Source organism: Lolium perenne, chromosome 5, assembly GCF_019359855.2.
Source record: "Lolium perenne isolate Kyuss_39 chromosome 5, Kyuss_2.0, whole genome shotgun sequence".
Taxonomy (NCBI): Eukaryota; Viridiplantae; Streptophyta; class Magnoliopsida; order Poales; family Poaceae; genus Lolium; species Lolium perenne.
The window spans coordinates 214,343,739-214,415,622 of record NC_067248.2 but is presented as its reverse complement, the minus strand read 5'-3'; the positions used below and the strand labels follow the sequence as shown (position 1 = coordinate 214,415,622).

At 42.3% G+C, this 71,884-nt stretch overlaps 4 protein-coding genes, 2 long non-coding RNA genes and 1 pseudogene across 6 annotated transcripts; 5 read left to right on the top strand and 2 right to left on the bottom strand.

Moving 5' to 3' along the window:
• Positions 1 to 1,026: 1,026 nt before the first annotated feature.
• On the top strand, positions 1,027 to 1,656 carry LOC139831741 (uncharacterized). The gene has a single exon (XM_071821064.1). It carries the CDS (start codon positions 1,027 to 1,029, stop codon positions 1,654 to 1,656), a length of 630 nt encoding a protein of 209 aa, XP_071677165.1.
• Positions 1,657 to 10,635: 8,979 nt separating this feature from the next.
• Positions 10,636 to 13,069, top strand: LOC127301900 (serine carboxypeptidase 1). Its single transcript, XM_051332191.1, has 7 exons — positions 10,636 to 11,149; positions 11,250 to 11,527; positions 11,625 to 11,873; positions 11,986 to 12,095; positions 12,381 to 12,476; positions 12,593 to 12,701; positions 12,797 to 13,069. Exons 1-7 carry the CDS (start codon positions 10,642 to 10,644, stop codon positions 12,950 to 12,952), a joined length of 1,506 nt encoding a protein of 501 aa, XP_051188151.1. The 5' UTR covers positions 10,636 to 10,641; the 3' UTR covers positions 12,953 to 13,069.
• An 8,065-nt stretch (positions 13,070 to 21,134) lies between these two features.
• Positions 21,135 to 23,240, bottom strand: LOC127301897 (uncharacterized). Its single transcript, XR_007852505.2, has 2 exons — positions 22,762 to 23,240; positions 21,135 to 21,472 (listed from the first exon to the last, which is right to left on the bottom strand). It is a non-coding gene; the product is annotated as an uncharacterized lncRNA (long non-coding RNA).
• Positions 23,241 to 32,495: 9,255 nt separating this feature from the next.
• LOC127304077 (serine carboxypeptidase 1-like) lies at positions 32,496 to 39,149 on the top strand (annotated as a pseudogene).
• A 2,541-nt stretch (positions 39,150 to 41,690) lies between these two features.
• Positions 41,691 to 43,796, top strand: LOC127304076 (serine carboxypeptidase 1-like). The gene is made up of 8 exons (XM_051334787.1): positions 41,691 to 42,063; positions 42,188 to 42,295; positions 42,386 to 42,663; positions 42,752 to 42,997; positions 43,110 to 43,216; positions 43,316 to 43,402; positions 43,487 to 43,592; positions 43,656 to 43,796. The coding sequence occupies exons 1-8, from the start codon at positions 41,691 to 41,693 to the stop codon at positions 43,794 to 43,796; spliced, it is 1,446 nt and encodes a 481-aa protein (XP_051190747.1).
• Positions 43,797 to 46,572: 2,776 nt separating this feature from the next.
• On the top strand, positions 46,573 to 49,157 carry LOC127301895 (serine carboxypeptidase 1). The gene is made up of 8 exons (XM_051332189.2): positions 46,573 to 47,085; positions 47,160 to 47,267; positions 47,362 to 47,639; positions 47,776 to 48,018; positions 48,106 to 48,212; positions 48,527 to 48,613; positions 48,697 to 48,802; positions 48,875 to 49,157. Exons 1-8 carry the CDS (start codon positions 46,710 to 46,712, stop codon positions 49,025 to 49,027), a joined length of 1,458 nt encoding a protein of 485 aa, XP_051188149.1. The 5' UTR covers positions 46,573 to 46,709; the 3' UTR covers positions 49,028 to 49,157.
• Positions 49,158 to 50,005: 848 nt separating this feature from the next.
• Positions 50,006 to 51,278, bottom strand: LOC127301896 (uncharacterized). Its single transcript, XR_007852504.1, has 2 exons — positions 50,971 to 51,278; positions 50,006 to 50,310 (listed from the first exon to the last, which is right to left on the bottom strand). It is a non-coding gene; the product is annotated as an uncharacterized lncRNA (long non-coding RNA).
• Positions 51,279 to 71,884: the final 20,606 nt, after the last annotated feature.

Genomic DNA, 71,884 nt, shown 5'->3' with positions numbered 1-71,884 from the left:
TAAGGCTAACCAGGCGGGACACATCGAGGGAGTGGTCCCGCATCTCATCCCTGGGGGGTGACACATCTACAATACGCTGATGATACTTTGGTTCTGATCAAACCAACAGGCGCAGGGATTGCGAACCTCAAAGTTATCATGTTGTGTTTCGAGAATATGTCAGGGCTGAAGATCAATTTTGATAAGAGTGAAGTGGTGGTGACCGGGGTACCACTGGAACTTCAACATCAGGTGGCCCACATGCTTAACTGCAAGCGGGGGGAATTCCCCATCAAATATTTGGGCCTACCTATCAGTGATAAGGCGCTAAGGGTAGCGGACTGGAACTTCCTGCCAGAGAAGATTGGGCACAGGGTGGGCCCATGGCAGGGGTTATTCTTGGCCTCGGCAGGCAGGCTAGAGTTGACAAACTCGTGCTTGTCCAGCCTCCCGCAGTTTGCCATGAGCTTGTACATGCTTTTCGACAGCACCCATAAAGCCATGGACAGACCTAGGGCTCGCTTCTTTTGGGAAGGAGTGGGCAACAAACGCAAGTACCACATGGTGGATTGGGCTACGGTTTGTAAACCTAAAGCGTTTGGAGGATTGGGAATCCTCAACACCAAACTCATGAACATCGCTTTGATGCTCAAGTGGATTTGGAAGTTGTACCAAGACGCGGATGGTCTATGGGCAGACATCATCTGTGCTAAGTATCTAGGGGGAAGGGATCTCTTCGACGAAGCGGTCCCTACCAGAGGCTTCCAATTTTGGAATTCCATTCAGAAGATTAAATGGTATTTCAAACTTGGAGCCAAGCACGTGGCGCGCAACGGGAGGCGCACCAGGTTCTGGCTGGACTAGTGGACTGGGAGGGGCCCTTTTATGGCCAGGTTCCCCCACCTATTCAGTTGCTGCACGGATCCGTCCATCTAGGTGTTTGATGCCAAGCCACCGGATGGGCACCCTGGGGAGTGGGGTGTTGCATTTCGGCGGCAATTTGGGATGGTTGAATTGGTTGAATGGGACAACCTTCGTCGGGAGGTCATGGGTTGGCAACCGGGTCTTGAGGATGACAAGGTGTCCTGGTCCCTTGACGCTTCAGGGGCCTACACCACCAGTTCAGTCTATCTTGCACTGGCGCAGGGAGCGACGGTCACTTGTTTCAAAGACGCTTGGCGCACCAGGGTTCCCCCTAAGATTCGGGTGTTTCTTTGGCAACTCATCCGTGGTAGGTTACCTTCTGCCGAGCAAGTTGCCAAGCGCCACGGACCCTCGGACGGGAGGTGCGCTCTGTGCCAGGAGATTGAAGATTGCAATCACATCTTCTTCTCCTGCCCCATCGCCAAACTCATGTGGGCTGGGGTTAGGGAACTCCTCCATCATGATCGGAACCCCACGGGACCGGGGGAGTTCATTGCAATCGCCCAGGGGCTTTACGGCCCCCTTCGTAGGCTAGTTTGGTTCACGTTTGCTGCCATGTGTTGGACTCTTTGGAACACGCGCAACAAACTAGTCTTTGAAGGAAAGATGATCGGGAACCCAGCTGATGTTTTCTATCATATGCTCATTCATATGCAGTCCTGGAGGGTTCTGGTCAGACAGAGGGACCGGGCGATGCTGGACGCGGCGGTGGACGACGTCGGGAGGCTCTATGCGCGACTACGGGCTGAGTAGCGGAGGACCCTGATGGCGTGTATTTCACACGTTCGTTGGGCAACCCCAAGAGGAAGGTATGATGCGCACAGCAGCAAGTTTTCCCTCAGAAAGAAACCAAGGTTTATCGAACCAGGAGGAGCCAAGAAGCACGTTGAAGGTTGATGGCGGCGGGATGTAGTGCGGCGCAACACCAGGGATTCCGGCGCCAACGTGGAACCTGCACAACACAACCAAAGTACTTTGCCCCAACGAAACAGTGAGGTTGTCAATCTCACCGGCTTGCTGTAACAAAGAGTTAACCGTATTGTGTGGAAGATGATTGTTTGCAGAAAACAGTAGAACAAGTATTGCAGTAGATTGTATTTCAGTAAAGAGAATTGGACCGGGGTCCACAGTTCACTAGAGGTGTCTCTCCCATAAGATAAACAGCATGTTGGGTGAACAAATTACAGTTGGGCAATTGACAAATAAAGAGAGCATGACCATGCACATACATATCATGATGAGTATAGTGAGATTTAATTGGGCATTACGACAAAGTACATAGACCGTCATCCAACTGCATCTATGCCTAAAAAGTCCACCTTCAAAGTTATCGTCCGAACCCCCTCCGGTATTAAGTTGCTAACAACAGACAATTGCATTAAGTATGGTGCGTAATGTAACTAGTGACTACATCCTTGAACATAGCACTAATGTTTTATCCCTAGTGGCAACAGCACAACACAACCTTAGAACTTTATGTCACTGTCCCAGGTGTCAATGCAGGCATGAACCCACTATCGAGCATAAGTACTCCCTCTTGGAGTTACAAGCATCTACTTGGCCAGAGCATCTACTAGTAACAGAGAGCATGCAAGATCATAAACAACACATAGCATAACTTTGATAATCAACATAACAAGTATTCTCTATTCATCGGATCCCAACAAACGCAACATATAGAATTACAGATAGATGATCTTGATCATGTTAGGCAGCTCACAAGATCCGACAATGATAGCACAATGGGGAGAAGACAACCATCTAGCTACTGCTATGGACCCATAGTCCAGGGGTAGACTACTCACACATCACTCCGGAGGCGACCATGGCGGCGTAGAGTCCTCCGGGAGATGATTCCCCTCTCCGGCAGGGTGCCGGAGGCGATCTCCTGGATCCCCCGAGATGGGATCGGCGGCGGCGGCGTCTCTGGAAGGTTTTCCGTATCGTGGCTCTCGGTGCTGGGGGGTTCGTCACGGAGACTTTTTATAGGCGGAAGGGCAGGTCAAGAGGCGGCACGGGGCCCCACACTACAGGCCGGCGCGGCCAAGGGGGCCGCGCCGCCTATGGTGTGGCCCCTCCGTGGCCCTCTTCGTCTCTCCTTCGGACTTACGGAAGCTTCGTGAGAAAATAGGCCCCCTGGGCTTTGATTTCGTCCAATTCCGAGAATATTTCCTTACTAGGATTTCTGAAACCAAAAACAAATAAAACAAGAATCGGCACTTCGGCATCTTGTTAATAGGTTAGTTCCGAGAAAATGCACGAATATGACATAAAGTGTGCATAAAACATGTAGATAACATCAATAATGTGGCATGGAACATAAGAAATTATCGATACGTCGGAGACGTATCAGCATCCCCAAGCTTAGTTCTGCTCGTCCCGAGCAGGTAAAACGATAACACAGATAATTTCTGGAGTGACATGCCATCATAATCTTGATCATACTATTTGTAAAGCATATGTAGTGAATGCAGCGATCGAAACAATGTATATGACATGAGTAAACAAGTGAATCATAAAGCAAAGACTTTTCATGAATAGCACTTCAAGACAAGCATCAATAAGTCTTGCATAAGAGTTAACTCATAAAGCAATAATTCAAAGTAAAGGCATTGAAGCAACACAAAAGAAGATTAAGTTTCAGCGGTTGCTTTCAACTTATAACATGTATATCTCATGGATATTGTCAACATAGAGTAATATAATAAGTGCAATAAGCAAGTATGTAGGAATCAATGCACAGTTCACACAAGTGTTTGCTTCTTGAGGTGGAGAGAAATAGGTGAACTGACTCAACATTGAAAGTAAAAGAATGGTCCTCCATAGAGGAAAAGCATCGATTGCTATATTTGTGCTAGAGCTTTGATTTTGAAAACATGAAACAATTTTGTCAACGGTAGTAATAAAGCATATGCATCATGTAAATTATATCTTATAAGTTGCAAGCCTCATGCATAGTGTACTAATAGTGCCCACACCTTGTCCTAATTAGCTTGGACTACCGGGTCATCACAATGCATTGTTTTTACCAAGTGTCACAAAGGGGTACCTCTATGCCGCCTGTACAAAGGTCTAAGGAGAAAGCTCGCATTGGATTTCTCGCTATTGATTATTCTTCAACTTAGACATCCATACCGGGACAACATAGACAACAGATAATGGACTCCTCTTTTATGCATAAGCATATACCAACAATTAATAATTTTCTCATTTGAGATTTGAGGATTGTTGTCCAAAACTGAAACTTCCACCATGGATCATGGCTTTAGTTAGCGGCCCAATGTTCTTCTCTAACATATGCATGCTTAACCATAAGGTGGTAGATCTCTCTTACTTCAGACAAGACGAACATGCATAGCAACTCACATGAAATTCAAGAATGAAAAGTTGATGGCGTCCCCAGTGAACATGGTTATCGCACAACAAGCAACTTAATAAGAGATAAAGTGCATAATTACATATTCAATACCACAATAGTTTTTAAGCTATTTGTCCCATGAGCTATATATTGCAAAGGTGAATGATGGAATTTTAAAGGTAGCACTCAAGCAATTTACTTTGGAATGGCGGAAAATACCATGTAGTAGGTAGGTATGGTGGACACAAATGGCATAGTGGTTGGCTCAAGTATTTTGGATGCATGAGAAGTATTCCCTCTCGATACAAGGTTTAGGCTAGCAAGGCTTATTTGAAACAAACACAAGGATGAACCGGTGCAGCAAAACTCACATAAAAGACATATTGAAAACATTATAAGACTCTACACCGTCTTCCTTGTTGTTCAAACTCAAAACTAGAAATTATCTAGACCTTAGAGAAACCAAATATGCAAACCAAATTTTAGCATGCTCTATGTATTTCTTCATTAATGGGTGCAAAGCATATGATGTAAGAGCTTAATCATGAGCACAACAATTGCCAAGTATCACATTACCCAAGACATTTATAGCAATTACTACATGTATCATTTTCCAATTCCAACCATATAACAATTTAACGAAGGAGAAACTTCGCCATGAATACTATGAGTAGAAACCAAGGACATACTTGTCCATATGCTACAGCGGAGCGTGTCTCTCTCCCATAAAGTGAATGCTAGGATCCATTTTATTCAAACAAAACAAAAAACAAAAACAAACCGACGCTCCAAGAAAAAGCACATAAGATGTGATGGAATAAAAATATAGTTTCAGGGGAGGAACCTGATAATGTTGTCGATGAAGAAGGGGATGCCTTGGGCATCCCCAAGCTTAGACGCTTGAGTCTTCTTGATATATGCAGGGGTGAACCACCGGGTGCATCCCCAAGCTTATAGCTTTCACTCTCCTTGATCATGTTGCATCATACTCCTCTCTTGATCCTTGAAAACTTCCTCCACACCAAACTCGAAACAACTCATTAGAGGGTTAGTGCACAATATAAATTGACATATTCAGAGGTGACACAATCATTCTTAACACTTCTGGACATTGCATAATGCTACTGGACATTAATGGATCAAAGAAATTCATCCAACATAGCGAAAGAGGCAATGCGAAATAAAAGGCAGAATCTGTCAAAACAGAACAGTTCGTATTGACGAATTTTAAAATGGCACCAGACTTGCTCAAATGAAAATGCTCAAATTGAATGAAAGTTGCGTACATATCTGAGGATCATGCACGTAAATTGGCTTAATTTTCTGAGTTACATACAGGGAGGTGGACCCAGATTCGTGACAGCAAAGAAATCTGGAACTGTGCAGTAATCCAAATCTAGTACTTACTTTTCTATCAACGGCTTAACTTGGCACAACAAAACACAAAACTAAGATAAGGAGAGGTTGCTACAGTAGTAAACAACTTCCAAGACACAAAATAAAAAACAAAGTACTGTAGGTAAAAACATGGGTTGTCTCCCATAAGCGCTTTTCTTTAACGCCTTTCAGCTAGGCGCAGAAAGTGTGTATCAAGTATTATCAAGAGACGAAGTGTCAACATCATAATTTGTTCTCATAATAGAATCAAAAGGTACCTTCATTCTCTTTCTAGGGAAGTGTTCCATACCTTTCTTGAGAGGAAATTGATATTTTATATTACCTTCCTTCATATCAATAATAGCACCAATAGTTCGAAGAAAAGGTCTTCCCAATATAATGGGATAAGATGCATTGCATTCAATATCCAAGACAACAAAATCAACGGGAACAAGGTTATTGTTAACGGTAATGCGAACATTATCAACTTTCCCCAAAGGTTTCTTTGTAGAATGATCAGCAAGATTAACATCCAAATAACAATTTTTCAGCGGTGGCAAGTCAAGCATATTATAAATTTTCTTAGGCATAACAGAAATACTTGCACCAAGATCACATAAAGCATTACAATCAAAATCTTTAACCTTCATCTTAATGATGGGCTCCCAACCATCCTCTAGCTTTTTAGGAATAGAGGCTTCGCGCTCTAGTTTCTCTTCTCTAGCTTTTATAAGAGCATTTGTAATATGATGTGTAAAAGCCAAATTTATAGCACTAGCATTAGGACTTTTAGCCAGTTTTTGCAAGAACTTTATAACTTCAGAGATGTGGCAATCATCAAAATTCAAACCATTATAATCTAAAGCAATGGGATCATCATCCCCAATGTTGGAAAAAATTTCAGCAGCTTTATCACAGCAGTTTCAGCAGCTTTAGCAGCTTGTGCAGTTTTTCGCGGTTTGCATTAGAAGTGGAAACATTGCTAACACCAATTCTTTTATTAGTATTAGTAGGAGGTGCAGCAACATGTGTAGCATTAGCATTACTAGTGGTGGTAATAGTCCAAACTTTAGCTATATTCTTTTCTTTAGCTAGTTTTTCATTTTCTTCTCTATCCCACCTAGCACGCAGTTCAGCCATTAATCTTATATTCTCATTAATTCTAACTTGAATGGCATTTGCTGTAGTAGTAATTTTATCATGATGATTCTCATTAGGCATAACTTTTGATTTCAAAAGATCAACATCAGCAGCAAGACTATCGACTTTAGAAGCAAGTATATCAATTTTCCCAAGCTTTTCTTCAACAGATTTGTTAAAAGCAGTTTGTGTACTAATAAATTCTTTAAGCATGGCTTCAAGTCCAGGGTGAACTCCTATTATTGTTGTAAGAATTCCCATAAGAATTACCATAGCCGTTGCCATTATTATAAGGATATGGTCTATAGTTGTTACTAGAATTGTTCCGGTAAGCATTGTTGTTGAAATTATTATTTTTAATGAAGTTTACATCAACATGTTCTTCTTGTGCAACCAATGAAGCTAATGGAACATTATTAGGATCAATATTAGTCCTATCATTCACAAGCATAGACATAATAGCATCAATCTTATCACTCAAGGAAGAGGTTTCTTCAATAGAATTTACCTTCTTACCTTGTGGAGCTCTTTCCGTGTGCCATTCAGAGTAGTTGATCATCATATTATCAAGAAGCTTTGTTGCTTCACCAAGAGTGATGGACATAAAGGTACCTCCAGCAGCTGAATCCAATAAATTCCGCGAAGAAAAATTTAGTCCTGCATAGAAGGTTTGGATGATCATCCAAGTAGTCAGTCCATGGGTTGGGCAATTTTTAACCAAAGATTTCATTCTTTCCCAAGCTTGAGCAACATGTTCAGTATCTAATTGTTTAAAATTCATTATGCTACTCCTCAAAGATATAATTTTAGCAGGGGGATAATATCTACCAATAAAAGCATCCTTGCATTTAGTCCATGAATCAATACTATTCTTAGGCAGAGATAGCAACCAATCTTTAGCTCTTCCTCTTAATGAGAAAGGGAACAATTTTAGTTTAATAATATCACCATCTACATCTTTATATTTTTGCATTTCACATAATTCAACAAAATTATTAAGATGGGCAGCAGCATCATCGTAACTAACACCAGAAAATTGCTCTCGCATAACAAGATTCAGTAAAGCAGGTTTAATTTCAAAGAATTCTGCTGTAGTAGCAGGTGGAGCAATAGGTGTGCATAAGAAATCATTATTATTTGTGGTTGTGAAGTCACACAACTTAGTGTTTTCAGCGTTGGCCATTTTAGCAACAGTAAATAAAGCAAACTAGATAAAGTAAATGCAAGTAAACTAATTTTTTTGTGTTTTTGATATAGCAAACAAGATAGCAAATAAAGTAAAACTAGCAACTAATTTTTTTGTATTTTGATTTAGTGCAGCAAACAAAGTAGTAAATAAAACTAAGCAAGACAAAAACAAAGTACAGAGATTGAGAAGTGGAGACTCCCCTTGCAGCGTGTCTTGATCTCCCCGGCAACGGCGCCAGAAAAAGAGCTTGATGGCGTGTATTTCACACGTTCGTTGGGCAACCCCAAGAGGAAGGTATGATGCGCACAACAGCAAGTTTCCCTCAGAAAGAAACCAAGGTTTATCGAACCAGGAGGAGCCAAGAAGCACGTTGAAGGTTGATGGCGGCGGGATGTAGTGCGGCGCAACACCAGGGATTCCGGCGCCAACGTGGAACCTGCACAACACAACCAAAGTACTTTGCCCCAACGAAACAGTGAGGTTGTCAATCTCACCGGCTTGATGTAACAAAGAGTTAACCGTATTGTGTGGAAGATGATTGTTTGCAGAAAACAGTAGAACAAGTATTGCAGTAGATTGTATTTCAAAGAAAGAGAATTGGACCGGGGTCCACAGTTCACTAGAGGTGTCTCTCCCATAAGATAAACAGCATGTTGGGTGAACAAATTACAGTTGGGCAATTGACAAATAAAGAGAGCATGACCATGCACATACATATCATGATGAGTATAGTGAGATTTAATTGGGCATTACGACAAAGTACATAGACCGTCATCCAACTGCATCTATGCCTAAAAGTCCACCTTCAGGTTATCGTCCGAACCCCTTCCAGTATTAAGTTGCTAACAACAGACAATTGCATTAAGTATGGTGCGTAATGTAACTAGTGACTACATCCTTGAACATAGCACTAATGTTTTATCCCTAGTGGCAACAGCACAACACAACCTTAGAACTTTCTGTCACTGTCCCGGTGTCAATGCAGGCATGAACCCACTATCGAGCATAAGTACTCCCTCTTGGAGTTACAAGCATCTACTTGGCCAGAGCATCTACTAGTAACGGAGAGCATGCAAGATCATAAACAACACATAGCATAACTTTGATAATCAACATAACAAGTATTCTCTATTCATCGGATCCCAACAAACGCAACATATAGAATTACAGATAGATGATCTTGATCATGTTAGGCAGCTCACAAGATCCGACAATGATAGCACAATGGGGAGAAGACAACCATCTAGCTACTGCTATGGACCCATAGTCCAGGGGTAGACTACTCACACATCACTCCGGAGGCGACCATGGCGGCGTAGAGTCCTCCGGGAGATGATTCCCCTCTCCGGCAGGGTGCCGGAGGCGATCTCCTGGATCCCCCGAGATGGGATCGGCGGCGGCGGCGGCTCTGGAAGGTTTTCCGTAGCGTGGCTGTCGGGCCTGGGGGTTTCGTGACGGAGACTTTTTATAGGCGGAAGGGCAGGTCAAGAGGCGGCACGGGGGCCCCACACTACAGGCCGGCGCGGCCAAGGGGGGGGCCACGCCGCCCTATGGTGTGGCCCCTCCGTGGCCCCTCTTCGTCTCTCCTTCGGACTTCTGGAAGCTTCGTGAGAAAATAGGCCCCTGGGCTTTGATTTCGTCCAATTCCGAGAATATTTCCTTACTAGGATTTCTGAAACCAAAAACAGCAGAAAACAGAATCGGCACTTCGGCATCTTGTTAATAGGTTAGTTCCAGAAAATGCACGAATATGACATAAAGTGTGCATAAAACATGTAGATAACATCAATAATGTGGCATGGAACATAAGAAATTATCGATACGTCGGAGACGTATCAGGCCCAGGCGGCGACTTGACCAAGATCTTGCTTCACCTTCTACTTAGTTTGGTTGAGCCCGTTGAGTTGTGCCGTTCGACTCTGTATCGTTTGGGTTGTATGTCTTCTGGACCTGGGAGGGTCGTACTTGTGACGCCTTGGGCGTGTGTGTGTGGTCTGTATAACTATAACTTGCATGTACCGTTGCCAGGAGGGCTTTATTTATAAAGCTGGGCCATGAGGCCTTCTGTTTAAAAGAATCTACCAGGGTCCATGTTTTTGGAGAAAGTAGATGATGTGTAGTCACAAAGAACGGAGTCAAACGACTTGCATATACCGAACTTGAAAAGGAGGGCCCTACTGTGAATGTTTTTTCTTCATAGAAGCACTTTGGGTCTTAGACACAAGGTTATCGACATGGGGTGCAAGCCAAAGGGAAAGCGTATTGGCAACAATCTTTGCAATGTCGTGGATAACACTAGGCCTAAAATCGGAGATGTCCTCTACGTCATCATTCTTAAGCTTGGCATTAACTGAGGCTCACGTCCCATCTTTCTTTTTTACCACCGAACTATAAAGGGTAGTGTACATTGGTGTATCGATGTAAACATAGTTTTTTCTTTCAAAAGCTTGGCATTAACCGAAGTAAAATGGCAGCAAGCCAGCTGGTCAAGATGGATTCCACCGGTTGCTTTTACCGACCGCTCCTTTCAATGTAAGATCGTTAGATAGTGACTTAATAATTTGGCCATGCAGGTAAAATCAAAAGTCTCTCCGGGGAATCCAAACTGGGCAACCCTATATATACACCTCAACAATAATGAATCTATCACAAGACCTCACGAGCAAGACCAAAGATGAGGAAGACCCATACCTTGTTCTTCTCACTACTCCTGGTGTGCGTGTCACTCACAGTCGATGGCTCCCAGGAGGATCAGCTCACGAGGTTTATCCAATCCAAGGCCAAGAAGAGCCACACTGTCAGGGCGACTAGCGCAATCGGGCCTGCGGAAAACGACCCATGGGCCGACCCCAGCAGCTTCAGCCACCTTCCCTCAAAGTGCCCGATCCCGCCGGCCGGCACAAAGGAAGCAGACAAGATCATGGCGCTGCCCGGACAGCCACCGCGCGTTAACTTCGACGAGTACTCCGGCTATGTCACGGTGAGCGAGGTGCACTTCCGCGAGCTCTTCTACTACTTCGTCGAGGCCCCCTACGAGGCCGCCTCCAAGCCGCTCATCCTATGGCTCAACGGCGGGCCTGGATGCTCGTCACTCGGCTACGGGGCATTTCAAGAGCTTGGGCCGTTCCGTGTGAACCCTGACGGGAAGACACTCAGCAGGAACAAGCACGCCTGGAACAACCGTAAGTGAAACCTAACTTACAAGCGAAGATTCACTGATGTGTCATAGAGTTATTCGATAAGGAGGTTCAACACTTCATACTGAACTGATACGATGTGCAGTGGCTAACGTGATCTTTCTGGAGTCACCGGCGGGCGTGGGGTTCTCCTACGCAGCCAACGACACGAACAACAACGACAACGTTGGTGATAGGAGGACGGCTGAGGACACGTTCGTCTTCCTGCTCAACTGGCTAGAGAGGTTCCCCGAATACAAGGGCCGTGATTTCTACATCGCTGGCGAGAGCTACGGCGGTCACTACGTCCCGCAACTCGCCACTGTCATCGAATTCATGAACCAGCTCCATGGAAGCACCCTCATAAACCTTCGTGGCATCTTCGTGAGTTGCTACTAGCGTCACATATCTTACCGGCCTGACGACGGTCTAATCTTATGCAGCGATCATACGTACCCATATGTTTCCTTGTGTTATCTAGGTTGGCAACCCGTACCTCGACGACTACAAGAACGAGAAGGGGGAACTGGAGTTTTTGTGGAGCCACGGGGTGATCTCCGACGAGGGGTGGGCCGGTATTCTCGCCAACTGCAGCTTCAGCCCGTCCGACGACTGGCCGTGCACCGTGGCGGCGCTAAAGCCCCGGAAGGGTCATTTCGACCATTACAACATATATGCCCCGCTATGCCTTCAGGAGCCGCTCACCGGCACTTTCTACTCCAGCAGCTACGTAAGACGATAACACAACTGATCAACCCTCTCTTGATATAGGCGTGTTTGTTTTTTCTTTGCAATTTCGATCATCCACACTCAGTGCAGAAGTGTAATTTTTGTTGTGTCAGCTTGCTGGCTACGACCCGTGCGCCGATCACTACGTCGAGGCTTACATGAACAATCTCGTTGTCCAAGAAGCTATGCACACCAGGGCCAACACGAGTTGGTCAAGTTGCAGGTAAGTAGTAGCGTAGTACTCCTTTCGATTGGTAAATCAGGCTGACACGTAGTTTATAGTTTAAGAAAAAAAGAGTTCGACCATAAATTTGGTCAATGAAATATAAATTATATGTCACAAATATTATACCATTAAAAGAAAATTTCTTCTAATGTTTGTGACATATTTCTTGACTAAATTTATAGTGAAATTCTTGGACTATGTGTTATCCTAATAAATCGATCGGTACCGACGAAGTACCTGTCATAATATCTCGTGTTAAGTATACTCCTCCCATTCTTTCAGTGAAGACGTGGGGTTGGAATATAACCCTGGGCCAGTTTCCGTGGTGCCAACCATCAGCAGGCTGATCAAACGCGGTCTAAGCGTATGGATCTTCAGGTACTAATTAATGTGACTCTCAATTCATGCACCTTTACTAATGAGCCGTAGCACTGAACAAATTAAAGTAGGATTAAGGTTTCTGACCAGCGAGAGAACATCTTTCTATCTATCAGCGGCGATATGGATTCCGTATGCTCGATCAGTGCGACCAGGTTCTCCGTTCACGATCTTAACTTACCCATCACTAGCCCATGGCGCCCATGGTACACACCAGACACCGAGGTAATTATGTGCAAGCATGGCCCGCAGTAATAGCTAAATTTGAATTCAGGTGCTCTATAAAATTTCGAAAATTAAATGGAATGCTGTGGATGCAGGTTGGTGGCTATGTTCAGCAGTACAGTGGAGGCTTCACGTTTGCATCTGTTAGGGGAGCTGGTCATACGGTGCCCACTTTCCAGCCAAAGAGAGCGCTTGTTCTGCTCTACTCCTTCCTCAAGGGCATGCTCCCACCTGATGACATCCCAAATTAAATTGGAAATGCTTTCACATGTTCAAGATGTGTCTGATTGGAATGGTGTTCCTCCTTCCTTACAATAAATTGTTTCTCAATTACAAACAGTTTAATTTGAAAGTATGTATAAGACATATTCAAGCAATAATCATATGGTTTAGCACTTGTGTGCTAAAAAGATTTGTAATGTTTCTCACATTTAAAAAAAAAATGAGAACCACGTTCTGGCTTGTGCATGATCAGCATCTTCAGTTTTAATCATTCCGTATTTTGCCTAAAACCTTGTGGAGCAGTAATAAAACAAAACAAATTGAAGCTCTCTATTTTTAACAACTCTCTTTTGTGGACACTAAGGACACCCCCAATGCTCCACCGTGTGTTGTATCTAGAGCATGCTAATAACTAAGCAAAACGCTGATATGGAACGGTAATTAGTGAAGAGAGAGAGAAGGGGATAGTATCTTGTTTAGGATACAACTCTTGTCGTTCACTACACCAGAAAATGGATTTAGTGACAATAGTACTGTTTATCACCAGCCTATTTTCGATGAACCATGAAAGCCAGGCTTTCATGGTTGAATGTACTGTTTTTGCCACCGAAAATAGGCTGGTGATAAATTTGTGTTGTCATTAGCTTTGTCACTGAATGCCACTGAATATCTAACATAGAAAATACCTAATGACAGTATGCAAAGTTTTGTCATCAAAGATCACATATTCGGTGACAATTTAGAGATTATCAACAATTGTGATAATGGGTGACAGCCCAATATTGCCATGGTATATTTGAGAAATTGTCATTGTTAGATTGAATGGACGCTCAGGATTCACCAAGAAATGTTGATGTGGCTTCTTACATGGGGGCCCATGACAACGTGGGTCCAACGCTAGTGACGTGGACACTCTCGAGTGGGTTTCGTCCAGATGGTAGTGACATGGATGTTATCGAGTGGGTCCAGAAGGTTGATACATGACATTATATCATGTGGGGCCTGATGACCCGCAAGTATAGGGGGTGTATCGTAGTACTTTCAATAAATAAGAGTGTCGAACCCAACGAGGAGCAGAAGGTGTTGACAAGCAGTTTCGATGAAGGATTCACTGTAAATGCTCACAAACAAGTATTCAGGGGGTTTTGATATAGCAGATGAATAAAGTACAAGTAAATAAAATGCGAGAGTAATAATTGCAGCGAGTGGCCCAATCCTTTTTAGCACAAAGGACAAGCCGGTTTGTTTACTTATAATGACCAAACGTTCTTGAGGACACACGGGAATTCAGTCTAGTGCTTTCGCTTTATATAGCTGACTAATCTTCATTGTTTTGATAAGTGTTGTGTGGGTGAACCTATGCTAATGCACCGCCCTTCCTAGGACTAATACATACTTGTGATTATACCCCTTGCAAGCATCCGCAAATACAAGAAAGTAATTAAGATAAATCTAACCACAGCCTTAAACTCTGAGATCCTGCTATCCCTCCTGCATCGATATACCAACGGGGGTTCAGGTTTCTGTCACTCCGGCAACCCCACAATTAGCAAACGAATACAAGATGTATTCCCCTAGGCCCATAAAGGTGAAGTATCATGTAGTCGACGTTCACATGACACCACTAGAAGAATAACACCGCAACTTAAATATCAAAGCATTGAATATTACTCAACATAGTTCACTACTAACATTTAGACTTCACCCATGTCCTCAAGAACTAAACGAACTACTCACGAGACATCATATGGAACATGATCAGAGGTGATATGATGATGAATAACAATCTGAACATAAACCTTGGTTCAATGGTTTCACTCAATAGCATCAATAACAAGGAGTAATCAATACCGGGAGAGTTTCCCCGACCAAACAGTCAAGATTCAACCCTAGATGTTACAGCTGTGACGAGGTGCAGCGGTGGAGATGACGGTGACGGTGGTGGAGATGATGGTGATGATGATCCCAATGAAGTCCAGCTCGATGGCGGTGACGATGGCGTCGATTTCCCCCTCCGGGAGGGAATTTCCCCTGCGGATTTCAGCCTGCCGGAGAGCTCTTTTCTCTCTGGTGTTTTCCGCCCCGCAGAGGCGGCTGTGTCTCCTCGCGATTATTCCCTGGAGCTTAGGTTTTCGGGGAGAAGAAGTACGCGAAGGAGAGGCGGCCGAAGGGGGCTGTGGGCCCCCTCCCCACAAGGCGGCGCGGCCAGGCCAGGGCCCGCGCCGGCCTATGGGGAGCCCATGGCGGCCCTCCTCAGCTCCTCCTTTTGGCTAGCTCCATCCTCTGGAAAAATAAGATCTTCGGTGTAATTTCCGTCAATTGTTGATCTCCAGAAATATTGCATTCTGACGGCGCTTTTTCCAGCAGAATCCTGACTCCGGTGGATGATCCTCCAATAATCATGAAACATGCAAAATAGATGAAATAACATAAGTATCACCTCTAAATATGAAATAAATTAATGAATAACTGTAAATTATGATATAAAATAGTGATGCAAAATGGACGTATCAACTGCCCCAAGCTTAGACTTCGCTTGTCCCCAAGCGAAACTGAACTCAGTAAACAAGACCACATGTTTATGGAGTGAAGAGTCGATAAATAAAATACGGACAAGAAGCATCATATTAATTCACACAAGACATTCTAGTGAACAACTTCCTCATATGATTCAACTTGAAACAAGTAAAAGGAAATCACAAATAAAGGTGCATAGGAAATCATAATTGGTGATGGCAAACTTCGTTCTTGGTCAAAGAACAGTTAACATATTGTACTTATCTATTGAGCAACGCTCTTATATTAAAGCTTATAGCAAAACTTGCATACTCAATCATAATAATCCCCTCATAATCATCGATAACCTTCAAAACTATATTCATTCAGATAAAACTTGTACTGAACAAGGAAGAATAAAAGGCATGATTAAGTAGATCACAGTATAAATGGTTTGATCTCAACAACTCAATTGCTTGCTTAAGATAGAGGGAAATAGGTTTACTGACTCAACATAAAGTAAAAGATAGGCCCTTCGCAGAGGGAAGCAGGGATTGAATCATGTGCTAGAGCTTTTTAAGTTTTGAAATCATATAGAGAGCATAAAAGTAAAGTTTGAGAGGTGTTTGTTGTTGTCAACGAATGGTAGTGGGTACTCTAACCCCCTTGCCAAACAGACTTCCAAAGAGCGGCTCCCATGAAGGACGTTATCTCTACCAACAAGGTAGATCATCCCTCTTCTCTTTTGTTTACACATGTACTTTAGTTTATTCAAGGATGACACTCCTCCCAACCTTTGCTTTCTCAAGCCATGGCTAACCGAATCCTCGGATGCCTTCCAACATTTCACATAGCATGGAGGAGTGTCTATTGCAAAATTAAGTTGCTTACTGATGAATCAGAGCAAAACATGTGAGGAGGATTATTAATGAGAGTTGATTAATTGGGGCTGGGAACCCCGTTGCCAGCTCTTTTTGCAAAATTATAGGATAAGTGGATGAAGCCACTAGTCCATTAGTGAAAGCTGCCCAACAAGATTGAAAGATACAACACCACATACTTCCTCATGAGCTATAAAACATTGACACAAATAAGGGATGATAACTTTTGAATTGTTTAAAGGTAGCACATGAAGTATTTACTTGGAATGGCAGAGGAATACCACATAGTAGGTAGTTATGGTGGACACTGATGGCATAGGTTTGGTTTAAGGGTTTGATGCACGAGAAGCATTCCCTCTCAGTACAGGTCTTTGGCTAGCAAGGTTGATTAGCAAGCATAAGAGTTGAGGGAAAAAAACAAATATACATGTGATAGAAACAATCATGCATCTTCCTTGTAAGCACAAACAATTTTAACATAAACTCAAAGATAATGAAATAACATATCTGCATGTATTTCTTCTTCTCTACTTAAACTCAAAGTGTTGTTGCTATTGACCAATGCTAAGTTTGCCAAAACCAAATAGATTTACCCAATGCTCCCAAAGTGATACCAATACTTAACAACAAGATCAATCATATAATAGAAATTGCAAACTAAAATAAGATGTGCAATATGTAAATGATAGAACTTCTCATTAATATTCCATAACGATAACTCACACCAAGGGATACATAGATAACCAACTAGAAGAGAGATACTTCCACACTGCAACACATCTTATATGATAACTTCCCTACTCATGATATGACACTACTTGATAGTAAAAAGGTAAAAGATAGTGATGATGTGATACCGCGGCACTCCCCCAAGCTTGGAACAAACCAAGGGGGTGCCAATACCAATGATGAATTACTCCTTCGGTGGTGGTGAATTCTTCCCATCATCAGACTTCCAAGGAAGAGGCTCTCCATCAACAAACGACATCTTGGTCTCCAGAATCCTGAAACTAGCAGCATAACTTATGTGTTTGAACATGTTTTCATACTCATAGTTTTGATTCTGAACATCATAGAGTTGAGCTTGGAGTTTGTTGGTAGTGTCGTGAAGCGAGAAGATATCGTCCCACAGCTTTGCAGTCTCCTTGTGTCCATCAATAAGTTCAGACACAATTTTGTGGAAGATGTCCACTTCACGCTCAGCCATATTCTTGTAACTGAAGACCTCTTGTTCTAATTTCTCCATCCTGTCCTCCAAACTTCCTTCTCCTTTAGGACCCCGGACATCTTCAATCTGCAACTCTCCATCTACGAGCAGCAATTCCTTGGGGTGCATCTTCAGCTCGTTCATGTACGGGTTAACGACGTCCTCAAAGAAGTTGTCCTTCGGAGTTCCCGACGAAGACATGCTGGCTCTAGATCCGAGGCAGATCCTGGCAGAAAACAACTCGAAACAAAACGCGACGAGAAAACGATATACTGACCTCCAGGGGTCCGGGGGATTATATAACAGAAATTTTCACGACAGAAGGAAAGTACCAGGTCTAACCAGAGTCGGAGAGGGACAGCGAGGGGCTGTCCTCATAGGGCGGCGCGGCCATGCTGGGGCCCGCGCCGGCCTATGGGGGCACGCCCTCGTGCGTCTCCTCCACTCCGTTTTGATCTCGTAATTTTTCATATTTTCCAGAAATAGCAAAAACATTGTTCGGAAAGTTAAACGCGGACTTTTTATTACCAGTACTGTTACCTATTCAAAGTCGAACTCTGCAGAACTGTCAATTTGGCCTTTGATGAAAGCTTCCAGAGTTACTACTCGAATAACATCAACATCTTCATTATAAGAATCACCAGAGATATAATGCTTGAGTCTTTGTCCATTCACCACTTGTGTGGCATTGCCTTGCAGAGAACTAATTTTAATTGCTCCTGAACGATACACCTCCACAATGACATATGGTCCTTCCCATTTTGAGAGTAATTTCCCTGCAAAAAATCTGAGACGAGACCGATACAATAGGACTTTATTCCCAACATTAAATTCTCTTTTGATAATTCTTCTATCATGCCATTTCTTAACTTTCTCTTTAAAGAGTTTAGCATTTTCATAAGCTTCACTTCTCCATTCATCTAGAGAACTCAATTGTAGCAATCTCTTCTCACCGGCAAGTTTAGGATCTTTATTTAGTTCTCTTACAGCCCAATAAGCTTTGTGCTCTAGTTCTAAAGGTAAATGACAAGCTTTCCCATAAACCATTTTATAAGGTGACATACCCATAGGATTTTTATAAGCAGTTCTATAAGCCCATAGCGCTTCCTTCAATTTACTAGCCCAGTTCTTTCTAGATTTATTAACAGTCTTTTGCAAGATAGATTTAATCTCTCTATTTGATAATTCTACTTGCCCACTAGTTTGAGGATGATAAGCGGAAGCAATTCTATGATTAATACCATATTTAGCAAGAGTTTTTCTAAAACCACCATGAATAAAATGAGAACCTCCATGAGTCATAAGATATCTAGGAACTCCAAATCTAGGAAAAATAATATCTAAAAGCATTCTTAAAGAGGTCTCACCATCAGCACTTTTTGTGGGTATGGCTTCCACCCATTTAGTAACATAATCAACAGCGACAAGTATATGAGTGTTACCTTCTGAAGAAGGGAAAGGACCCATGAAGTCAAATCCCCAACAATCGGATGGTTCAATAACAAGAGTATAATTCATAGGCATTTCATTGCGTCTGGAGATATTACCAACCCTTTCACATTCATCACAAGATAAAATAAACTTCCTTGCATCTTTGAAGAGAGTTGGCCAATAGAAACCTGATTGTAGAACCTTTTGCGCGGTTCTATCTCTGGCGTGATGTCCTCCATAAGCACTACCATGCCACTTACTCAATATCTCTTGTTGTTCATATTCGGGAACACATCTTCGCAGAATACCATCCACTCCTTCTTTATATAAGTGTGGGTCATCCCAAAAATAATGCCTCAAGTCATAAAAGAATTTCCTCCTTTGCTGAGCTGAAAAGGTTGGAGGCAAGTACTTGGAAACAATAAAGTTAGCATAATCAGCGTACCAAGGACTATCTTGCGAGCTCACCTTTATTACAGCCAATTGTTTATTTGGAAAACTATCATTAACATGAACAGGATGATAAGCAATATTTTCCAATCTAGACAAATTATCAGCAACAGGATTATCAGCACCATTCCTATCTATAATATGTAAATCAAATTCTTGCAAAAGAAGCACCCATCTAATAAGCCTTGGCTTAGCATCTTTCTTTTCCATAAGGTACCTAATTGCAGCATGATCAGTATGGATTGTAACTTTTGAATCAACAATATATGATCTAAACTTGTCACAAGCAAAAACTACAACTAATAACTCTTTTTCAGTTGTAGCATAATATCTTTGAGCAGCATCAAGAGTTTTGCTAGCATAATGAATAACATTCATTTTTTTATCTGCTCGCTGTCCAAGAACAGCGCCTACAGAAAAATCACTAGCATCACACATAATTTCAAAAGGTAAATTCCAATCAGGAGGTTCAACTACAGGAGCAGTTGTTAAGGCTTTCTTTAGAGTTTCAAAGGCTTCCTTACAATCATCATAAAAAACAAAAGGTACATCTTTTTGAAGAAGATTAGTAAGAGGCTTTGAAATCTTAGAGAAATCTTTAATAAATCTCCTATAAAACCCAGCATGACCAAGAACACTACGAATACCTTTAACATCCCTAGGATAGGGCATCTTCTCAATTGCTTCAACTTTAGCTCTATCAACTTCAATACCTCTCTCGGAAATTTTATGTCCCAATACAATTCCTTCATTAACCATAAAGTGGCATTTCTCCCAATTAAGAACAAGGTTAGTTTCTTCACATCTCTGCAAGACTTTATCAAGGTTTCGCAAGCAATTATCAAAAGAATTCCCATAGACAGAAAAATCATCCATGAATACCTCTACAATATTCTCACAAAAGCCATGGAAAATAGCAGACATGCATCTTTGAAAAGTAGCAGGAGCATTACATAAACAAAAAGGCATACGTCTATAAGCATAAGTTCCATAGGGACAAGTGAAAGTGGTTTTCTCTTGATCTTTGGTTTTAACAGCAATTTGTGAGAACCCAGAATAACCATCAAGAAAGCAAAAATGAGTATTTTTAGACAACCTTTCTAACATTTGATCAATAAGGCCTTGTTTGGTGCCAGTGTTTTTGTGAACTTTGAGGGGGGTTTTGAGGGGTGTTTTGGGTGAAAACAACAACCACCCAAAACACTAACCAAAACACTACAAAACCCCTATCATCCAAAACACTTGTCGAAACACTTGTTTGGCACACTTGTTTTACAAACCAGTGTATTCAAGTGTATTCAACATAAATGGATAAAAAATCGATCTTTTTTTATGTATCACAAGTAAAAATCCAATCTTTTTATATTTATTTATTTCGAATTACTGTTCATCCAGGGGCATGGGAGCCAAAACTATGTGCCCCCTTCGTCTCGCATAAGTACAAGTAAACAAAACGGTCATATTTTACTTGAATGAGGCAGTTTAGTTTACTCACAACTTTGTTCTTAGATTTCCACTTCAATTCCATCAAAAGGTTATGCCTACAATATTCTACCACTAACTACTTTAATTTGCAGATAACATAACAATCAAGAACTTGCAAAATTCATAAACGCATCCATTTTCAACTAGACAAAGAGAGATGGAATTATCCATTGGCACTGAAACTAACTAAGGTTATAATTTCATGGTTTGGGATGAAATGCTTGCGAAGACATAACATAGTACAAGCAGCCACCATGAGAATTATGCAAAACTAATAACTATATATATAGTGCAATCTTAGGAACAGGGGAGTATGGGTTTAACTTGCAAACTGACAGGCAACATTTCTCTCATGACCCCAACACAGCAACACAGGTTATACCGTATAATCTCTGCTGGGAACTTACATCTCTCATGACTCAACACAGGTTTGGTCATAAGGCATACATACAAATGATTTTATATCAAGTAGAAAAGAGCAAGGGAACGAATATAAAATGGGTATCATGGACTAGCTTGTTATTGTTCACCCCACAAATGACACTCCATAAACTCCAGAGTTGAAGCGGGTCATCCATTCACTCCACCGGTTGCACGACCTGCACATTGTAAAAAAGGGAATGTTTTACTTATCATGAAGAAGTGAATGTGCATGCCCGCGGATTCCAAAAATCCTACAGATGATTAGAATGCTAATATATCAACAGAGGTTGATCTTGCAAACACCAATCGAATCAACATATCACTAACCAAAGCTCTCAAGCATTATGGTAGATCAATCAACAACCATATATGAAAACACTAGATTTTGTAGATAACAAGAAGATATAATTTTGGTGCCATCTCATAAGTTAACAAAAAAGCATAACAAAGTATTGAGTTGTGAAGCACATAAGTTCAGAAGGCCAGAAACTTGAAAATAAAAACTTGAGCATAAAGATATAGTGTGCATATATGCTACTCATTGAAACTTGAAAGCATTTGCAGAATGCCCATATCTGGGATCTCACTCTCTTACTTCCAATATGTGTTTCAATATGACCTGAGGATGGACAAGATAGCAGTGCGATGCTTTCTTCTCCACTGGATGTTTTCATGAACATATATATACCAGAAATTATAAATCAGTTTATCGGTTTCATCCTGGATTACCAACACAAAACCAACAGGTAACTAAGGTACTAAGAAAAACATCCACCACTCTGTTAGGCCAAGAATACCGAATCAGGAATTGTCAGGCTAATACGCAGAGCGAAATTTGATGTGCCATACGCAGCTACCAGTTTCCATGCCAGTTCTTGGTTCATGCAAACATTATCAGAGGATTGAATAATAATATCACCAGAAGCTTTAGCAGAATATACTGAAATTCTGCATACCAAGTCAGTAAAACATCTAGCAAATATACTAACATACCAATTGTATATGGTAGTATGGCACCATATGCATTATATTCATGAAAGGCTAAAGGCTTAAATATATTCATGTGTTAATAAATATACATATTATCTTCAATCCTTTTATCAAAAACTTTTACAACATTCAGACTGTAAAACAAAACTCATACGTAGTAAAATTTAGTGAGTGTAAATAGATTTTAAAAAAGGCATAGATTGACAATATATATGTGGCAGTACTTATAGAACCATCACTAGTACATAGACCAGATTTGTGCGGCAAGTCTAGAAGTAAATTTCCTACTGTTTTCGTAGTTGCCCAGCCATGAAAGAAATTTCTACCTTTATAAAGTATAAACCAGATCAGGAGAGGAGGGGACGAGGTGTTATCTAATATCAAGAACTCATCCTCGATTTGCATAAGAACCCTAGGCGGTAGGCACTCACAGGAAACCAGATCAGTAGATGAGGGGACGAGGTGGATGACGTACCTGAGAGAAGTCCAGCTTCTACCGAAGAAGAAGGACTGGGGGAGAGGGAGGCCAAGGACGTCGGGGAGGGAGGGAGGCGACGGTCGTCGTCAAATCGTGGCTGTGCCGCCAGAGCCGCGCGGCTAGATCTGTGCTCTTGGGAGGGAACGTCGCTGGCTTTGCTGCGGGACGACGTCAACGGCAGCGGCGAAGGCGGCTTGGAGCGTCAGCGGCGGCGGCTGCTTGGAGCGGCGGCAGCGGCGGCGTCTTGGAGCGGCGGCTTCGACGGGCGCTGCGCCGCCAGCGAGAAAACGCGAGGGGGGTGGAGCGTTTCGATTCCACCTCGGCCCGACGTGTATTGGGGTGTTTCCTGGACCGTTACCCTGCTGAAACCGGCCCGCCGAATGGCCCTGAAGTGTTTTAGAGTGTTTTAGCGTGTTTTAACCGGGCTTTGATTTTACACCCCAAAACACTACAAAACTCCCAACAAAACACTTGCACCGAACAAGGCCTAAAGGGTAAAGGGTAATGATCTTTCTTAGTAACCTTATTAACTTTTCGATAATCAATGCACATTCTATACCCTACAACTACTCTTTGAGGGATGAGCTCATCATTATCATTAGGCACAACAGTCATTACTCCTTTCTTAGGAACACAATGCACATGACTAACCCATATACTATCAGCAATAGGATATATAATACCAGCTTCAAGAAGTTTTAATACCTCATTCCTTACCACATCCTTCATCTTAGGAATTAGATGACGCTGATGTTCAACAACAGGCTTTGCATCATCTTCCATGTTGATAGCATGTTGGCAAATAGAGGGAGAAATCCCCTTCAAGTCATCGAGACTGTAGCCAATAGCTCCTCGGTGTTTCTTCAATATTTCCAATAACCTTTCTTCCTCAAAATCTGAAAGCTTAGAACTAATAATAACAGGATATATTTTCTTATCATCAATATGAGCATACTTAAGATTATCAGGCAACGGTTTTAAATCAAAAACAGGATCTTCCTTTGGTGGTGGTGTTGTACCTAAATCTTCAACCGGCAAGTCATGTTTAAGAATAGGTTGACGAAGGAAAATTTCATCAAGCTCATTCCTTTCTTCCCTAAAGACTTCACTCTCACTATCCTCCAAATGTTGCTGCAAAGGATTATTAGGAGTAAGAGCAATAGACGCACACTGTTCAACTCTAAAATCATTATTAGGCAAATCAGCTTTATAAGGAGTTTTGGCAAATTTAGAGAAATTAAACTCATAAGATTCACTAGCAAATTTAGTCACAATTTTTTCCTTCTTGCAATCTATAACAGCTCCACAAGTATTTAGGAAAGGTCTACCAAAAATAATAGGACAAGACTTACTAGCAGCAGAACCAAGTACCAAAAAGTCAGCATGATATTAATCTTACCACATAGAACTTCCACATCTCGAACAATACCAATAGGAGAGATAGTTTCTCTATTAGCTAGCCGAATAACCACATCAATATCTTCAAGTTCACAAGAACCAATTTCATGCATGATCTCCGTATAAAGCTCATAAGGAATGGCACTAATACTTGCACCAATGTCGCATAAACCATAATAACAATGATCACCAATTCTAAAAGAGAGCATAGGAACACTGGCTTTCCTAGACTTATTAGGATGCGAAACAATATTAGAAGCATCTTCACAGAAAATAATATGACCATCTTCTACATTTTCAGTCACAAGATCTTTAACTATTGCAATAGCAGGTTCAACTTTTATTTGTTCTTCAGGTTCTATAGGTTTCTTTGCACTTTTATTAACCGCACTAGTTATAACATAATACTCCTTCATTTTAGCAGGGAAAGGAGTTTTTTTTCAATATAAGCTTCAGGAAGAATATGATCAACAGTTTCAATTATAGCACATTTATTTATAGATGAATCAGTTTTATCTTTGTATGGTTCATGATACTTATCAAAATTCTTCCTAGGCAATTCAAAATGAGAGGCAAAAGCTTTATAAAAATTTGCAACAACTTGAGGGTCAAGACCATAAGTAGCACTCATATTACGAAATTTATTAGTATCCATAAAAATTTCAATGCATTTATAATCATAGTTTATACCTGACTCTCTATCTTTGTCGTTCTCCCATCCTTCAGTATTCTCCTGAATCCGATCAAGAAGGTCCCTTTTGAACTCTTCTTTGTTGCGTGTAAATGATCCAGAACAAGTAGTATCCCGCAAGGTTTTATCTTGAAAAGACAGTCTTGCATAGAAATTATAGATGATGATATTACCAGGAAGCTCATGAATGGGGCATTTGAGCATTAAAGACTTCAATCTCCCCCATGCTTGGGCAATACTCTCTCCATCATGAGGCCAGAAATTATATATGCGGTTCCGATCTTTGTGAATTTCACTTGGAGGATAGAATTTAAAATAAAATAAAGGCACAATGTCCTCCCAATCAAGAGAATCCCTATTTTTCAGCAATTTATACCAATGCGCTGCTTTACCAGACAGCGATATAGAGAATAGTTTCTTCCTAACTTCATCCATAGCGATACCTGCACATTTGAATAACCCGCATAATTCATGTAAAAACAATAAATGATCTCCAGGATGGACAGTTCCATCCCCTTCATAGCGGTTATCCACAACACGTTCAATAATTTTCATAGGTATTTTGTATGGAACCTCTTTCTCACCTGGCGCCTCATCCACTACCTTTGCAGTAGTAGTAGATTTTCCAAAGAGGAATTCAAGAGAAGACCTCTCCATTATGAATTATAGCAGCAGGCAGAAATAAAAACAGCACGTACAGTAAAGGTTTCCCTTACAAATTCCACTTACCAATAGCTCTTCACTCCCCGGCAACGGCGCCAGAAAATAGTCTTGATGACCCACAAGTATAGGGGGTGTATCGTAGTACTTTCGATAAATAAGAGTGTTGAACCCAACGAGGAGCAGAAGGTATTGACAAGCAGTTTCGATGAAGGATTCACTGTAAATGCTCACAAACAAGTATTCAGGGGGTTTTGATATAGCAGATGAATAAAGTACAAGTAATTAAATGCGAAAGTAATAATTGCAGCGAGTGGCCCAATCCTTTTTAGCACAAAGGACAAGCCGGTTTGTTTACTTATAATGACCAAACGTTCTTGAGGACACACGGGAATTTAGTCTAGTGCTTTCGCTTCATATAGCTGACTAATCTTCATTGTTTTGATAAGTGTTGTGTGGGTGAACCTATGCTAATGCACCGCCCTTCCTAGGACTAATACATACTTGTGATTATACCCCTTGCAAGCATCCGCAAATACAAGAAAGTAATTAAGATAAATCTAACCACAGCCTTAAACTCTGAGATCCTGCTATCCCTCCTGCATCGATATACCAACGGGGGTTCAGGTTTCTGTCACTCCGGCAACCCCACAATTAGCAAACGAATACAAGATGTATTCCCCTAGGCCCATAAAGGTGAAGTATCATGAAGTAGACGTTCACATGACACCACTAGAAGAATAACACCGCAACTTAAATATCAAAGCCTTGAATATTACTCAACATAGTTCACTACTAACATTTAGACTTCACCCATGTCCTCAAGAACTAAACGAACTACTCACGAGACATCATATGGAACATGATCAGAGGTGATATGATGATGAATAACAATCTGAACATAAACCTTGGTTCAATGGTTTCACTCAATAGCATCAATAACAAGGAGTAATCAATACCGGGAGAGTTTCCCCTACCAAACAATCAAGATTCAACCCTAGATGTTACAGCGGTGACGAGGTGCAGCAGTGGAGATGACGGTGACGGTGGTGGAGATGATGGTGATGATGATCCCAATGAAGTCCATCTCGATGGTGGTGACGATGGCGTCGATTTCCGCCTCCGGGAGGGAATTTCCCTGGCGGATTTCAGCCTGCCGGAGAGCTCTTTTCTCTCTGGTGTTTTCCGCCCCGCAGAGGTGGATGTGTCTCCTCGCGATTATTCCCTGGAGCTTAGGTTTTCGGGGAGAAGAAGTACGCGAAGGAGAAGCCGCCGAAGGGGGCTGTGGGCCCCCTCCCCACAAGGCGGCGTGGCCAGGCCAGGGCCCGCGCCGGCCTATGGGGGGGCCATGGCGGCCCTCCTCAGCTCCTCCTTTTGGCTAGCTCCATCCTCTGGAAAAATAAGATCTTCGGTGTAATTTCCGTCAATTGTTGATCTCCAGAAATATTGCATTCTGACGGCGCTTTTTCCAGCAGAATCCTGACTCCGGTGGATGATCCTCCAATAATCATGAAACATGCAAAATAGATGAAATAACATAAGTATCACCTCTAAATATGAAATATATCAATGAATAACAGTAAATTATGATATAAAATAGTGATGCAAAATGGACGTATCAGGGCCAAACACCGATTTTTAATAAAAGTCAATTTAGTAGTACAAATTGTAAGAATTTAAAAAAAAAATCAATTTGCACATCGTATATTCAATTCACAACCAAATAATCTTCAAACATCACATAGTATGAATACGCTACATATTCAAGTTTACATACTTCAATTTGAAAATACAAATCACATACCCATACACGACCTAAACATTACAAGTTTTGTTCTGAAAAGTCAACAAGAACACAATCCTAGAAGGACAACTTTCTATAGACACCTCTAGAAACCTAAGCTAGTAGAATGAAATCCTTGCTTAACCTTCAAATGAGTCTATCCAAAGTATCTCCGCCCTGCTAAAGTATTTGCAGCCCTAAAGTACTTCCTACCGGAAGCACAAGGAGAACATAGTCACCAGAAAAAATCTGACAAATAGAGAAATGCACTTCGGCTCATGGGTGCATATGAACTCGTTGTGTGAAAATATATTTTGAAGTATTAAAAAATTCTAAAATAAAATTTTGCATGTATATCTAAACATTTTATATTCATACACAAGTTTTCAGGAAAAAAAGTATTTATGTGGCTCGTGTAAAAAAGATAAATTTAGATGCTCCAACACGGTTATGTATAGGACATTTTTTGTCTTTTTATACATACCACATAAAATATTATTTTCCCACGAAAACTTGTGTAAGAACATAGAATGTCACGACGTACACCAGCAATTTTATTTCAATTTTTAAAACATTTTTTAAAATTATTTTTTAATTATTTTGTATAATAGGTGCATATGCACCTATGAGCCAAAACGCCACATAAAAAATAGTCCATGTTACATAGTCAATCCGACTTGCCTTACGTCTCTTGAATAAAGAGCAGCTTACCACCCCACATATAGAAGAGATATTTAACAAGCAAATGATTAGATTAAAATAGTAGGTCAGTACATTTTAGCGTGTACATCTATATAATGTTGCAATAAGCATTTTAGATGGATGCCAATTCTTCAAGAAAATTTCAAAAACTCGAAGAAGTACCTCTACTAAGAAAAGGTGTTGCATGAGTAGTTGAACAAACTGTAGGAAGGTCTTATGTTATGTCTGTAACTCCTAGCAAGAGAAGCAGAAATCAACAAATTAATGGAACCACACGAAAGGAGAACCGTGTAACTACTGTCAACTTAAATAAGAAATCAATCCATCTGGTCGCCTTCCATACCGTTTTGGCTGGAATTTAGATAAAACTGTGAAATTATTTTGTGTGTACTTTGCAAAAAAAAAAATTATATAAGCGGTACTAAATAGTATTGAAACATAATGAGCAAACAATACTTGTTTGACTGATTTTCTAACATGTATTTAAACTGTCAAATTGTACTTGAAATGGGGACGAAATACCTCGGAAGAAAACTTTTTTAGCAACTTGAGCTTGCGCCAACCCTACCAAACCAGCCAAACATTGCGTGATTAAAAAGACTAGCAAGAAAAGGTGCGGCGGCACGCCGCGCAAGAGTGTGCTAATTGTGTGGTTAATGTTGCTGGTTAGTATTATTTATTATTGTTTATTAACTGCGTGGAGGTAGGTAAGATATATCTTCAGCCTTGCTAGACCAAAATCGATCAAATAATATATTACCATTGATAACCTCACAATATAACAGAACTGTCATGAGTAAATGCCTCACCTGGAAAGGAGTAGCCCATACAATGGCCTCTTCAAATAGATTCAACCATTCATTATCATCACCAACCAATCCCCGAGCCTGACACACTTGCTTAAAACTACCATGTAATGTTCCATTGTACCTCCGAAGATCCTCAAAGAAAGTAGCGCCATTGACAACCAGTAGTAACATTCGTAAGAAGAACACCTCGCCAGTACCAGGATAGACATGGTATATTCTCCCAATTCTGCTAGCAAGCTTCCTCTTTTTAATTCTCCTGTACCAAACTCTGTTGGGTGCATCCCAAACAAACCCAGGCTTGTAGGGAAGTCAAGGTAGGTTAAAGCCCTGACATCTAAATGATTTTGATTAGCCACATAGCACTCCGTCAACATGGTCCTCTAATGAGATGGATTATCCACCAAAGAAGTTAAAAAATCATTTTCATGAAAAATATTCCTGTTCATGCCAAGTAGATGGACAACAAGTCGTTCAACAGAAAGCTGGCGACCTTGAATGTCATAACCAAACATGAGCCAGCAAGCCTCGCACGCCGAAAAATATCTACAAAACAAGGGGGGAATTATATCAGTGAAAGAAGTACCGAACAAATCAATATGAAATGAAAAGCAAAGAGAACATGTAGGAAAATAAGAAAAAAGGAAATTAAAAACCTGCACTTAATATATTCCTGTATCTTGTTTCTACCAAGAGGTACACCAGAAGCATCAGTTCATTTTTTTTTGAAACGAGGGCAAAAGCTTTTCCCATTCATTGATTAAGCAAGGAGTTTACAAGAAAGTAAAAGTTTTAGACATAATACAAGTTTACTCTCGCGGCATCAAATTACTCAAATTTTTAGCACACGCTAAAACCCAAAGCGTAGCTTCTTTTTTAATCCTCTCGAAGACGACTTGTGAAGGGGCGTGCTTGTTCTTGAAAACTCTATCGTTTCTCTCATTCCAAACCTCCCAAATAATGAGCATGGAAAGAGATGCCATACCCTTGCGGTTATGCCCCGTAGATATCATGGTCCACCATTCCGGGAAGGAGAAACCCGCCCAACTGTTGGCATGAGTAGCCGGAATGTCGAACCCATCTTTGGCCTTGTCCCAAAGACGCAAGGTGAAGCGGCAATGGACTAGAAGGTGATCGACCGACTCCGTGCATTGTTTGCATAAAGGACAAACCCCACAGTTTGGCCACCCCCGTTTTGCCAAGCGGTCGGCTGTCCAAATTCTATTTTGGAAAGCAAGCCAGGTAAACAACTTAATCTTTGGGGGCGCCCACATCTTCCACATGGACTTGTATAGGCTTGAGAATGTGGAACCCAGAAATTGCAAGTCGTAGGCGGACTTCATGGAATAGTGCCCACTCTCAGTCAGTTTCCAAGAGATGTCATCCTCAATGTTGTCAATGAGGTGGAAATTTTGTATGAGACCCCATAGTTCCACAAATTGGGATAGATGCTCGAAAGAGAAGCCATCCCCCAAACCCACTTTGTGAACCCAAGCATTGTTTTGTAGAGCATGTGCAACCTTCCAATTCTTGCGCTTGGAAGAGGCAAAGATAAGAGGCGCGATCTCAATTGGCTTTCTCCCATCAAGCCAAGGAGCATACCAAAAAGGAGTCTTCATCCCATTGCCCACCGTAATGGTCGTGGCGGCATAGAAAATGTCCATATCTTGCTCCGAGCAAGGGTTGTCGGAGCCCATCCAAATCTTGTTGGGGTCTTTCCATTCGAGCCAAGGCCATCTAAGGCGAAGGGCCGTGGCGAACTTATCCATATGAATGATCCCAAGGCCACCAAGTTTCTTAGGACGACAAACTAACTCCCAATTGACCTTGCATTTCGCCCACGAGGTGTGGTCACTAGCCGACCAAAGAAAAGCTCTCTCAATCTTGTTGATAAAGGCAATGGTACCCGCCGGGATGGAGAGTGGGGTCAAGAAGTATGTGGCTTGGGAAGCGATGACGGATTTGACTAAAGTGCTACGGCCGGCCGTAGTAATATATTTCCCATTCCAAGTGGGGAGCTTCCCGGCACATTTGTCCTCGAGGTGTTGTATGTCTTTCCTTCTTAATCCTCTGACCGTGAGAGGAGGCCCGAGGTAGCGTAGCGGAAAAGACTCTCTCTTAGCCGGAATGTGAAGAAGGATGTCGTCGAGGTTATGGTTAGCACATCTTATTGACACGACGGAGCTTTTGTGGAAATTCATGCAAAGGCCGGTGACCTCGCCGAAGTCATGAAGAATGTGAGCAAGACTTTGGACATCCTCCTTCAAAGGCGAAACAAAAATCGCCGCATCGTCCGTATAAAGAGAGGTGCGGAGGATAGGGCCTCGCCCCCGGAGCTTGTGTAGGATACCTAGGTTCGTGGCCCTCTCCAAAATTTGTGCAAGAGTATCAATGGCGAGGACAAAAAGAAGTGGGGAGAGGGGGTCTCCTTGACGTAGCCCCCGCCCATGGCGAATGGGCAGCCGGCCACACCATTAAGAAGCACCCGCGAAGAGGCGGTGTTGAGAAGTGCAACAATCCAGTTTCGGAAACGGGCCGGGAAGCCCCTCTTCTCAAGAAGATCAAAAAGGTATCCCCATCGGATAGAGTCGAAGGCCTTCCGGATATCTAGCTTAAAGAGAAGAGCCGGGGTCTTGTTCTTGTGAAATCTCGTGGCTAGATTTTTGACATAGAGAAAATTGTCATGAATGCTTCTCTTCTTGATGAAAGCGCTTTGCGCGTTTGAAACGAGCTCATCCATGAGAGGCCCCAACCGATTGGCAAGCAACTTTGCAATAATCTTGGCAATGACGCATATACTTCCCGTTACGATCCGAGGGATAATGGATAAGCACCTATGGCTTTATATACAAAGCCGGATCTATGACCTTATGTTTAAAAATCAGGAAAATCAGTACCTTCAGCTTCTCAGATATCGCTCGCAAAACTGGTTACTGAAGCTGATATTCAAAGCCATGAAGAGATGCAGAACAAAATTACCTCAAGACAGAGTGTAATTTTGGAGGCGTTTCCTCGTTGCTTGCAATAATCCAATTTCCACATCCTCGTATGCTTCACTGCTTATGTTTCTGAATTCATTGCATTCCACAAATAGAGCATATAGACAATCATGAGATGCCATTCTAGTATAACTGAAAAGGAGATCAAACCTGAAAACAAAACTTTCCTACTACAGCTTGAATGAGATATTTTGAAAATGGGTGTCTATAAGATTTCTATGCTCGGAGTTCGCTGTTTTTTTCTAAAAAAATTGAATCGAGCAAATGTGATTTTTTTTATCCTAGTAAGCAAATGCATCACTAGCCGTAAGATATTCTAGTGTATTGGTGGCAATATATTCTAACAAAAACTGCCACGTGGCAAATTGGCAGGCCCACACCCAAATTTCTATGGCAACTGCGACAGCAGCTACGTTTGCGCGTGATTAGGATCCTTATTTTTAGCAGGTAGATGGGTGCTTTCGATGTCAGCTATATTGCCTTAATTTGGCCTTGCAGGTAAACTCAAAACTCTCTCGAGGAATCCAAGACCAAAGACACCTCGGAGAATCCGAGCTGATTGCATCAGTCCGTTGTTCATCCATCAACCGTCGACCTATATAAATACCAACTCAACAATATAATCTATCAAAAGACCTCCTCACGATAAAGGAGAGATGATGAACACCATTACCTTATTCATCTCACTCGTGATGTGCGCATCACTCACAACAATCGATGCCTCCCAGGAGGATCAGCTCATGAGGTTCGTCCAGTCCAAGGTTAGGAAGAGGCAAACTGTCAGGGCTACTAGCGCGAGCGGGCCTGAGGAAAACGACCCATGGGCCGACCCCAGCAGCTTCAGCCACCTGCCAACGAAATGCCTCATCCCACCAGCGGGCACCAAGGCGGCCGACGAGATCACAGCGCTGCCCGGCCAGCCGCCGCGTATCAGCTTTGCCAGTACTCCGGCTACATCACGGTGAGCGAGGAGCACTTCCGAGAGCTCTTCTACTACTTCGTCGAAGCTCCCTACGAGGCCGCCTCCAAGCCGCTCATCCTCTGGCTCAATGGTGGACCAGGATTCTCCTCGCTGGGCTACGGCGCTATGACGGAGCTCGGCCCGTTCCGAGTGAACTCCGACGGCAAGACGCTTAGCAGAAATAAGCACGCCTGGAATAACTGTAAGGCTAAGTTCTGCATTCTGATACGCATATATGTGTATACCGTATAATGAACTGATTCGATGTGCAGTGGCCAACGTGATCTTCCTGGAGTCACCGGCCGGTGTCGGGTTCTCCTACACGAGCAACGATAAGAACAACAATGACAACGTGGGCGACAGGAGGACGGCCGAGGACGCATTCGTGTTCCTGCTCAACTGGCTGGAGAGGTTCCCCGAGTACAAGGGACGTGACTTCTACATCGCCGGCGAGAGCTATGGCGGCCACTACGTCCCTCAGCTCGCCACCGTCATCAAGTTCATGAACGAGCTCCACGGCACGACCTTCATAAACCTCCGCGGCATTTTCGTAAGTAGATTCATTCACATATTTTAGAAGAACCTTGCGCAGCAACAAGCGTATACCCATAGGTTTTCTTCTTTTATCTAGGTTGGCAACCCGTACCTCGACGATTACAAGAACGAGAAGGGGAACCTGGAGTTTCTGTGGACCCATGGGTTGATCTCCGATGAGGCGTGGGCCGGCATCCTTACCAACTGCACCTTCAGCCCGTCCGATGACTGGCAGTGCTTTGTGGCGGCGAACAACCCCCGGCTGGGTGACTACGACCACTACAACATATATGCCCCGCTCTGCCTCCAGGATCCCCTCACCGGCACGTTCTACTCCAGCAGCTACGTAAGACGATAACACAACTGATGAACCCCTTCTTTCATATATAAAGTGTGTTTAATTTCTGCAATTTCGAACAGCCACACTACATGTAGTACTGCAATTTTTTATTTCTCAGCTCGCCGGCTACGACCCGTGCGCCCCCCACTACGTCGAGGCTTACCTGAACAATCTGAAGGTGCAATAAGCTATGCACACCAGGGCCAACACGAGTTGGTCAAGTTGCAGGTAAGTAGTACTTGCCTGATGCTCTGCTTACTTCTGATCTGCATTTTCCAGGCCAACCGAATTAATAATCTCGTATTCGGTAATACTCTTTCAGTGTAAAAGTGCGGTTGGAATATAACCCTGGCCCAGTTTCTGTTGTGCCAACCATCAGCAGGCTGATCAAACGTGGGATAAGCGTATGGCTCTTCAGGTACCTGTATAGATGTCTCATTCCACGCACCACTAAGGAGCAGTCGAGCACTGAACAGACTAAAGTGGGATATTAAGGTGTTCTAACTAGAAAGAGCACATATTTCTCAGCGGTGACATGGATTCCGTATGCTCAATCACCGCGACAAGGCTCTCTGTCAAGGATCTTAATCTACCCATCACCAAACCATGGCGCCCCTGGTACACCCCGGATAGCGAGGTAAAACTAACGATAAGCAGACATGGATAGCAGTAAAGTTAATACGTGGTTTTAAATTTTGAAAATTAAATCGGATGCTGGTGGCTCTAGGTTGGAGGCTATGTCCAGCAGTACGAGGGAGGCTTCACGTTTGCGTCGGTGAGGGGAGCCGGCCACACGGTCCCCACCTTCCAGCCCAAGAGAGCACTTGTTCTTCTCTACTCTTTCCTCAAGGGCATGCTCCCACCTGATGACGCCCCAAACTAAATTGGGGATGCATTCACATGTTTAACATGTATCTGATTGGAACGCTGGACTGATTCCCGCCTTCCTTACAATAATTTGTTTCTTAATTTTGCGCAAAAAATGTGTTTCTTAATTACACACAGTCCTGAAATTAATAGCTCTTATGCGTGGCTGAAAAGAATTGCAATGGTGTTGATATTGAAAAGAATAAAGTAAAAAAAAAATCCTGGCTTGTACCGAATGAGCATCTTTGAATTTTAGTCATACCGTATTTTTCGTGAGAACTTGTTGTTACAAGAAGAATCGTGAAAACCAAAGCTCCCTGGTCTACCATTCCGCAAGCTTTCTGCGAAACAACGGGATACCCATTAAATTCCATTAACAAAACTGTGAACAATTGAAATGTGCAACAGAAAGAAAAGAATTACTTAAAACAACTGACCACTTCTATTTAGACCATGTAAAATGCATGGCGCTTAGATATATACTCATAAAAATAAACCAAACTCGAAGAACACTCATGTTGAAGATGCATCAAAAAAAGTTATTCACCTCGCAAATTCAAAGAACACTCATGTTGAACACTTTTCCAAATTAAGGAGTAAGTCTTCATTATTGTCCGGCCTTTTCTTTTGTTGAAATAGGGAATTTTGTCGAATGCCCTTGTCTAGCTCCAGACCTCAAATAGTAACTCGGACAAAGAAGACACCGAATGAGAAGTTCTTCATCCCATAAACCAACTTTCATGTTTAGCCATTTTCCATCTGTGTTAATCTTGATGCCTTAATTCCACTTAGACGCTCAGACACATTTTTAGAGGGTGTCCGGGTCATTTCGGGTGAAGCGATGTCGGTACAGACCCGGTACTTCGGGTTTCGGTAGTACTTGGCACTCAAGGTCGCATACAATCTTAGATGGTGATGACTAAAAAAAATGTTGTTCACCTCGACGAGATGCACAACTTTCATGTGGGGCACTTTTCCATTTGAGATCATAATAAATGCATCCACTTCCTAGTAAAAAACAATAGTTGCCAACAAGCATATTGTCGTTGAGGTGGCCAGTGCTTCTTCTATACCAGGACTGAAGCTCCAGGGTGAAAATACTTGGTCTGACCTTGGTAGGTCATACTTGACAAGGGTGGTGTTTCGACATTATTAACTTGGTGAAGGCATTGCATAAAATTTTCTCAGTCCATCTCTTTAGGGTGAAACCCAAGATTTAATCTTTGAATGGATCCGGTGACTGCAATTGTGTTCCATTACCTTGTTGAAGGTGTTGCTTTTGGATAACATTTTCACAACCTGTGCGTTGTCGAGACAATGGTTGATCTAATTGCTGGTTATTGTTCCCTAGCTTAGATATCGGTTTTTCTTTTTTTTTCCTTTCATAATTGGGCTATATGCATCCTCACTGTCTCTAATCGCTCGTGATATTGTTTTGTTGCATATATGTGTGCAATTCATGTCTATTAAATATTAAAAGAAACCCTATGTAGAGAAAAATGACTAGAGCTTACTTCGATAGGAGAGGCGGCTAGTTAACCTTTCACCTTGTATAACCGCTTAGACACAAAAAAAAAGGTTTATTTTCTTGAGTATACCTCCGACCACATTTGCATCGTACATGTCCTTTCAGCATAGAGAAAGTGAAAGCTAGAGCGTTTCCAACAAGTCTAACAAACCCCGGTTCTAGAAAAGGCTATTAAATTAGAGTTGAGAAACCCCAAGTTTAGTTCAAGTGCGGGTATGATCCGACAGGGAAAGTTCAACACCATAGATAAAAAATTGAAACTGCTACGTAGTTCCATATATATACTGCATATAGGACATCTCCACTTGTTTAGCGCATATGCCAGCTTATACATGAAGAGAGGGAAAACACATGATGGAATGTGGTTACAACAATACCTACTGATCTAGTAATCTTTATCGAAAAAAAACTGATCTAGTAATTGTTCTTTATTATAGCTGCATGATTGGGTTGCTCATAAATATTTAGTGTTACTATCGGTTTATGACAGTGACTCGCTATCATTTCATTGGAACAAATTCTGATTTAGGGCATCTCCGGCTCGACACTTTTCAGACACTAAAAGTGACTGTCTTCGTCCGTTTGGGCCAGGCCGCAGACATGAAAATCAGCTTTAAATGATGCTTTATTACTTGAAAATAAGCATCCCAAAGATACAGTTCATTAAAAATTGCAATCGATTTCTGGATAGTTAGGATGCGCATAAAATCCCATAAGTATATGTGAATTTTGGAAATGCGTGTCTAAGAGATTCTGCTGCTCAGGGTTGGCGCTTTCAATGTTAGCTGTATTGCCTTAATTTGGCCTCGCAGGTAAACTCAAAACTCTCTTCTAGGAATCCAAGCCACATAGCCACCTTGGAGAATCCGAGCTTAGTGCATGGGTCCATATTTCATCGATCAATTGTCGACCTATATAAATAGATACAGCTGAACAATGAACCTATCAAAAGACCTCACGATATAGCAGCCATGAAGAACACCATTACCTTCTTCATCTCACTCCTGCTGTGCGCATCACTCACGGTTGATGCCTCCCAGGAGGACCAGCTTAAGAGGTTCATCGAGTCCAAGGCCAGAAAGAGGCAAACTGCTAGGGGTACTAGCGCAAATCGGCTTGAGGAAACAGACCCATGGGCCGACCCTGGCAGCTTCAGCCACCTGCCAACGAAATGCCCCATCCCACCGGCAGGCACCAAGGCGGCCGACAAGATCACGGAGCTGCCCGGCCAGCCGCCACGCGTCAATTTCGACCAGTACTCCGGTTACGTCATGGTGAGCGAGAAGCACTTCCGAGAGCTCTTCTACTATTTCGTCGAAGCTCCCTACGAGCCAGCCTCAAAGCCACTCATCCTCTGGCTCAATGGCGGGCCCGGATGCTCGTCTCTGGGTTACGGCGCCATGACGGAGCTCGGCCCGTTCCGTGTGAACCCCGACGGCAAGACCCTGAGCAGAAATAAGCATGCCTGGAATAACCGTAAGTAAAGCGTTCATCTAAAAACTGTAAGTAATGCTTATTTACACTGTGATGCGCATAACTGTCGTTACTGTATAGTGTATACTGAACTGATTGATATGGTCTGCAGTGGCTAACGTAATCTTCCTAGAGTCGCCGGCTGGTGTCGGGTTCTCCTACGCGAGCAACGATAAGAACAACAACGACAACGTGGGCGACCGGAGGACGGCTGAGGACACGTTCGTCTTCCTGCTTAACTGGCTGGAGAGGTTCCCCGAGTACAAGGGGCGCGACTTCTACATAGCCGGTGAGAGCTATGGCGGACACTATGTCCCTCAGCTCGCCACCGTCATCAAATTCATGAACGAGCTCCACGGCACCACTTTCATGAACCTCCGCGGTATCTTTGTAAGTAGATGCACATAGGTTGGCAGATGATCCGGTAGTGTCCAGCAACCTACGTATACCGATAGGTTTCGTTGTGTTATCCAGGTTGGCAACCCGTACCTGGACGATTACAAGAACGAGAAGGGGAACCTAGAGTTTCTGTGGAGCCACGGGGTGATCTCCGACGAGGGGTGGGCCGGTATCCTTGCCAACTGCACCTTCAGCCCTTCCGATGATTGGCAGTGCTTTGTGGCATCGCGCAGGCCCCAGAGAGGCGACTTGGATCCATACAACATATATGCCCCGCTCTGCCTCCATGCGCCGCACACCGGCATCTACTACTCCAGCAGCTATGTAAGACAATGCCAGCTCTCTCTTCAGATTTATAAGCTTGTTTTTATGTTCCAATTTCTATCAGCCACACTTCTATCAGCCACACCAAGTGTAGTACAAGTACTTCAGTTTTTTTGTTTTGTTTCGTCAGCTGGCCGGCTACGACCCGTGCGCCCCCCACTACGTCAAGACTTACCTGAACAATCTCGATGTGCAACAAGCTCTCCACACCCGACCCAACACGAGATGGTCGGCTTGCAAGTAAGTGCTTGTTCCTAGTACCTGCTACTTTGCCACTTCCAAGCGAATTCTCAACCTCCCAAACCGAATCTCATATTCAGTATACTTCTTCATTTAATTCCATTAGCCTGGACTTGCCCTATAATGATGGCCCAGTTTCCGTGGTGCCAACCATCAGCAAGCTCATCAAACGTGGGCTAAGCGTCTGGATCTTCAGGTACCTCAAGCATCAAACAGATTAAAGTAGGCCTGATGTTTCTAACCAGTAGAGACCGTGCATTTTTTCTTCAGCGGCGACATGGATTCCGCATGCTCAATCACCGCGACGAGGTACTCTGTCAAGGATCTCGACCTACCCGTCACCAAACCATGGCGCCCCTGGTACACCCCAGACAGCGAGGTAAGTTAGTGCATAAAGTAGCAAGTGCTAATTCAAATCCAGATGCCATTTTAAAATTTGGAAATTAAATCGGATACTGCATGCTGGCTGTAGGTTGGAGGCTATGTCCAGCAGTACGAGGGAGGCTTCACGTTTGCGTCGGTCAGGGGAGCCGGCCATACGGTCCCCACTTACCAGCCCAAGAGAGTGCTTGTTCTTCTCTACTCCTTCCTGAAAGGCATGCTCCCACCTGATGATGTCCCAAACTAAATTTGTGACGCATTCACGTGTTCACCATGTGCCTCATTGGAACAGTGGACTGATTCCCTCCTCACTTGCAATAAATTGTTTCTTAGTTACACACAACTTTGAAACTAGATAGCATGGGTACGGACATAATCATATGGTTTGGCACTTTCTATGCTGAAAATAAGTGTAATGGTGTTGACATTGGAAAGAATAATGTGAGTATCACATCTTAGCTTCTGCAGGATGAGCATCTTTGATTTCAATCATTCCTTATGTTTCCTAAACCTTTGCCAGGCGGTAAAGAAGAGAAAACAAAGCTCTACGGTCTACAACTCTGCATATTTTTTGAACACTAATAAGGGCTCCCGTATCGATTTCAACTGGCAAAACTTCTATATCCAGAAACGCATACATATAATACAGGATGTAACTGCTTGGGGTGAGATGCTAAATGACATTCATAGGAACAGAAAACTAGGGTCCTTTTTTAAAACTGACTTTAAAAAAGCATTTGATAACATCAAAAGGACAATTTTTTCCAAGAAATGGAGACGAAAGGTTTCCCAATAAAATGGATTAATCTAGCAATGAAGAAAGTGACTAGTGGGAAAGTAGGGATCAATATCAATGTTGAGATTGGATGCTATTTTTGTACATACCAGGGCTGAGGCAAGGCGATGCACTTTCGCCTCTTATTTTTGATACCGCCCTAGATGTATTGTTTATCTACAAACACGATAACATGGTTTGATGTCTTGTGTATGTACAAACCTACTGCAAGGAGAGATGGTCATCCTTCAATATGAAGATGATGCCATTCTTCTGCTAGAAAACAACATAGAATAAGCTAGAAATATGGAAATTATCTTTTGTTTGTTTGAGAGGATGCCTGGATTAACAATAAACTTCCATAAGGGTCATATGATTTGTATTTGACAAACTATTGAGATTTTGGATGCTTCTGGGGAAATTATCTTTTGTTCGTTACGATTGGACGAAATGTCAAAGAGTCAGGGTTATCTCTCCTGACAAGGTCTTCCACTAACCACCAGTCCAGAACAAGACTTTGGAGCCTTTGTCGAGAGATAATTTGGCACCAAGTTTGAATTCTTTTAAGATTATGGAGGCTATGCAAGAATTAGGACCCACCGCTTGGGTTGGAGGGGAAAATTTTATTCGTCCCTTGGTATTTAGCTTATACGATACATCGGCAAAGCAAGTGATCGTCATTCTCCGACAATAAGCGCCATTTGTTGAATTTTGATTTAACAAACGCAAGACCACCTTGTTCTTTTGGGCGACGGACTTCATCCCAACTAACCATATGATATCTCCTTTAATTTCCTACCCCTCCCTACAAGGATCTAGATATATTATTGGCAAAGCTAGTGTGAATGCCATCCGCTAATTGGAACAAAACTGTAACTAAGGTGGAGGGCTAGATATGGAGGAGGAGGTCAGCGTCAGCTGTGTTGCCGGTGACATGAAATTACCTTTCTAGGGGTCAAATGTATGATCCACTGTGTTTACTAGCGGCTCCCAATCAACCATCATGGCGAGCCTTCTGTCCGCTATAGGGAACCCAACAGGAAGGAGCTTGTAAGGCATTTCAGGAGGCTTGCTACTCTAGTTTGTTCCTGAATCGAGGCCATCATAGTGATCAACTCACGTTTGTAAAAATTAATCTTGAGGCGGAACAGAACTTTGAAACACAAAAGAAGAAATTTGTGCTCCATGTTTTGGATGAGGATGATGTGTTGTCGGCATATTGTGGATCCACCCTGCCAGGCCGCACCACTTATATTTTCTTAAGTATACATCTGATGACATTGCATTGGACATGCCGTTACAGCATAGAGGAAGTGAAAGCTAGAGCGTTTCCAACAACTCTAACAAATGCCGGTTCTAGAAAAGGATACTAAATTGGAGTTCAGAAACCCCAGGTTCAGTTCAAGTGGGGGTATGATCAGACAGAAAAGGTTGAACACCATGGACGAAAATTGGAGCTGTTACAAAGTTCCACATATATACTGAATATAGGATATCTCCACTAGTTTAGCGCATATGCCAGCTTATACATGAACAGAGGTAAAAGACATGATGGACTGTGGTTAGAATAATAACTAGTGATCTACTTATTGTTCTTATATTATGGCTGCATGATTGGGTTGCTCATAATTATTTTATGTTACTATGAGATTCTGACAGCGTGGTCATTGGTAATGTCCTAAGTAGACGTTATCATTCCACGATAAGTTGGAACAAATCCTGATTAGTGCTAAATAAATGTCCAAAGTGGACGTTAGGACAACGGAAATATTCATACAGATCGCACAGCACCAGGACAGCAGGCCAAATGGTGCTCTCTCCTAATCGGAGGCTCTTGTGTCAAAATAGAAGTGGACAACATACAGCCGGCGTATGCAGTATTCAATTCAGCAAAGGCCACAGATATTATTACTTTTGTCTGGAAAGGCTGGAGGAAATTTTCAACGCTACAACGCTGATCGCTTCAAAACATTTTCCTCGATTCTCCTGTCTCCCTGACCTATATAAGAGTCCTTCAGATCATTGTTATCCCGACAAGCAGGTACTACATTCATCAGAGAACATCATGCGGAACACTCCATTCTGTTTCTTTCTCCTCATCTGCGTTGCCGCGTGGCATGCAGATGCATCGCAGCAGGCCCAACTCAGAGAGTTCATCCTGTCCAGAAGGAGCAGCAACAACGGCATATTTTTTCCCTGGGTAGGAACTTCTGCTACCAATAGCCTCCGAGCAGAGTCGTTCTCTGTCACTGACCAGACCAGTCTGAAGGACGTTGACAAGATCGCAGCGCTACCAGGGCAGCCCAACGGTGTCAGCTTCAGTCAGTACAGCGGATACGTGACCGTCGACGAGAAGAACGGCCGTGCGCTCTTCTACTACCTCGTCGAGGCAGCGACCGACCCAGCGGCAAAGCCACTAGTCCTGTGGCTTAATGGAGGTACAGTTGTAAAGAAACATACATCGTCCTGTCCTCTTGCACCTGTATATATTCTCTCCTTAAAAAAACAATGTATATATTTTCTCAAATACAATTATGTAACTGCTGTCTTGAGGATGTACAGGCCCTGGGTGTTCATCATTTGGCTATGGGGCTATGATAGAGCTTGGCCCGTTCCGCGTCAACAGCGACAACAAAACTCTAAGCCCAAACAAGCACGCCTGGAACAACGGTGAGGGAGGCGCACCAACTAGTAACGGTTTTTTCCTTCCGGTGATTATCTACATGAACCATCTGGTAAGTGACATGTGAGATTTTGCAGTGGCTAATGTGATCTTCCTGGACTCGCCTGCTGGCGTCGGGTTCTCCTACTCCAATACGACTTCCGACTATGACAAGAGCGGAGACCAGAAGACCGCAGACGACGCGTTTCTCTTCCTCCTCAACTGGCTCGAGAGGTTCCCTGAGTATAAAGGCCGCCCCTTCTACATCTCCGGGGAGAGCTACGCCGGACACTACGTGCCGCAGCTCGCAGCCACAGTCTTGAGTAACAACCTGAACAATGCTACCAGAACTTCCTTAAACCTACAGGGTATCCTGGTAAACCAGTTAACTAAACTTTATAATATGTAGCACTTTTTTTTTGCTTCAATCTAATAATATAGCAACTGCATCTGTACATGGTTAGGTTGGCAATCCATATCTTGACGATAACATGAACTCAAAAGGGGTGATCGACTTCTTGTGGAGCCATGCGGTGATATCAGACGAGGTATTCGCTAACATCACCAGGAGCTGCAATTTTAATCTGTCCGATGGTAAGGCATGCTCTGATGCCATGGCCGCGTATGATTCCGCTAACGCTGACCCGTTCGACATTTACGGGCCAGTTTGCATTGACGCACCAGATGGAACATACTACCCCAGCCGATATGTAAGATATTGCATCTTCTTAGATAGCACTACCTCGGAATTATATGCATGTAAACGCACTTTCCTTGAGTATTTTTTACTGAACAAAAACAAATCTGCCTAAAATTGTGCAGATACCTGGGTATGATCCATGCAGCGGCTATTATGTAGACGCTTACCTCAATGATCCTGAGGTTCAGAATGCTTTGCATGCTAGAACAATAAAGTGGGCAGGCTGCACGTAAGATTGCTAAATTGGACGCACATATATAACAACGTTGATGATCTAGCACCCATTCTGTCCACACCACTTCCCATAACTGATGCTCTTCTTGTGCAGGGACTTGCACTGGAAAGATTCAGTGGCGTCCATGGTGCCAACGCTCAAATTTCTTATGGCAAATGGGCTGCCTGTGTGGCTGTTCAGGTAACATGCATGGCACTCCAGATTGAACTGCATCTACAAGCACCTGATATGCAAAAGTTGGTACTAACAAGGCCATGTTTTCAGCGGCGATTTCGACTCCGTGTGCCCGTTTCCCGCCACGAGGTACACCATCAATGACCTTGGCATTACCGTCACAGAGCCATGGCGGCCATGGACTGCAAACAACGAGGTAACCTGCTACCTGATCTGATTTTCACTTGTCTGTTCGTACTGACGCTGATAATTGTCGCAGGTTGGAGGGTATGTTCAGGCATACACGGAAGGTTTAGTTTTTGCATCCGTGAGGGGAGCTGGTCACCAGGTCCCGTACTTCAAGCCTGAGAAAGCACTGATATTGGTCAGCTCATTCCTGAAAGGAATGCTACCACTCTAAGAAAAGGGGCAGTAATACTGAACCTGAGTAAAAAAAATGTGCAAGAAATTCCTGGGCACTGCACATTCAGTATCGTGCAGCCGTGTCTGGAGTGTATCTGTACTTTACAAAAATCTAGAGGTACGAGATATTATGAGGAGCGTATCTGTTGATTACAAAGATCTAGATTTCTCCAAAAAGTGTATCAACCAGGTCTCTGCATTTTTTTTGAGGAACCGGCAGGAGAACTGCCTATTTCCTTAAGGAGAAAATATATACAAGTCATGATTTTCTCGAGACATATCGTCACAAAACCTATCGTCTCTGCATTTTGATGCAGGCTGCCATATTTATTGCATTTTTCGATGAAGAGATTTTTATTAACTGTAGCATTCATATCAAGGAGGTACAAGCATAAGAGTTATACCTTGCATAAAAAGATGATGATAGCCCAAAAAACACGAAGGAAAAATTGGTACCGTAAGACAAAAGAAGAAATAACCTGAGGTGATGGTGTAACAAATTGCCAATACATAGATTACGCCGCCATCGGTGGTGCAACTACGTATTGACCAAATGGGTAATCATATGAATAACCTGCATGACATTAGAACTTTCTTTTGTTGAAAACAAGATAATCACAGCAAGTCCAAATCTAAGTGATTATTTGAGTGTTTTTTCTGGGAAGAGGAATGTTTCGTAGGACTATACGATCATCCTTCACATTGTTCCCTATTAGCCTAGGATTATGCCAAACTACAACCTACATAGTCAACTCTTTTGGCAGACATATATCGACAAGGCACAGATATGTACCGATGGAAAACTCATACAATACCAGGACATGTCACATGGTGTTTTGTTCTTAATTTTGACAAGGCTGACAAAGTGACAAGGTTGTACAGAACTTGACAACATGTATCTGAGAAATGTAATTGAGTAGCTGTGGAATCATCTTTTTTTCGTTCAATCGGTTGGGACAGATATTTACGATAAAGTCCACTTTTTATGCTAAATTGTTTCCTTGACCCACATTCCCCTTTGGATTAGGGTTTAACCTCCAAATCATCTCAGCCAATTTATGAAACCTCATAAAACTTTTCTCGTGAAAAATCATAAAAATACAACATACTTGTAGTTATATGGAGTATACACATAATTTTGGTTTGAAAATATTGAAATTTCTTCAAGGCCCGATGATTTTTTTTGATATAATGGAAGAGAAAATATTACTCGACCAATTAAACCTCGGACAAAGATGCTCCGACGAGATTAGGACCCACCTGGTGACACAGTTAAATTCAAATTGGGAGTGAGACATGCATTTTTGGACAATTAGGACTAACTTGACACCACCAACAGTTTTAGAACTCGGGGTGTATTTTATTCATAAATTTATTAGAACATTGATATAGGAGGTAACAAGCTACATAAAGTGAAAACAAAAAATAACCTTACTGCTATTAAACCTGCATTTAAACCAGGAAACAAATTGTTTAATTGTGGTACTCAAATCCATCCTCTGTAGTGGACATGGACACATGGTGGCTGTTTGACCCTGCTAATGTTTATTGTAAGCTGATATCAGAAGCATGCTTACAATCACTACTTTGGCCGTTGGGAATTTATATATCGTAGAAATGCCTTTCGCCTAAAAAAGGACGTCAAGTCCTACTCCGTGTGCGCTGCAGTAAAGAGCACAGTAGCAACAGACTGATATAGAATTAAATAGCCTGCAAATGGTGGGTAAGTTGTTCTCTTTATCGTAAACTATGTCATCTATACATATCTAAATCCATCGATATAAATTGTCCACTGACTTAACTGTGTGAGTGTAGCTTCTACTCTACCTCACGCAACCAATGTCCAAAAATGTGAGACACGACGAGATGGCATGACTTACCATCTCAAAATACTCCTTCAATTATGCCCAAGCATTATACCACCAGCCAAATCCATTTTGGAAAAAATCCAAGCGTGTAGTTTGGTGTGGGTGGAACATGCACAGAAGAAATTTGGTTGGAAAATAAACCTCTCTTGGTCTCTGCATTAAATAACGCAACAACCCAATTTCCTACAATGTTCATACATGAGTTGCATCACAGCACACGGAAAAAGAAATGACCTAAAAAATGAGAAAAAATAAAAATATTACATAGCCCAGTTATTATAATGACATGGCACCACCTCGAATAACCCAAAAAAAGGCTCAATTTCCTGCTCCAATGACCATTGCAGTAAAGTGTCACAAGTGCAACTAGACGATAGACATGCTACAAATGATCAATTAGTTTCTTTATATAAAAGCCAATTATTATCAAATTGATCAACGTAACTACCAGACCTCCGTGTAGCTTTCTATTCCGTCCTTCGAACAAAAAGGCCGTCCCGACTTTCAGGTATTTTTTCAACAAAGGATAATACAGTAATATCAAGACAAAAAAACTTACTTTGACTAAGAATATAATGGTTCACTCTTTGTGGGGTATAACTAATATTTTGCTTACCAAATTCCCGGTGAAAGTTAAACACAAAATCCGATCTGGCCTACTAATATTCAGTATATGGAGTATCTACCAACCAAGCAACTTCCTATAGTTAACTGATACAGAATTATTTTTTTGCGAAAACTGATACAGAATTAAATAGCCTGCAGTGGGTAGATTAGTTACTTTTTATGGAAACGGTGCCATTTCAAGATAGCCAAATCGGTCAACTTAATTGCCTCACCTACTAGAATGTGCGAGCTTAGCTTTCATGCTACCACTTGCAATCAACCTCCATATACTGAAGTGAGACAATACAATGTAGCATGATTGCTCCAGCCAAACTCATTCCAATACACCTAAGCCCCTACTACCATTATATATAACACACCAACTGAATCCATCTTAGTCATCTTGGCAAGAGGTACCCATTTCATCAGAAGAAATCATGAGCAAAACCACCTTCGGTCTACTCCTCATCATCTGCGTGGCCGCGTTGCATGCAGATGCATCACAAGAGGCTCAGCTCAGAGAGTTCATCCGGTCCAGAAGGAGGAGTAGTGATGCCTACATAGTAGATGAGACGAGGCTACGAGTTATTGGTACTGCCAGAAGCCTCGGAGCAGAGTACTCTGTCTCTGACCAGGCCAGGCTGAAGGCTGGCGATGAGATCCCTGCGCTGCCGGGGCAACCTGTCGTCGGCTTCAGGCAGTATGGTGGGTACGTGACTGTCGACGAAAAGAACGGCCGGGCGCTCTTCTACTACTTCGTCGAGGCAGCGAGCGACCCGGCGGCGAAGCCTCTCCTTCTGTGGCTGAATGGAGGTTTGTCACGTTAGAAAGCTTCAAGTTGTTTAACCTCTTGTGTTGTCCATGCGTACTTGATAATGCACTTACAGGTCCTGGATGCTCGTCAATTGGCTACGGGGCGATGATGGAGCTGGGCCCGTTCCGCGTGAACAGCGACAACAAAACTCTCAGCACAAACAAGCACGCCTGGAACAACGGTGGGGACATGCTCACAGCAACTGAACTACCAACGTTTTATTCGATCGATACGATATATACATATCTTGTAAGTGACTTGTGAAGTTTTTGCAGTGGCTAATGTTATCTTCCTGGAATCGCCTGCCGGCGTCGGGTTCTCATACTCCAACACGACTTCCGACTACGACGACAGCGGAGACCAAAGGACTGCAGATGACGCGTTTCTCTTCCTCGTCAACTGGCTCGAGAGGTTCCCCGAGTACAAAGGCCGCGCCTTCTACATCTCCGGGGAGAGCTACGGCGGCCACTATGTGCCGCAGCTCGCAGCCACCATCTTGACTCACAACATGAACAACCCCACAAGAACTTCCTTAAACCTACAGGGTATCCTGGTGCGCGTGATTAATTACCGAGCTAAATACACTTTATATAGTTACACGCACTTGAGCTGTCAATAAAATACATACATGACATATTCTCAATGATTTATTATAAATTTACCTACTGCATATTTGCTTGTTTATTTAGGTCGGTAACCCATTACTTGATAATAACATGCGTGCAAAGGGGGCAGCTGTCTACATGTGGAGCCATGGGGTGATATCAGATGAGGTGTGGGCCAACATCACTAAGAACTGCAAATTTGACGGGTCAGATGGCGATGCATGCTATTATGCTGATGTCCATGATTCTGGTAACATTGATCAATACGACATTTATGGACCGGTTTGCATTTTAGCATCTGATGGAACATTCTACCCCAGTCGCAATGTAAGAGAGCAGCACTGAATTATAAGCTGTTACAGTTACCTTGAATATTTAATTTCTGAAATATTTTTTTTCCACCAAACTGTGCAGATAGCAGGATATGACCCTTGCAGCATCCATCACGTAGACGCTTACCTCAATGATCCTGAGGTGCAAAAGGCTTTGCATGCTAGATCAACGAAGTGGTCACACTTGGTGTAAGATTTCTCAGCAAACTACGTTTATGACCAAGCAAACTATCTCTATGTGCACATTAGCCAGCTATCATTTTCCTTAACGGATGGTCAAATAATGTAGTAGGAGCTTTGCGCTCGAAAGATTCACCAGGGCCAATGGTACAAAAGGATCTGTATGACAAAACGACAAGAAGCACGTAAAATTGCTTAATTGCGATCAAACGAAACTACTTTTTGAGCAAACGAACTACCCTTATGAACAAACAGACCCCTCCTTTTACCCGCAAAAAATAAACAGACTGTCACTATACTTAACTGATGTTCTTCTTGTGCAGGCTCTTGGGCTGGAAGGATTCGCCGGTTTCAATGGTGCCAACACTCAAATGGCTATTGGAGCACCAACTCCCGGTGTGGCTGTTCAGGTAACAGAGATCGAGCCCAGATTGAACTGCAATGATGTATTCTGACCTGCCAAACGAAGTGTGTAACGAAGCCATGTTTTCAGCGGCGATTTTGACTCCATGTGCCCGCTCATCGCCACGAGGTACACCATCAATGACCTTGGTGTCGCCGTCACGGAGCCATTGCGCCCATGGAGTGAAGGCAAAGAGGTAAACATGACCATCTTCCTGATCTCCCACAGTTTATTTGTTGTTGGTATTGACACTGATAAGTGGATGCAGGTTGGAGGATATGTTCAAGGGTACACGAGAGGGTTAGTATTTGCAATAGTGAGGGGAGCTGGGCATATGGTCCCTTCCTTCCAGCCCGAGAGGGCGCTCATATTGGTCAGCTCCTTTCTGAAAGGAATGCTGCCACCCAAAATGGCGCAGTGATGTCTGATATAGGCAACCTGTGAAAAACTTGTGCATGAAATGCTTGAAAGCCACACATCAGGTGCTGTGCAGCCATATATGCTGTTACCTGTATTATATGAGATCATAGTGTCGATTCTGCTCTGTTTCAGACTAGTTTCAATCAGAATCCTACTTGAAAGGGTAGAGGAATTGTTCAGATACCGGGATATGTACTGATCCATTCATAAAAGAAACTCTTGGTTCCGACGCTCCCCTCTTCTAGTAAAATCTTAACCAAACCAAACCTATATAGCCCTTTCAAGTCATCGCCATAATTTAGCTAGCTTTATCAAAACACTACTCGTGCCTCGCATCAGGAATCACTCATAAAGCACAGCTTCATTAACCGAAAGCACGATGTATTCGAAAACCATTCGTTATGACTCTGCAGAGTTTCTCAGCTTTACCACAAGATACCCACACCTGTTATTGTCACTTCAGTACAACACATGTCAATTGGTGTGTTGACAGAGGGAGGGACAATAAGGTTTTTATCTGCTCTATCGTTTGAAGTCCCCACCCAGGAACTCATGATCACCCGCTGCCCCGTTGTGACTCCTCAAGATAAGATTTTTCACTCAATTGCTTCTGCGGGCCTCCTAGAGAAAAGGAACAGCAAGCCATTCTATAGTTGTCCATTGGATAGAGCAGACTACTAGGCCAAGTTTGACGAATCCAGCATGTGGTTGAGCGAGTTCTATGTTTCTCACTTGGCAAGAGGGTCTTGGCCCTATGTTGCCACGAGTAAGGTAATCATTTACATTACCCTTACTAAACGGATTGGGGTATGGTTGTTCTATCAATACATAAAAGGCCCCATAAATTCTGTTCCCAACCATCAGCAATTATGTTTAGAACATCATGCTCTAAGATTTAATGTAGGATTACCAACATTTCTTATAATACATTTCTCATACGTCTAACTACTAGTATGTGATGCCAATGGAAGCAACCATAAACTCTGTCCCCAACATCGACAATTATTATTCAAGGTAAAGAAGGCCAACATAAGCAATTGGGCTTATCGGTAGTAGGCATTAGCTACTTGTGTGTCATTCAAAATTAGGACTATAATTAAATAGCATGCAGGAAAATAAATAGCTAACGTAATAAATATTTATCATTTATGGCAACTGGATCAGCATGGAAATGTGACTTGCCAACTATGCCGCACTCGTTCTGGTGTTCTAGTGTTCCGGTTGAGGATCATCTTCACCTCGTAACTTCTCCTCGTACATGCGTTCGTCGTTAATGTGTCCTATCTGCAAAAAGATTCAACCACAAATAAAGAAAGATTCAACCACAAATAAAGTCCAGGTTACACAATGCAAGCTAGGAACAAAATGTAACTAATTTTGAAACAAGAACTAAAAGAAGGAAGAAATAGAATTCAGGCTTGTGGTACAAGCACTACAAGAAGTTGAGTTCCAATGACGGAACGGGCTGAGGTTTGAGAAATCCGCCAACGAATGTTATTTCTCCTGACGGTTTTGTGTTTTCGCGTCACAAAGCTTAGATTTAGTGGCTAGGATTTAGTTTGGATGTGTTGTTTATTGGATTGGGCTCAAAGGGGAAAAAATGATGCTAGCAGGGCTAGCTGAGCAAGGCTCAACAGAGAGCTTTTCTGTCGTTCAGGACTTCAGGTTCAGAAGGAACAAAGGTTCCAGTTCACGTTTAGAAGAAACAGGGGACTTTGGATGCTACAGAATCGACGACTTCGTTGTCAGCGAGACATGCATGTACCACATGAAGAAGAAGATGGATGCTCCTAGTCCTAGAGAGGTACAAAAATCAAAGCAACTGCACTTGAATGATTGGGACAGTAGGCTCAAAGAAACCAAGTAAGTGAAGCTCCAGAATATGAATTTGTACGATGAGAAAGGCGGTTCATCTGGAGGTCTGTTCAGATAGACGTCGGTCACCTGAGGCGGTTCCAGCGGATGCAAATGAACCTGCCGGTTTGCATCTCCTCCAGCGTAGCATTATCGTGGCGATTGTGCGCGTGCTCGTGCAGAGCGGTGCCGAGACAGGAGTGAGGCCGTTCGCGCGAGCGAGCGTTCTGCAGCGACACGTGGCTATGTAGCTCACTTTTGCTGGTCGGCGGCGAGGCGTTCGAGGACTGCGGCGGCGGCGGCGGCGGCACACTGGAACAGCAGCTGCGTCGATTGAGTCGATGGGGATTTGTTTGGCTTGGTCGTGGGCTGCTGGGCTATAGCGGAAAATGAAAGAAATGAACAGGCCGGCAAAGGAGTTTGGCCTCGAAGAGAAACAGATAAAGAACAGAAGAATTAGATGTATACGGATCGGATCGGATAGCATATCCTTTACAATATTTTTATGATGAATTTGGATCGGAGCGGATAATGGTCGGATGCAGATTATATCGGATTACGGTAGACCGGATTCGGATCGGACTCAGATCGAAAACAAATTATTAAGCAAATATACACATAAAAATAAAAGTATGTTTTTATGTAAAATATGTTTGTAATTATAATTTATAGCTAAATGTACACACATGCTCGTACAACAAAGCAAATTGTGTGCTAATAGCATACATATTTTAGCCGATGAACTAACTATATTATCTAAATATTTAGGGTTAGACTTTTTTTTTGGATTATCCTCATTAAGGATCTCGGATAATTCGCAAAAAAATGGCGCATAATCTGTATCCATCGGATAGTATCAATACCATATCCTCTACTGTATCCGACGGATATTCGCTTGAGCACTATTCGCATCCACATCCGCATTCATATCCGACGGATTTCTAAAAAATACATACCATATCCTCAAAAACGGATACGGATGCGGATTCGGAGCGAAAATTATCCGTACCATTTACACCCCTTGAAAGAAAGAGGAACAAAACTTGGTACCCTAAAAAAAGGAAAAATAAAAAAATTAGGCCCAGTTCGGTTACAAGATGTAGTTGTGCTTGATACGCACAGCTTTCTTCCAAGTTTGGAAATTCATCTCCACTCCCTCATTCAATTTATGAAGAATAGGATATTGTGGGGGTTGAGTAGAGGTGAAATTACAAGTCCCTTCAGCATATCGGTGATCATATAATTCTCAGAGAGCCTCAAAGAGAGAAACATGCTTTTTTGCGAAACTTGTTAGCTCTAGGAAATGTCCGCGGAATAAGAGTAAACAAAGAAAATTAGTTCACTGAATGGATGCATAAAGTGATGATGTTGTTCCAAAGATGTAGTTCAGCCTCTATCATACACCTTTTCTCATTCCAAAAAGCATCACTTTTCATCCTTGCATTTTGTAGTCTCTTTTCAATTTCTTTTCATTCTCTTGAATCTGATTTTTGTCAGTGGTGATATATGTGTGTTTGGTGTGAAACATAATGACTATCTTATTCCAAGACTATGAAGATCGCCCATTATTACCCCTATACCGAGAAACATTATGCTCATGAAGTAACTCAACTAAGATCTTCTCAAGGTCCGGATTCCATGAGGCTCTCTCTACATTACAATGGAAAGATAGGTTAGCTATGCACATTTAAGAATCATTCATTACCATGTAAGAAGAACATTTACCTTTCGAAGAACCACCACAATTCTTTTTTGCACGAGCTTTAGGAGAATTCTTTTTTTGAGCAATGTTAGATAAGGTGACCGTCTTGGGAGAACCTATTGCAAACATCTTATGTGCACACACGAGCAATATTGAAATGGAAAGCTTATCCATAACACAATATTCAAACTAAAATTTTCATCACATGAATAATACAAATGTAAACGTGTTCAGCATACAATATTCATAACAAAAGGAATGTTAAAAAAACAGACACTTATTAGAGCATCCCCACTTGTCTCCCCGACTAGACCCCCGAGCGATGTTTTTCCAATCCGAACGGCGTTATTCGGTCCAGTCGCGCCCCCGGTTCCTCGATTTCGTCCGGATTTGGGCCTAAATTCATCCGGCGAGCCCACGCCATCCCCGGCCCCCCGGGGAGCGATCGGGGACTCCGGACGAAACGAAAGCGCGCGAAACGTCGAGGAAACTTCCCGCGCGTCTGGTGGCCCCAACTTGTCAGCGAGAGACACCGATCGTCGTCGGCAGCGCATCGTCTTCCGCGCGCTGCAAAAGCCTGCCGCCGGTCACTATTCACCGACGCGTAGCTTCCACGCGGAGAGTTAATGACATCGCCTCGGTAGCACGCGCATCTACCTCTATTTATCGCCGATCAACCGTGTCTGCCCCGCATTCACCTCTTCGCTCACCTTCCTCAAATCTTCCCCGATCTCGCACGAACCCGCGGCGACCACAGCAATGGCGAACGATGGCGCGGCAAACAATGGTTTCGGCCGCCGCTCTCTCCACCAAAGGTAGGGGCGGCTCCTCCACATGGCGGGCTACCCGGCGCTGCCGGACTTCCGCGCACCGGGAGGGTGGAGGCTGAGCGCAGGCGGCGTGCCGATCCCGCCGCCGCCAACGGGTGGGGGCGCACTCGAAGCGGCGATCGACGAGGTGCTCGTCACTCTCAGTGACGAGCAGCGCGCGGATCCACGCTTCTTCCCCGACAACTACGAAGCGTGGACCGCGTTCTTCCTGCGCAGGTACGAACGCGAACTCGCCGCGTATGATGGCCCTCCTCCTCCCCCGGCAAGGAACAACGCCGCCGGCCGCCGCCGATGGTGGAGCGCGCCTGGCCGCACCCTCGAGAATGTGCTCGCGCACATCGAGGACGGGAACTCCCCCGTCCTGGGGATGCTGCCACCGGTGGTGGCTGACACGCGTACAGCACGCGACCGTTGGGAACCCCAAGTGGAAGGTGTGATGCGTACAGCAGTAAGTTTCCCTCAGTTAGAAACCAAGGTTTATCGAACCAGTAGGAGTCAAGAAGCACGTTGAAGGTTGATGGCGGCGGAGTGTAGTGCGGCGCAACACCAGGGATTTCGGCGTTGATGCGCGTGGTTGACGTATTGTCTTTCCGTTCGACACGCGTCCGTTGGGAACCCCAAGAGGAAGGTGTGATGCGCATAGCGGCAAGTTTCCCTCAGTAAGAAACCAAGGTTTATCGAACCAGTAGGAGTCAAGAAGCACGTTGAAGGTTGATGGCGGCGAGATGTAGTGCGGCGCAACACCAGGGATTCCGGCGCCAACGTGGAACCTGCACAACACAAACCAAGTACTTTTCCCCAACGAAACAAATGAGGTTGTCAATCTCACCGGCTTGCTGTAACAAAGGATTAGATGTATAGTGTGGAAGATGATTGTTTGCGTAAAAACAGTAGAACAATTGCAAAGAGATTGTATTTCAGTATAGAGAATTGGACCGGGGTCCACAGTTCACTAGAGGTGTCTCTCCCATAAGATAAATAGCATGTTGGGTGAACAAATTACAGTTGGGCAATTGACAAATAGAGAGGGCATGACCATGCACATACATATTATGATGAGTATTATGAGATTTAATTGGGCATTACGACAAAGTACATAGACCGCTATCCAGCATGCATCTATGCCTAAAAAGTCCACCTTCAGGTTATCATCCGAACCCCTTCCAGTATTAAGTTGCTAACAACAGACAATTGCATTAAGTATTGCGCGTAATGTAATCAATAACTACATCCTCGGACATAGCATCAATGTTTTATCCCTAGTGGCAACAAAGACATCCATAACCTTAGAGGTTTCTCGTCACTCCCGCATTCACGGAGACATGAACCCACTATCGAGCATAAATACTCCCTCTTGGAGTTACTAGCAAAAACTTGGCCAGAGCCTCTACTAATAACGGAGAGCATGCAAGATCATAAACAACACATAGACATGAATTGATAATCAACATAACATAGTATTCTCTATCCATCGGATCCCAACAAACACAACATATAGCATTACAGATAGATGATCTTGATCATGTTAGGCAGCTCACAAGATCCGACAATGAAGCATAATGAGGAGAAGACAACCATCTAGCTACTGCTATGGACCCATAGTCCAGGGGTAGACTACTCACTCATCACTCCGGAGGCGACCATGGCGGTGTAGAGTCCTCCGGGAGATGATTCCCCTCTCCGGCAGGGTGCCGGAGGCGATCTCCTGAATCCCCCGAGATGGGATTGGCGACGACGGCGTCTCTGGAAGGTTTTCCGTATCGTGGCTCTCGGTACTGGGGGTTTCGCGACGAAGACTATAAGTAGGAGGAAGGGCAGGTCAGGAGGCCACACGAGGGGCCCAGGAGACAGGCCGGAGCGGCCAAGACCTGGGCCGCGCCGCCCTACCTCCTGGCCACCTCGTGGCCCCACTTCGTTGACTCTTCGGTCTTTTGGAAGCTTCGTGTGAAAATAGGCCCCTGGGCGTTGATTTCGTCCAATTCCGAGAATATTTCCTTACTAGGATTTCTGAAACCAAAAACAGCAGAAAACAGCAACTGGCTCTTCGGCATCTTGTTAATAGGTTAGTTCCAGAAAATGCATAAATATGATGTAAAGTATGCATAAAACATGTAGATATCATCAATAATGTGGCATGGAACATAAGAAATTATCGATACGTCGGAGACGTATCAGCATCCCCAAGCTTAGTTCCTGCTCGTCCCGAGCAGGTAAACGATAAAGAAAGATAATTTCTGGAGTGACATGCCATCATAACCTTGATCATACTATTGTAAAGCATATGAGCTGAGATCAAATCATTCAAAGCAAGTATCTATATTGATATAAGAGATGATAATGCAAGAGTTAGACAAGCTAGAAATTTTTATGAACTATTGCTTTAAAGACATGCAATCGTACAAAGTTCATTAAAGATGTATTAAGTATTCAGCATAGAAGTTCTATCCTTCATTCCAAGCATCAAGTAAATTTTCACAACATAAGAAGGATTCAGTCAAGTAAACATAAACATGAACGTCATGAATCAACTGTTTCGAAGTCTACTCAACCGGTGAGCGCAAGCATTTGGTATTAGCACCGGGATGTTATGGCATAAAGAACGTTAATGGGGGTTTGGAAGGCCAAATGGAAGAAAGGCTTGCAAAGCTGTAAATGACCATTAGACAAGAGGAAACCTTATGATCGATGATATGCAAGGAGTAGTGATTGCCATGCAACGGATGCACATAGAGCTATATGTGTATGAAAGCTCTCCAATGGAACTAGTGGGGGTGCATCCAACTTGGTTGCTCACGAAGACCTAGAGCACTTTTGAGGAGGCTCATCATTGGAATATACAACCCAAGTTCTATAATGTAAATTCCCCACATAGTTATACTAGTAAAACATGAAAACTCTCTCATATGAATGTAGGTGCTAAACATGAGCACAAATGATGACTATGAATAATGCGGGTGCTAAAACATGAGCACAAGTGTGGATAAAAGATAGTAATGCTGCCCCCTTTTTCTTTATTCTCTTTTTCCTTTTTTTTCTTCTTCTTTTTTTTCTTTTTTCTTTCTTTTCATTTTTTTTCTTTTCTTTTTTTTCTTTTTGATGGCCTCCACGGCTCTTTTCATTTTTAGGGGCAACATCCTAATTATGACAACACACTTTTTGGTACAAATAACTCATAATGAATGAAACATGATGTATGAAACTGTATGCCTCTGCCAGTGTAGCAGGATGTGCAATGATCTAGCGTAACATGGGTAAACCACACATCAGCTGTATATGATCATGCAAAGCAATATATAAATAATAAATGACAACATGGCATGTAATGTAAAAATGGATGTTGCATGGCAATATATCTCGGAACAGCTATGGAAATGCCGTGGTAGGTAGGTATGGTGGCTGTTTTGAGGAGATGTATGGGCTTATGTGTAGGAGAACAAGAGAAAGTTCTCCCACGGGTTTGGATGTACCGGCGAAGTATGCACAATTCTCAATGTGAGCAAAAGGCAATGCACAGTACCGAAGAGGCTAGCAAATTTGGATGGTGGAAGTGCCAAAAACCGTAGCTTAATATTAGTCAAAAAGAACTCACAAGCTTATTGCAAACAACTAGCAGGTTCATCATTAAGAGCATGATTAAAATTTACTCCAAGGAGGGCCGTTCACGGTGGCACAAGTACCCCGCTAGCTCCCTCGACCTTCAGCACAACTTAGTTATTACGATGAACTCTCAGACATGGAAAGCTATCAAGTCCAACTACGCCTTCAACTATTTAAATAGAGTTTGTAGTACGGCACAAGCTTAAAGACAACAATCCACTACTAATTTTAACTTATTTATCCAGCAAGCCTTACCATCTAAATACCTCAAAACATTTGCAAAGAATCAAGTTATCAAAGCTCAATGTTCTACAAGTATTTTATTATACACTACCACATGCAACATTTCCCGTTTCCAACCATACAATAATTTAACGAAGAAGAAACTTTGCCATGAATATTATGAGTAAAGCCTAGGGACATACTTGTCCATATGCTACAGCGGAGCGTGTCTCTCTCCCACACAAAGAATGCTAGGATCCATTTTATTCAAACAAAACAAAAGCAAAAACAAACCGATGCTCCAAGCAAAGCACATAAGATGTGATGGAATAAAAATATAGTTTCAGGGGAGGAACCTGATAATGTCGTCGATGAAGAAGGGGATGCCTTGGGCATCCCCAAGCTTAGACGCTTGAGTCTTCTTGATATATGAAGGGGTGAACCACCGGGGCATCCCCAAGCTTAGAGCTTTCACTCTCCTTGATCATGTTGTATCATCTCCCTCTCTTGATCCTTGAAAACTTCCTCCACACCAAACTCAAAACAACTCATTAGAGAGTTAGTGCACAATCAAAATATACATGTTCAGAGGTGACATAATCATTCTTAACACTTCTGGACATTGCACAAAGCTACTGAAAGTCAATGGAATCGAAATATCCATCGAACATATCAAAACAGGCAATGCGAAATAAAAGGCAGAATCTGTCAAAACAGAACAGTTTGTAATGACGAATTTTATTGAGGCACCAGACTTGCTCAAATGAAAATTCTCAAATTGAATGAAAGTTGCGTACATATCTGAGGATCACTCACGTAAATTGGCATAATTTGCTGAGTTACCTACAGAGAATTTTGCCCAGATTCGTGACAGCAAAGAAATCTGTTTCTGCGTAGTAATCCAAATCTAGTATGAACCTTACTATCAACGACTTTACTTGGCACAACAAAGCACAAAACTAAGATAAGGAGAGGTTTCTACAGTAGTAAACAACTTCCAAGACTCAAAATAAAAACAAAGGTACTGTAGTAAAAAACATGGGTTGTCTCCCATAAGCGCTTTTCTTTAACGCCTTTCAGCTAGGCGCAGAAAGTGTGTATCAAGTATTATCAAGAGACGAAGTGTCAACATCATAATTTGTTCTAATAATAGAATCAAAAGGTAACTTCATTCTCTTTCTAGGGAAGTGTTCCATACCTTTTTTGAGAGGAAATTGATATTTAATATTACCTTCCTTCATATCAATGATAGCACCAACAAATCAAGAAAAGGTCTTCCCAAAATAATGGGACAAGATGCATTGCATTCAATATCCAAGACAACAAAATCAACGGGGACAAGGTTATTGTTAACGGTAATGCGAACATTATCAACTTTCCCCAAAGGTTTCTTTGTAGAATGATCAGCAAGATTAACATCCAAATAATAATTTTTCAATGGTGGCAAGTCAAGCATATTATAGATTTTCTTAGGCATAACAGAAATACTTGCACCAAGATCACATAAAGCATTACAATCAAAGTCATTGACCTTCATCTTAATGATGGGCTCCCAGCCATCCTCGAGCTTCCTAGGAATAGAAGCTTCGCGTTCTAATTCTCTTCTCTAGCTTTTATGAGAGCATTTGTAATATGTTTCGTGAAAGCCAAATTTATAGCACTAGCATTAGGACTCTTAGCAAGTTTTTGTAAGAACTTTATAACTTCAGAGATGTGGCAATCATCAAAATTCAAACCATTATAATCTAAAGCAATGGGATCATCATCCCCAATGTTGGAAAAAAATTCAGCAGTTTTATCATCGCGCTTTCAAAGTAGCTTTTAGCGCTTTCAGCAGCCGCGCTTTGCATTTGAAGTGGAAACATTGCTAACACCAATTCTTTTATTAGTAATAGTAGGAGGTGCAGCAACATGTGTAGCATTAGCATTACTAGTGGTGGTAATAGTCCAAACTTTAGCTATATTATCTTCTTTTTCATTTTCTTCTCTTTCCCACCTAGCACGCAATTCGGCCATCAATCTTATATTCTCATTAATTCTAACTTGGATGGCATTTGCTGTAGTAACAATTTTATTATTAAGATTTTCATGAGGAATAACTTTCGATTTCAAAAGATCAACATCAGTAGCAAGACTATCGACTTTAGAAGCAAGTATATCAATTTTCCCAAGCTTTTCTTCAACAGATTTGTTAAAAGCAGTTTGTGTACTAATAAATTCTTTAAGCATAGCTTCAAGTCCAGGGGGTGTGTTCCTATTATTGTTGTAAGAATTCCCATAAGAATTACCATAGCCGTTGCCATTATTATAAGGATATGGCCTATAGTTGTTACTAGAATTGTTCCGGTAAGCATTGTTGTTGAAATTATTATTTTTAATGAAGTTAACATCAACATGTTCTTCTTGAGCAACCAATGAAGCTAACGGAACATTATTAGGATCAATATTAGTCCTATCATTCACAAGCATAGACATAATAGCATCAATCTTATCACTCAAGGAAGAGGTTTCTTCGACAGAATTTACCTTCTTACCTTGTGGAGCTCTTTCCGTGTGCCATTCAGAGTAATTAATCATCATATTATCAAGAATCTTTGTTGCTTCACCAAGAGTGATGGACATAAAGGTACCTCCAGCAGCTGAATCCAATAGGTTCCGCGAAGAAAAATTCAGTCCTGCATAAAAGGTTTGGATGATCATCCAAGTAGTCAGTCCATGGGTTGGGCAATTTTTAACCAAAGATTTCATTCTTTCCCATGCTTGTGCAACATGCTCAGTATCCAATTGTTTAAAATTCATTATGCTACTCCTCAAAGATATAATTTTAGCAGGGGGATAATATCTACCAATAAAAGCATCCTTGCATTTAGTCCATGAATCAATACTATTCTTAGGCAGAGATAGAAACCAATCTTTAGCTCTTCCTCTTAATGAGAAAGGGAACAATTTTAATTTTATAATGTCACCATCTACATCTTTATACTTTTGCATTTCACACAATTCAACAAAATTATTGAGATGGGCAGCAACATCATCAGAACTAACACCAGAAAATTGCTCTCGCATAACAAGATTCAGTAAAGCAGGTTTAATTTCAAAGAATTCTGCTGTAGTAGCAGGTGGAGCAATAGGTGTGCATAAGAAATCATTATTATTTGTGGTTGTGAAGTCACACAATTTAGTATTTTCAGGAGTACCCATTTTAGCAACAGTAAATAAAGCAAACTAGATAAAGTAAATGCAAGTAACTAATTTTTTTGTGTTTTTGATATAGAGTGCAAGACAGTAAGTAAAGTAAAACTAGCAACTAATTTTTTTGTATTTTGATTTAGTGCAGCAAACAAAGTAGTAAATAAAATAAAGCAAGACAAAAACAAAGTAAAGAGATTGGGATGTGGAGACTCCCCTTGCAGCGTGTCTTGATCTCCCCGGCAACGGCGCCAGAAATTTTGCTTGATGCGCGTGGTTGACGTATTGTCTTTCCGTTCGACACGCGTCCGTTGGAAACCCCAAGAGGAAGGTGTGATGCGCATAGCGGCAAGTTTCCCTCAGTAAGAAACCAAGGTTTATCGAACCAGTAGGAGTCAAGAAGCACGTTGAAGGTTGATAGCGGCGAGATGTAGTGCGGCGCAACACCAGGGATTCCGGCGCCAACGTGGAACCTGCACAACACAAACCAAGTACTTTGCCCCAACGAAACAGCGAGGTTGTCAATCTCACCGGCTTGCTGTAACAAAGGATTAGATGTATAGTGCGGAAGATGATTGTTTGCAGAAAACAGTAGAACAATTGCAGTAGATTGTATTTCAGTATAGAGAATTGGACCGGGGTCCACAGTTCACTAGAGGTGTCTCTCCCATAAGATAAATAACATGTTGGGTGAACAAATTACAGTTGGGCAATTGACAAATAGAGAGGGCATGACCATGCACATACATATTATGATGAGTATTGTGAGATTTAATTGGGCATTATGACAAAGTACATAGACCGCTATCCAGCATGCATCTATGTCAACACCCGGATTTTTAAGTCCAGATGCCTATTATGCCATTCATCGCAATCCCAGGAATATTGTTTTTGCGAGACATAATAGATTGATATCACAGAACATCATTCATTACAACATCGTAATTGTCTTACAACAAAGGATCACATGATCCAGTCTCATTACAATAGTAGATGATCTATTGATCAATTACAAAACACATAGCGGAAGCGAAGTAGCGTAGTAGTAGTCCATCTATTCCACAGGAGCAATCGTTGGACGTCGAGAGTGATCCTAGTTGTCGTAGACGTCCTGCTGTCCTTCTTCCGGGTTCTGGTACTCCTCTTCATAGTCTGGCCATTTGAATAGCCAGGGACAAAGCCATGAGTACTTTAAAGTACTCGCAAACTAATACTAAGGTAAGTATTATCAACTATAGTAAGGGGGTGCTAAGCTCTAAGTTTATTTGCATAAAGCCAATTTTAGTTCACAAACAATTAGTAAAAGCCTCTTCATTTGCTAACTAACTCAAGTGGGAACATTAGTGTCATTCCCACAACTCAGTTGTGATTCAAGTCAAGTTTACCATTCACCTTTCAAGTTCAAATCACAAGTCACCCTTCACATGTCACATTTTTGAACAGTTCTGATGACGGAACAGTATGGCCTTTCCAACCGTCCATAACCGTGGACGCGGCTATTCGAATAGATCTACACTCTGCAGAGGTTGTACACTTGTGCCACAACATTTGCAATAATCCGTCAGGGTTAACTGGCCCTGATTTACCACACTCCGTGTGCGGACTACCAACCATAACCTTTCACTTACATACCCTAGTATAGGCACCTCTCCCCATGAGCTTGGCCTCCCAGTGAAGACAAACCTGTCACCACTGAACTCGCAGGGCTTGGGCCGGACATTCACCTCATATTCACGTCATATCACATCATTCCATATTTCTTTGGAGGCAACCCTTGGCATAACCCCAATGACGCTTGTTTAGAGGGAACCCATACTAAGATACATAAACTTCTAGTTAAGCCCTACCCATATCAGGTATTGTGGGGGTACTTGTAAAATTGGAATGGTATCGCATCCGAACCCAACCATCAGTTTTTGTAAAATTCACCATGTCATTCACCAGTCACAATCACCTTCAAAATCTTTCAATAGAATGACTCATCATTCCAAGGTTTTCAAAGTCTTTTCATTTCACAAGTTCCCATCTAGAGTAGCCCATTTTAATTCAGCACTAGCATCTAAGTATGAGGGGTGCTAAGTAATTTGCTTTGCTTCTAGGCTAACATTGATACACTTGTACTATCCAATACTCACCAAATGAATCATGAATCAAAAAGTACTTTGATAAAACAAAGGTAAGTAAAGCTTGTAAAGTAAAACTGGGAAATAGGATCATGAACATAAAGTAAATGGGTAATGCCTTGCTCATGGTGAGCTTTGCACTTTGCAAGAGTATTATCTTGCAACAATAGAACTTGCAATGGTGTTAGCTTGCAAGAGTATAGCTTGCAAGAGTATTAGCTTGCAACAAAATAGCTTGCATTAGTCTAGCTTGCATTGGTAATAGCTTGCCTTGGTGGTTGAGGTGATCAAAGTGGTCTTCTTCTCCTTGAAAGTAGACTTCCTCCTCCTCTTGATACTCCTCGGTACTAGCGTCTAAAATACGAATACGAGGTACAATCACCAAGCAATTCATTGGCTATTCTAAAAATCACATGTATTCACACAAACTATTCTATTCACACAATTAATACAATTTGGTGCATTGGTGGTCTTGCTTGAGGAAAAATAATTTCTTCTCATTTCATATGTAAATGATAGTTTCCATATAGTTCTTGAGGAATATTTTCCTCTCATTGAATCTTCTTTAAGATTTAATTTCTCAAACAATCACACATGAATTCAGGTTGACCTAAGTCAAACATTCATCATCATCATTTGAGAAAATGATTTAAATGAGGCAGAGATGCCTCATACTATTTAACACTTCTACAAATGATTTAAAATCTCCAGGTATTTCATATGAGAGCATTTGACCAGGGGTCCAAACTTCATATGAAAGTATTTGGGGACAAGATTTAAATGAAGTGAAACACCTCATATAATTTACACAAATTAAACTAGCATCACACATTACTATGGAGTGGGTAGATGTGTTTTTCTTATTTAAGAAAAATAAGTTCCTCTCATACTAATGAAGATGTTACTTTTAATTACTTAGAGAAATAATTCCCTTTCATTATCTTTAATATTTAATTTCTCTCATGACTAATATATGACCTAGGTTGACTAAGTCAACCTCTTCATACTCATCATTTGAGAAAATGATTTAAATGAGGGGAAGCACCTCATACCATGTAATCCTAATATGGTAAAGATTTAACATCATCAAACAATTCATATGAGACGTAAATGACCAGAGTCTCTACCTTATTTTTAATTGTTCATGACAAGATTTAAATGAGAGAAAAACTCCCCTGTGATTTATTAATAGTTTTAGACCATATCTTTGACTAGAAATAGCCATATAGTCCTTTAATTAAGCTAGACCATGATCATTCAAAGTGAGCATGGCATATTGTTGCAGAAACAGTTAGTACAGGTGAAATGTGATTTATAGGAGTTGGAATTAACTTAAAAGCATTTGTTTGATTTTATTTTAATTCTCACTTAAATTGGTTGGTAAGTACTTGGTTGAGTGTGTTGAGGTATTTCCAATCATCTACACAAGGTAAGCAAACAAAGTTTTAGTATTTACACAAAGTAGCCATGGGCTTGCATATGCCCCTTTTTCTTATTTAAGATCATCTCTTTTTATTTTGGTTTTTCAAAGATTTGGGACAAGAGAGATGAGGTCTAGGGTTTTGTGGGGTTCACCATGGTTCACCACCATTTAGCAAAAAGAATAAAGGTAGGGTTCAATATTTACCTATTAGGGCTATATGCCCACATAGGTCTTTTCTTTTATTTTGGTTTCTCAAAATAGATCCAAATGATTTTTGAGAAGGTTAGGGTTTAGGTTTTTTTTTCTTATTTGATTTCTTTCTCTTTGATTTTATTTGGTTGGTGATCTTCACGTGATCACTTTAGGGTTTTAGGGTTTAGCACCTAAGCATAATAACACTCATCATGGCAAAACACAAATACTAGGTATGAGCACTTTGCATAGCACCCAATGTAAGAAAAGTTTTTGTTGGTTCTCATTTTTGGAAAAAGGAAATTCATTTTCTCTTTGTTTTGAAATTTGGGGTGTTACAAACCCTTCCCCCTTAAACAAATCTCGTCCCGAGATTTTAAGAAAAGTTAGGTTCCTAAGAGAGATTGGGCGATATGACTTTAACAGGAAAACATACTTGGCATGGCCTGAGGTGCTTCCTGTGCTTCATTGGCAGTCATGTGGTAGAAACGGCCGTTGTTGTTGTTCTGGTTCCTTCTTCCTGCAAAGCGGCGCTGTTGCTGAGCAGGTGCTGCGGTATTGGCGGCAATCTTGGCAAGCCTCTTGGGGCACTCGTTGGAGTAGTGACCCACAACTCCACATTCATAGCAGTTGATGGTGGACTTGTCTTTGGGGTTGACGGGAACAGTGTTGCTTCCAGTCATTTGGGTAGTATTGGGGTTGTTGTTGTTGCCATTGGGGTGGTTGTTGTTGTTGGTGCGGTTGCCGTTGGTATTGTGGCTGTTGTTGTGATTGTTGTTGTTGTTGCCTCCGGGCTTCGGGGGTCCTCCGTTGTTGTTGGCGTAGTTTGGGCGGTAACTCGGGCGATGGGCTTGTTGTATTTTGGAGTAAATCCTCCAGATGAGTGGTTGCGGTACTTCTGGGTATTGCTGGACCCCTGCTGGTTCATCATCCGGCGTTTGCGGTTCTCGTTGGCTTGGTGAAGCTTCCCTTCCATCTGGATGGCTGAGTCCACCAGGGCTTCTAAGTCAGCAAAGGGAATGTTGATCAGTACAGTTTGCATCTCGTCATGCAGTCCGTTCAGAAATCTCTCCTTCCGCTTTTCATTGGTGTCGGTTTCGTCCGGGGCGTACCTTGACAGAGTAAGGAATCTGTCACGGTATTCCACCACGGACATCCTTCCTTGCTTGAGTTCGCGGAACTCGTCTCTCATCTTCTTGATCAGTCCTTGGGGCACATGGTACTTGCTAAACTTCAGCTTGAAGACTTTCCAGTTCATCATCTGTCCCGCATTCATTGCGCGAGCGCTTGTCCACCAGGCTCGTGCAGGTCCTGACAGGTAGTGGGTGGCGAACAGTACTTTTTCTGCGGCTTCTACTCCCGCAACTTCCAGGTTGTTCTCCATTGTCTGGAGCCAGTCATCGGCATCGAGGGGCTCTTCGGTCTTGCTGAAAATAGGTGGGTTGGTGTTTTGAAAGTTCTTTAGCTTTGACCCAGGGTGGTCGTGGTTTCCATGGCCGTTGTTGTTCTGAGCGATCTGCTGCAGTGCAGTGATGTTGGCTTGGCGTTCAGCTCTCTCAGCTTCTCGGTCTGCCATCATCATCTCTAGCATCTGCATCATTGCGTCTTGGGTAGTGCTGCGGGTTGGTGGGGCCATCTGAACATCGGAGTGGATGATAAGATAAGAGGGAAATTTCTATGGTTGGTTTGAGTTAAAGTTCAAAAAGTTCAAAACTTGAAAACTGGAGTAGTGTTGAGGGGGTAAAAACCAGCAACACTTTTTCATTCATACCAAACATCACACATTACAAATCTAACACACCGTTGGTTTGAAGAACCATTCATTCGCTCTACGATACAAGGGGATCCTGATACAACTCACACCTACTTAAGTGCTGGAGTGATACTACTCTTCATCTTGAATGGTGGTTTCTTCGTCTTCATAGGCGAGATGCTTGTCGTTGGTATAAGGCACGGATGCTGTCCAATTCCTTGCGGGTCTTGTGCAGTATGAAGTCAAGGTGTGCAAAATTTTATGGAGCAGTACAAAGAAAAGTAGAGCATGTCTTTTTGAAAAGATCTCAAGGATAAGAGTGCGAATAAGTTTTCAGAAATACCCTTTTAAAAAGGATCTCAAGGATAAGGGTAAGAATAAATTTCCAGAAATAATCTTTTTGAAAAGATTTCAAGGATAAGAGGGAGAATAAATTTTTATAAATATTCACTTTCTTTGTTTTGAAACTAAGTTTTGCAGACGTCCATTCTAACTAGGGTCTCCTAAGGTCAACAATGGCTCTGATACCAACTTGTCAACACCCGGATTTTTAAGTCCAGATGCCTATTATGCCATTCATCGCAATCCCAGGAATATTGTTTTTGCGAGACATAATAGATTGATATCACAGAACATCATTCATTACAACATCGTAATTGTCTTACAACAAAGGATCACATGATCCAGTCTCATTACAATAGTAGATGATCTATTGATCAATTACAAAACACATAGCGGAAGCGAAGTAGCGTAGTAGTAGTCCATCTATTCCACAGGCAACTGTTGACGTCAGGAGTGATCCTAGTTGTCGTAGACGTCCTGCTGTCCTTCTTCCGGGTTCTGGTACTCCTCTTCATAGTCTGGCCATTTGAATAGCCAGGGACAAAGCCATGAGTACTTTAAAGTACTCGCAAACTAATACTAAGGTAAGTATTATCAACTATAGTAAGGGGGTGCTAAGCTCTAAGTTTATTTGCATAAAGCCAATTTTAGTTCACAAACAATTAGTAAAAGCCTCTTCATTTGCTAACTAACTCAAGTGGGAACATTAGTGTCATTCCCACAACTCAGTTGTGATTCAAGTCAAGTTTACCATTCACCTTTCAAGTTCAAATCACAAGTCACCCTTCACATGTCACATTTTTGAACAGTTATGATGACGGAACAGTATGGCCTTTCCAACCGTCCATAACCGTGGACGCGGCTATTCGAATAGATCTACACTCTGCAGAGGTCGTACACTTGTGCCACAACATTTGCAATAATCCGTCAGGGTTAACTGGCCCTGATTTACCACACTCCGTGTGCGGACTACCAACCATAACCTTTCACTTACATACCCTAGTATAGGCACCTCTCCCCATGAGCTTGGCCTCCCAGTGAAGACAAACTGTCAGCCTGGGAACTGCACAGGGCTTGGGCCGGACATTCACCTCATATTCACGTCATATCACATCATTCCATATTTCTTTGGAGGCAACCCTTGGCATAACCCCAATGACGCTTGTTTAGAGGGAACCCATACTAAGATACATAAACTTCTAGTTAAGCCCTACCCATATCAGGTATTGTGGGGGTACTTGTAAAATTGGAATGGTATCGCATCCAAACCCAACCATCAGTTTTTGTAAAATTCACCATGTCATTCACCAGTCACAATCACCTTCAAAATCTTTCAATAGAATGACTCATCATTCCAAGGTTTTCAAAGTCTTTTCATTTCACAAGTTCCCATCTAGAGTAGCCCATTTTAATTCAGCACTAGCATCTAAGTATGAGGGGTGCTAAGTAATTTGCTTTGCTTCTAGGCTAACATTGATACACTTGTACTATCCAATACTCACCAAATGAATCATGAATCAAAAAGTACTTTGATAAAACAAAGGTAAGTAAAGCTTGTAAAGTAAAACTGGGAAATAGGATCATGAACATAAAGTAAATGGGTAATGCCTTGCTCATGGTGAGCTTTGCACTTTGCAAGAGTATTATCTTGCAACAATAGAACTTGCAATGGTGTTAGCTTGCAAGAGTATAGCTTGCAAGAGTATTAGCTTGCAACAAAATAGCTTGCATTAGTCTAGCTTGCATTGGTAATAGCTTGCCTTGGTGGTTGAGGTGATCAAAGTGGTCTTCTTCTCCTTGAAAGTAGACTTCCTCCTCCTCTTGATACTCCTCGGTACTAGCGTCTAAAATACGAATACGAGGTACAATCACCAAGCAATTCATTGGCTATTCTAAAAATCACATGTATTCACACAAACTATTCTATTCACACAATTAATACAATTTGGTGCATTGGTGGTCTTGCTTGAGGAAAAATAATTTCTTCTCATTTCATATGTAAATGATAGTTTCCATATAGTTCTTGAGGAATATTTTCCTCTCATTGAATCTTCTTTAAGATTTAATTTCTCAAACAATCACACATGAATTCAGGTTGACCTAAGTCAAACATTCATCATCATCATTTGAGAAAATGATTTAAATGAGGCAGAGATGCCTCATACTATTTAACACTTCTACAAATGATTTAAAATCTCCAGGTATTTCATATGAGAGCATTTGACCAGGGGTCCAAACTTCATATGAAAGTATTTGGGGACAAGATTTAAATGAAGTGAAACACCTCATATAATTTACACAAATTAAACTAGCATCACACATTACTATGGAGTGGGTAGATGTGTTTTTCTTATTTAAGAAAAATAAGTTCCTCTCGTACTAATGAAGATGTTACTTTTAATTACTTAGAGAAATAATTCCCTTTCATTATCTTTAATATTTAATTTCTCTCATGACTAATATATGACCTAGGTTGACTAAGTCAACCTCTTCATACTCATCATTTGAGAAAATGATTTAAATGAGGGGAAGCACCTCATACCATTTAATCCTAATATGGTAAAGATTTAACATCATCAAACAATTCATATGAGACGTAAATGACCAGAGTCTCTACCTTATTTTTAATTGTTCATGACAAGATTTAAATGAGAGAAAAACTCCCCTGTGATTTATTAATAGTTTTAGACCATATCTTTGACTAGAAATAGCCATATAGTCCTTTAATTAAGCTAGACCATGATCATTCAAAGTGAGCATGGCATATTGTTGCAGAAACAGTTAGTACAAGTGAAATGTGATTTATAGGAGTTGGAATTAACTTAAAAGCATTTTTGGTTGATTTTTAATAATTATTCTAAGGTAGAAAAGTCCCTGCCTTGTTTATTTTCCTATTTTAATTCTATAATAGATCTAGGGTTCAATTCAGTGGAATTGTGTAGATAAAATCCTAAGCTTTCCAAATATATAAAATTTGTAAAATTTGGCCAAGTCAAACAGATTCTATGAATTTTCAAAGTTGGGGCCAGTATTGAATTTGAATTGAATTAATTAAACCGAATTTGAATTTAACGGGCTGGCAGGAAACAGAGTTGGGCCGAATTGAATTAAAATGGCCCACGTCCAGCCCACCACGGTCCACAGACGCGTGGGCTGCCTGACAGCACGGGACCCGCCTGTCAGCGGCTCACTGACCCCGAATCGGTACGGGGGAGGGACGGCCGTTGGATTACAACGCGATCGTGCGGCGCACGATCGTCGTCTCCTCCGACGAGAGGGCTTACTGGCGCGGCGAGGCACGGGGGTCGACGGCGAGCAGGGACTCCGGCGAGGGTCGGCGACGAGGCAGGAGGAGGTTGTCGACGACGGCGATGCTTCTCGAACAAGTCGCAGGTCCTGGGGTGGCTTCTAGCTCCGGCGGCTTCTGCGGCGGAGCACGGGCGGCGATGGTGCAATTGAACGGCGGTGGTGCGCAATGTTGAGGGGAGAGAGTGCGAGGAGGCTCAGAGGAGGGAGGGAACTCGATTGGCGTGCTCAGATGAGGAGGATGAGCTCTCCTTTTATAGGCGCTCGAGGTGCTGCGGGGCGCGGGCGAGGTCAATGGCGGGGTCGTCGGTCCACAGCGGTGAAGGAGCGAGGAAGGTGCGCAGAAGGTAGGCGACGTCACGGCGGTCCTTGGGGCATTAATGGCGCGGTACGGCGAGGCGTACGACGGTCAGGCGCAGGTGTGTACTGGCGCGGCCGCGGCGGGCGCATTCGTCCTCTCCGGCGGCCGTGGTTGCCAAGGCTTGACGACGGTGTGTCCGGCGAGTTCCGCGTGGCGAGGAGGGTACCAGGGCGCGCGGGCTTGGTCGGGGTACGGCGAGATTCTGCGAGCGCCGCGTGGCCGTGTCGCGCGCGATGACGTCGCCCATGCCGCTCGCGGCGTGCACAGGCGTACGGGCGCGCGTTGTCCGGGTCCTGTCGTCGTCCTCGTGGTCAATGGCGAGTACGGGTGGATCCAGGAGATCTTTGGCGTCGTGTTTGGCAAGGTGGTGAAGGGTGGAGAGGCAGAGATGAGAGGGGAGGGTGTCGAGGTGGAACGGGATCGGCATGGCCATGGCCAACCAGGTTTTGGTCGTGTCCATGTCGATCTCTTGCATGGGCTAGGTAGGGTTGGGTCAGGGGAGTATGGCTAGGTCAATTGGTGGTCAAGGTTTGGCAGGATTTGATCACATTTTGAAAATTGTGAATCTTGCATATGTTTCAAGGTCTCCTCTTTGCTTGATCCTATCTCTTGATCCAAAAAGAATTTGGGGTGATGGTCTTTACAGAAAATGTTCACCTTGATGAGTACTTGGATGGCATGCAAAGATTTGAATTTGTTTAGTTTAGAAATCTTGAAATATAGAGGCTCAAAGTGGTGACCAGATTATAATGGGCAGATTTGACCATTATTCTATGTGAGCAAGATTTGTATTTGAAATCCATTTGATTTGTGATTCTTTGATTCCAAAAGTTGTAATAAGTGTTTAGTAACATTATTCAAATAATGGTGAAGACCAAATTGGTCTAGGGTCAAAATTTATAAAAATGGCATAAACCATATGTGAGGGTTTTGTAAATTTCTATCTTTTATTCTTTTATTTTTCTTTTGCTTCATTTTGACATGGGTGAGGTTTATTTGGTGTTAGATTGAGTTGGGTGAAAGGTTCACACCATTTTAGGACAATGTGAGTGCCTAGGTCAAGATTTACTATTTTGGCTAAGTGCCACATATACCTCTATGCATATGTTTGATTTTATTTTAATTCTCACTTAAATTGGTTGGTAAGTACTTGGTTGAGTGTGTTGAGGTATTTCCAATCATCTACACAAGGTAAGCAAACAAAGTTTTAGTATTTACACAAAGTAGCCATGGGCTTGCATATGCCCCTTTTTCTTATTTAAGATCATCTCTTTTTATTTTGGTTTTTCAAAGATTTGGGACAAGAGAGATGAGGTCTAGGGTTTTGTGGGGTTCACCATGGTTCACCACCATTTAGCAAAAAGAATAAAGGTAGGGTTCAATATTTACCTATTAGGGCTATATGCCCACATAGGTCTTTTCTTTTATTTTGGTTTCTCAAAATAGATCCAAATGATTTTTGAGAAGGTTAGGGTTTAGGTTTTTTTTTCTTATTTGATTTCTTTCTCTTTGATTTTATTTGGTTGGTGATCTTCACGTGATCACTTTAGGGTTTTAGGGTTTAGCACCTAAGCATAATAACACTCATCATGGCAAAACACAAATACTAGGTATGAGCACTTTGCATAGCACCCAATGTAAGAAAAGTTTTTGTTGGTTCTCATTTTTGGAAAAAGGAAATTCATTTTCTCTTTGTTTTGAAATTTGGGGTGTTACAAACCCTTCCCCCTTAAACAAATCTCGTCCCGAGATTTTAAGAAAAGTTAGGTTCCTAAGAGAGATTGGGCGATATGACTTTAACAGGAAAACATACTTGGCATGGCCTGAGGTGCTTCCTGTGCTTCATTGGCAGTCATGTGGTAGAAACGGCCGTTGTTGTTGTTCTGGTTCCTTCTTCCTGCAAAGCGGCGCTGTTGCTGAGCAGGTGCTGCGGTATTGGCGGCAATCTTGGCAAGCTTCTTGGG

Excerpts from the sequence above, each read along its gene's own strand:
- LOC139831741 (XM_071821064.1), top strand. The coding sequence starts at position 1,027 with ATGGGTTGGCAACCGGGTCTTGAGGATGACAAGGTGTCCTGGTCCCTT.
- LOC127301900 (XM_051332191.1), top strand. The coding sequence starts at position 10,642 with ATGAGGAAGACCCATACCTTGTTCTTCTCACTACTCCTGGTGTGCGTG. Across the intron at positions 11,874-11,985 it reads CTTTCTACTCCAGCAGCTAC|CTTGCTGGCTACGACCCGTG; the intron begins GTAAGACGATAA and ends TTGTTGTGTCAG. Across the intron at positions 12,096-12,380 it reads ACGAGTTGGTCAAGTTGCAG|TGAAGACGTGGGGTTGGAAT; the intron begins GTAAGTAGTAGC and ends CCATTCTTTCAG.
- LOC127304076 (XM_051334787.1), top strand. The coding sequence starts at position 41,691 with ATGCGGAACACTCCATTCTGTTTCTTTCTCCTCATCTGCGTTGCCGCG. Across the intron at positions 42,064-42,187 it reads AGTCCTGTGGCTTAATGGAG|GCCCTGGGTGTTCATCATTT; the intron begins GTACAGTTGTAA and ends GAGGATGTACAG. Across the intron at positions 42,664-42,751 it reads TAAACCTACAGGGTATCCTG|GTTGGCAATCCATATCTTGA; the intron begins GTAAACCAGTTA and ends GTACATGGTTAG.
- LOC127301895 (XM_051332189.2), top strand. The coding sequence starts at position 46,710 with ATGAGCAAAACCACCTTCGGTCTACTCCTCATCATCTGCGTGGCCGCG. Across the intron at positions 48,019-48,105 it reads CATTCTACCCCAGTCGCAAT|ATAGCAGGATATGACCCTTG; the intron begins GTAAGAGAGCAG and ends CAAACTGTGCAG. Across the intron at positions 48,614-48,696 it reads CTCCCGGTGTGGCTGTTCAG|CGGCGATTTTGACTCCATGT; the intron begins GTAACAGAGATC and ends CCATGTTTTCAG.